Source organism: Euprymna scolopes, chromosome 1 (genome assembly GCF_053919585.1).
Source record: "Euprymna scolopes isolate OS-2025 chromosome 1, ASM5391958v1, whole genome shotgun sequence".
NCBI lineage: Eukaryota > Metazoa > Mollusca > Cephalopoda > Sepiida > Sepiolidae > Euprymna > Euprymna scolopes.
Window position 1 is genome coordinate 69217856 of NC_136482.1, and position 72089 is coordinate 69289944.

General features: G+C 32.2%; 1 protein-coding gene across 2 annotated transcripts; it reads right to left on the reverse strand.

The window, feature by feature from the left end:
* Nucleotides 1–8023: 8023 nt before the first annotated feature.
* LOC145283503 (interleukin 17-like protein) lies at nucleotides 8024–24809 on the reverse strand. 2 transcript variants are annotated; one of them, XM_080132339.1, is made up of 2 exons: nucleotides 15349–15558; nucleotides 8024–10368 (listed from the first exon to the last, which is right to left on the reverse strand). In XM_080132339.1, exons 1-2 carry the CDS (start codon nucleotides 15358–15360, stop codon nucleotides 9871–9873), a joined length of 510 nt encoding a protein of 169 aa, XP_079988465.1. In that variant the 5' UTR covers nucleotides 15361–15558; the 3' UTR covers nucleotides 8024–9870. The 2 variants fall into 2 exon arrangements, 1 of the variants encoding a protein (XP_079988465.1); XR_013868621.1 differs by lacking the exon at nucleotides 15349–15558 and adding an exon at nucleotides 24521–24809 and having other exon boundaries at nucleotides 10231–10368.
* Nucleotides 24810–72089: the final 47280 nt, after the last annotated feature.

Genomic DNA, 72089 nt, shown 5'->3' on the forward strand with positions numbered 1-72089 from the left:
TCTACACATTTCAGGTGAAAACATTAAACCTACGTATTTCAGGTGAAAACATTATTACCTTCTTATATGTCATGTTGAAATTATTACAAAGCAATTAGTACAAAGCAGTTTTCTGTAAATAAGGAAAACCAGATCTATTCCTTCCATACACGTGTAATCCAAGATGTTCTCAAGTAATAAACAACTTGGGCCCATCAGAACTTAGATAAAATCGACCTGACCTAATATCACGTGTGTTTTATGCAGATCTGGCTGGACTTTTGAAAGACATTAAAGACAGGCATGCACTAGAACTTCTATTTGCAAATGTTTATATTATTAAACTTCGAAAAATAGGGCTAATACAGTACCACACTGCCACATGATCAAAATGTGGCAAGATTAGGATAAGATCAGAACAGTTCATCAAATTGATGCAATTGTCAGCAGAAATACCAGAACCTGAAAATATAGAGCTTCGTGATTTAGTTAAGTCTTTAATGGAACATGGTCTAACCTCAATGTAATTGTATGATTATGTGATAAGATGTTTCTTACTGATGTGTGTGTTTTCAAATTTTCAACTACCGTGGAATTTCCACGGACTCTGCTAGTTATTATTATTATTATTATTATTATTATTATTATTATTATTATTATTATTATTATTATAGCTGCTGTTGTTGTAATTAAGCCATATTAAAAAACATAGGTTTATCATTTCCACTTGCAATATATGTTATTTTCCCAGAAAGAATATTATCTCCATTTTCAATTGACCTTCTTTTGGGTGGTATTTCACAAATGATCTTCAAATGCCGAAAGTATCTACATGCATGATCTATTCGCATAATAACAGCTTCACTTCTTATATTTGTTATGACGATTGAAAATAGTATACATATAACGAATATATATATCCTTTTTTGTTATTGAATATCTGAAATTGTTGGCTAAATTGCATTTTACAATCTATTTTACACAAAAAGTAATAGTTTCACAAAATCCACTTGATTGAAATATTTGCTTCAAATCTCTATGACACGTATTAGAGTATACAAAGATTTAATTCGTTTTGAAGAATAAATAAAACAATCGTAAATATTTCTAATATTAATTTGTATATAAATATACAGCGACTCATTTGGTGACTCACTTATAAGGGTGTACAATAAAAAAAAGTTTTTAGAAAGCGCAAAGACCCACAAGTGACGTCAGGCATATTTTAAGGTTCGAATGACCAACATGGTATATAATGTAGGGTTTTTGGTAAATTTTAACTTGGTTTACACTTTAACATTTTCCTTTAAAATAACGACTTTTGAAGGCTTTCGGCTGTGCTAAAAACGAATATCGCATCTAAATTTTCCGGGAATAAATAGTTTTCCGTATATTAAGTAATTTAATCCGTTATGTTAAAAGTAGTGACACTTATTGTACGTGCAAACACGCATATTTTTTCTATAATCAATATGCTCACTACTCCATGGCTAGCCTTACCTTATAGTGACTCAACGGGTCACGGGTAGTCTAGTCTATATATAAATATATCGTGATGCATTTGTTTACTCACTTATAAGGGCGTACAATAGACAAGGTTGTTACAAAGCGCAAACAACCATAAGCGCATTAGTATAAATAAGAAAGCTTTCATTGTAATAAAAAGTTCAGACTTGTAGAACCAAGCATTAATAAAATGTTATTCATGTTAGAAGCAAGACGCGTGTCAATCCTGTGCGTACTCTGTATGTTAATATAGTCAATATAGAAAAATGCGAATGTAAGATATAGTCTATTACAACAGTATTATTTCTTCAATCAGAATGTTTGGTAAAAGAACACGCCTTGTGTTGTAATGTGTAAGATAAGAGAAATTTTAATAAAAATACGGAGAATGTAGGTAAAAATATTTTGAATTTACAACAAAATACCATGTAATAATCAACCATTATATTTTATGTTAGGATAAAATAATATCGCCGTCTGCATTGGTAGCTGAAGAAAATAGAGTTTAGTAAATTTGTTAGTTGTTTGCATTTTCAGTGTCATAAATTGATAAATTATGCAAAATTCACCATGGCGGCCATTATTATTATTAATATATATATATATATATATATATATATATATATATATATATATATATATATATCATTTATAATGCGTTAAAAATAGCTAAAAACGATGTTCATTTTGATAGTTTAAATTGATTTCGAGCCCTTTAAACTACCTACCTCGTTTCAGCTCCACAAACAAAATAGACACCGATTGAAACTAAAACGAATTACGAAACCAGTATACAGCACAATAAACTGTATGCTTAAACTGTATTTTTGTTCATTAAAGTGCTAAGTGAAAAGGTAAAATTACAGTTTAAATACTGTTTATTTTGTGTGTGTTTAAATAAGTAACAGAAAAATCTTTTGAATAATGTACATTTTATACAGCATCGGAGCGCATGTGATAAAATTTTGTACTTTTGCAGAGAAGGTACTGTGTGGAAATAATTATGTTATTATGAAAAAAAAAACAAAACACATTTTTAACATGAGTTTTTCGTAACTATTCAGTACTTTCACGTAACAAATTACTAAACAAAGCTTACTGTAAAACTATAATGCACGCATATCAGTATTTGACTTCAGCAAAGAAATGTTATCTTTTAAAATATAAGAAACTTTCGTAATATGTTTTACCATTTCCGATTTGAGCATTACTGAAATTAAGAAGAATTAAATCTACAACTGAAAAAATAGATGCCTGAGGAATTCGTCGATTCAATATATGTTTTGTACGAATGACAATAAGCGTCAAAAATACCATTGCTAACGTGTTACGAAAGTAAGCTAAGTGGAAAAGAAAACGAAATAGATTCATTTTCTTCGGGGCCGCCATAGATAATAGATCGTATTTAAAGTGAACGGTAAAAAGCTCAGAAGAATAAAATGTAAATATAGTGCGAATAAGTGTTTTTATTTGGATAATTAAACGAAGTGATTCTTTGTTAAGATGTGGTTTTATATTCTATAAAAAGTAAATGATAAGTAGGAACGGTACGAGATGTAAGAATAAACTTGTTTATTTTGATAAATGGTAAATGGAACACGTACATCAAATCTGTTGCCAAGGTCGCTGGAAAAATGGTGGGATCCTTCTATCGATCCAGTAGGTATCTCACTGCTGATGCAATTCTCTATCTATATAAGAGCCAGATATGTCCAAGGATGGGGTATTTTTGCCACATCTGGGCAGATGCTGCTAGAAAGGACTTGTCTTGCCTTGATAGAGTTCAAAATAGACTTCGTAGTCTCGTAGCAGATGTCCTTTTCTCTTCCCTGCAACCTCTATCTCACAAAAGAGATTTTGCGAGTGTGTCTTTGCTTTATCGTTATTTTCATGGCAATTGCTCGACTGAGCTTCAATCTATGGTCCCCCCTCGCCAAACTTTCATAAGAAACGCTCGTCTAGCTTAAAACACTGAATAATTCCCCCAACTCTTTATCTATGCCTAAACCTAAACGTAGATTCCATGAACAAAGATACTTTCTTAGAACTGCATGCCTATGTAATTGTCTTTCGTTTTCCTGCTTTCCAGCTGACTACAATATGGTTGTCTTCAAGTCCAACGTAAACAGGTTCTTGATGAGCCGTTCCACTTAAGTTAACAGATTTACCTAATTCCATTACTAACGATTACTATATTGTCCAATTTACTACTGTACACTCTTAACCCTTATCCTCGAGTGGTCTCTGGGTCTTGATAAATGGTTATGCCTATGTAAAAAAAAAAGCGCCACTACGAATGTTTTGTATTTTTCATGTAAAAACAAAAAACAAAAAAAAAAAAAACGCACTCCTTATCTGTTTCTAGTTTTCAGTGGCTGGTTGCTCCAATTCGTTCCATTGTTAAACAGAATGAATGTAAACTGAGGTTGGAGGAAACCTAAAAATGTTTTTATCGAAATGACCACGATTGTTCTACGAAAATAAAACCACAATGTTCATTTTTTGTTGTGATATGACAGAAAATTGGCGAAAATGAAGATACGTCTGTGTTTGTTTTGTTTTCGTTCAACGGAAAAACAAGCGCAGTGTTTGTTGCGATATTACAAAACACGTTTTAAAATCTAATGTGTGAAAATCCACTTACATCTGCGTGTTCATTTATCTTATATATACGAAAATAAAATGATAACGGTGAGGTTTTATTACGATATGACAAAAATGTTTTTATCGAAGTGAATAAGGACGGACACCATCTTGGAAGTAATTATAAAACTGTTCGAAAATTCATTCTGTTAAACAGTGAAAAAACAAAAAAAAAAACAAAAAAAAAAACAAAAAAAAAACAAAAGCAAAAAAAAAAAAACTGAGCAACGAATCACATGAATGAAAGCAAAGAAAACCGAAACTCAAGGAAGCGTCAATTATTTCCATGCTGAATGAGTATTATATAGCTCATAATAAAATGCAATGATAAAATGAAATGATTACGCACGCGTGTAAAAATTAAACCCTGTGAAATATTAGATAAAGTTGTAAACTGGTGTTAGAGGAAAACATAACAATGAGTGAATAAGTATCTTGCTACTACCTGTAATAATGACTGGTTCTGGAGAGTGTTTCTCCTCGGACCTATTATAGGAATTCAATATATTAAACTAAATCGATTGAAAATGTATGGACTAGTGTGTCCTTTACTGTTTTATTTTAGACGAGAATAATAGTCTCTGTTATATATATATATATATATATATATATATATATATATATATATATATAATAATAATAATAATAATAATAATAATAATAATAATAATAATAATAATAATAATAATAATAATAATAAAAATATTTTATTTTATTTACAACCTTTCTAATCCGAGCACTTACACTATGTCCGAGTAGAAATAATAAAGAATAATTTTTAATTAACATCGCTTGATACGTTTATTTGTAAAACGTAGAAGGAACTTTCCAGTAGATGTGACAACAGCACATTTCAGTTTTAATAATAAAAAAAACAAAACATTTTACGGAGAATTATGAAAGCATTTTTTTAAAATAAAATATAGGTTCTTTTTCGCTAAGTGTACAATCTGTTTTCCTTATAAATATTACACTAAACTGTGTTTATATATAGCTATTTCTAAATTCCTTTGAGATTAATGCGTTACAAAAACGCTTACGTATAATTCATCTTTATTTATATGAAGTTGGGTATGTTTATATATTTGCATGCACACAATTTACGCAAAAACTAATTAATCAACGATTAAGAACTTTGGAAAAGGTCGGTAATGTGGGTTATATTTAGTTTAATTTTGTTTTATGCAAAAGGGAAAAGAGGAAGTAGAAGCCTATGGAAATTTAGATAACTTTTGATTTTAACGCTAAGTATGAGATATTAATTAAAAACATTATTCAAAGTGCAGTTTTTGTAAACATCTTACAGGCCTCTTTAAAGAGGGGTAACATAGGTTTAATATATGAATAGTAGGCATGAAGTTTAGTAGCACTGTCTATTGATTTTAGTTTTTGATTGCTACATACTTATTTAAAAAGTCCTTTCAGAGAATAAAGATAACCCGTCCTGAGACAAGTATTCGTCTCCTTTCTTTATATATTAGAATGGACCGATAGTGAAAAAAAAGTTTGATTTTCATAATTCGCTTATGACGGTTAGAAGATAGCAAAAAGCAACTTTATAGAGAGTTACAGTAGTCATGTTTATATTTCAGTGCCTATTTGTAAAATCGTGCATGAAGTTAAAAAGCGGCGATTGTCTGGGCAGTTCACGAATCGTACGATATTTGCGTGATTCACGAATCGAACGATTTTTGCGTGATTCATGATGTATGGCGGCGCGTGGAAATACCCGTGAATATTTTTAGTTTACGTTTACTTCAACAATCAGGTATTGTTTTTATAGATATTACCTTTTTTTTTTTTTTTTTTTTTTTAATGAAAACAGGAATACAATACGAGGGTGCGTGCACATGCGGACTCATACATAGACGCATACATAAACAAAACACACACACATACATACGGAGGGCGCATATTATTACTAGTATATATATATATATATATATATATATATATATATATATATATATATATATACTAATGTAATAATATGCGCCCTCCGGAGGGAAGCATATTTTCGTTAACATATACAATAGAAAGGATTATCTAATGATAGCAGAACAGGTACTACATTACGCAACTCTAAATAAGATAACATGTTGCTCTACACTCGCTTTAGAAAGAAAAAAAAAGAAAAAGAAAGGAGGCATTGTCAGTCAGGATGGTATAAAGACAACAAAACAGATACGTCGGCGAAACACATGGCTTATTCAAATCTTGTTCTCTTATTTTTTTTATTTTTATTTTTTTTTTACTCGCCTAAACATGATTAACTTGCTTTTAAAATCTGTTCTTATGTATTCTACGGGTTGTACGTTCGTATCTTGCTTTCAAAAAGCCAATGTTATTGTTTTTTTTTTGTCTTGCATTTGCATCAGTAAAAAGCAAAACAACTCTTTACCCAGAAAAAAAAATTATGAACAAGGTAGAAAAAATTCAAAAGACAAGAAAAAAAACTACAATCATATAAGAAAAATAAAGTTTTTATTAAGAAATAATTTGTGTTTTGTAAAAGTTCGAATAACATACAATATTGTTTTATTTACATTCAAGTGTGGAAATGAACAATAAATACAGAGTTAACGCCCCCCCCCAAAACAGGCCCAAACTCTAATTAGGCCTCGTTTCTTAGTGTTTTGTCCGAATGAAGTGAAACTTTGGTCATAACTAGTTTATTATATTCAAAACGTCACATCAAAACACTAGGGTCTTTGGCTTTTTTTCTCCGTTGACTGTAAAATGCTAAGAAAAACAATTGAATGTCCTGCTTTTTGGATTAACCTGTAATATATATATATATATATATATATATATATATATATATATATATATATATATATATATATATATATATATATATCATATATATTATATATATTATATTATATTATATATATATCCACATAAGCAAAATGTAATATTTGTAGAAAAATAATTTACTTTGGAATACACAAACTTAACATCAACAACCAATAAATGTACGATCATTTCTGAGACGCCACATCATTTTTTATTTGAATAAAGTCTAATCATCATCATCCGGATTAGAACAAAGTAGAAAGCTTAATTATATGATTAAAACGAAAGAGTACATCCAAGTATTAGAAAGAAAATCAAGATTGTAGTTTAAAAATCGGCAAATATATATTTAAAAAATATTTATACGGGTTATATTAAGCAAGCAGAAATACTATTTAAAGAAATGGTTACAATATTTTTATAAGCTTTGTATATTTAAAGTATCTAAAAAGTCGAAAATATGAAAAATTGCTGATTAGTAATTATTTACAATGTAGGGGTTATGTACACACACACACACACACACACACACACATATATATATATATGTGTGTGTGTGTGTGTATATACACATTTGTATATATATACATGTGCATATATATATACCATATATATATAAATGTATATGTATATATAAGTGTATACATACAATATATATATATATATATATATATATATATATATATATATATATACATACATACCATATATATATATAAATGTGTATGTATATATAAGTATATGCATACAATATATATATACCGTATATATACATGTGCATATATATATATACAATATATATATATATATATATATATATATATAAATGTGTATGTATATATAAGTGTATACATACAATATATATATACCGTATATATACATGTTTTTTATGTATATATATCATGTATATATACCATGTATATATACACATACATATTGTATATATACCATGTATATACATATATCTATATATATTTATATACCATCTAGATATTACCATGATGCTTTAATAATAATAATAATAATAATAATATATATATATATATATATATATATATATATATATATATATATATACATATATATAGATAGATAGAGAGAGAGAAAGAGAGAGAGAGGGAGAGAGACGGTGGGAGAGAGAGAGAGAGAGAGAGAGCATCATGGTAATTATTTTGAAAAAAGTAAAAAAAAATTGTTATTTTATTTTCGTCATTTTCATTTTTCTTTATTTTGTGTGCTTCAGATACTCCATTTCTTCTAAGCTCATAAAATTGTAAAAATATTGTCTAAAAAAAAATCATTAAAAATACCCCGTATGATTTTAATAGGATAACCTCATTGAGTGAATGCGCTAGTCTGCGGACTGACATGGTTTTAGAGTAGAAAAGTGGATAATTCTAGACCCCCATTCTGTGTTTTTTTTTTTTTTTAATTTTTTTTATTTTACTGAAGTCGGCAAAATTTATGCTAAATAAAGACGTGCGTGAAGTATTGTTGTCACGTATGGGCTAGGCCATGTCTAGTCTCTCACTCGTACACAAGGTTCATAAAAAAGTCTTAAATATAATAGGTCAAGCTCCAAACTCTGTCCAATCACTGCAATATTGCATTCCTGTGCAAATTTTAATGAAATGTTCTCCGATCAATTCATAGCACTTACACACCATCCAACGTGCGTACATCCGACTAAATCCCATGCCTTTAATGTTGAGGTCCCTAGAAGCCGAAAAGTCTCACACTCTTGTAGTTTCATCCCTCTATCTGCTAGATTTTGGAATTCTCTTGTTTCCTGCTTCCCTGATTATCATAATCTGCAAAGTTTAAATGTTATATGAATAGACATCTCGCCGCACAACTTCCCACAGTCCCCTGTTCGTCTAAGTGGCAATATACTTATTTTGGGGAAAAAATAAATCGCCTTCTTGGCCTTTTGGCTAGGAGCACAGTGTAGTATATCTTCTGATACTACACATTCTCTTTTCAGTACTCGCTTAGAGAAACGCGAATCTTTCTAAACTGAGGCAATTTAAAATTTTGTTCATCTTCAGAGACTAAATTTCCACGTAATAAAAAGCAATCTTATATTTAACTCTACTTTCGCTGGGAGACAAATAAATATGGAAAGTGAAAGAACTTGGCTTCTCGTTTTATACTCGTTAATATACGAAGGTAATTTTCTAAAAAAAAACAAACAAAAAAAAACATTAACTGCAATGTAAAATAATTTATCTTCATTTTTATGTCAACTAGACCCTCTTCAAGTTTATGTCCCTGATACCGTACTACTGCTTTTTTTCAATAACCCCCCACCCCCGATAATATTATAAAAAACAGATCATTGCTTACATCCTATATACCAATGATGGCATGTGCGCTGAATGCATTCAAAATAATTATCGCCTGTGTAAAGCTTATGTCCCACCGTCATCTACTAACGCACATCTTCCAATCGTAAACAAGTGCTCTCTAAACGCAATCGAATATCGAGAAACGTCACTGTTCACATACACATAGTAATAATATTAATAAAATATGAACGTTTTATTTAAGAAAATATGGCATGTTTATAACGTAAAGGTATATTATGAATATATATAAATAGTGCTGTGATAAATATAAAGCGTCCTTTTTGGATGTACTACTAAACATAAAAATAGATTCATTGATATATAAATACAATGCAAAAGTTATTAATAGCACAGCGGAAAAGCGAATACTATGTTGTATAAGAATAGATAGAATAAAGGTAGATAGACATATAAATATATATAGGTTATAGATTAGTGTATATTGGATATAATCATAAGGGTTTCATTACATAAGTCTTAAGGTACGCTGCACGACCATATAATGGTCAACTGATATTTTCCATATTAAAATGAAAACATCGCTGTCTTCACTATCAGTTTCAAGGAGATGTTTTGGAAGATTTTCCTTTATCTATTAGATATCGGAATCCTCATCGCTTGGATTCTGGTTTATCTTCTTGTGGGCACACACGCAGCTTTGTGGGATGTATTTTGTGACAGGTTCGTAGACGTACAATCCATCCACGCATATAGGCGTGCGTTTAAGGAACTTCATCTCGCTGTAGACCATTTCACAACCATGCAGTTTATCAGAGCCAATACATTCTCGGCACCGACACACGGCTTCCGTTCGAACTGACGGGAACAGTGTAGAATCAGTGACGACTTTTGTATACCAGGGGCAGGTGGATCGATCTTTTGTTTCGCCGGTGGTTGGTAAACTTTTCGGGCATGATGTGTCGCCATTAATCTTAATAGGTTCCGTTGGTGATAGTTTTTCTCCTAACGTTGCCACAGCGAGTTTTTCATAGTGAGCGTTCAGATTGGTTGGCACTTGGCATTTGTTGGACACTGGAACTCCTGACACAAGCAAAACGATCCCACACAGCAAAGCGACAGCAGACGAACTTATCTGTAAGGCAAATTTAATTAATTAGTATCGTGCTTTTGTCTCATTAAAACAGTACAAAAGTGTAGTAGAATAACATTTATACTTTCATGTAATTTATTAGTAATTCGACAGTTAGCTTTAATGTGAACTGCGTATTGCAAAACATGAATCTTTTAAGAAAATACGGCATGTTTATAATGTAACTGTATATTATATATATATCTATAATTAGAGTTGTCAGATACAAAGCGTCCTTTTTATATGCATTACAAAATATAAAATTGAATATTTTGCTAGATAAATACAATATAAAAGTTATTAGAGATACAGGGATCGTGCAGACTCGTAGTGCAACGAATAATGGTAAGTAATAATCGATTTTAAGTTACATGTTCAATCCTCTGTAATAATAGAATTAAGAACGATTTTAAACTTCTCTACAGTCATGCCTGACAGAATGTGGATAAACGAACTTCGTGGATTAACTAAATAGTTCAGTTCGAAATTTCATAGAGATTCCAGAGTTCGACAAGACACCTGAAGAAAGTCAGAGGTTACATAGGCCGAAATGTTGGAAGAATTAGACCGAAGATGAGAGCATTAGTTATATTAAAAATTCCGAAAAAAATCTTTCTCAGTGCAACTAATGCCCCACAAAAAAGTTGCAATAATCATTTACTGATTTAATAGATAGAAAGTTATGATAAGTAAATCCAGCATCATTAGGATAGCATTGATAGAATACGATGGGAGAGAATCATTTGAATTCAACTGCAGAGTTTATGTAAGAATATGAATGGAAGGGAACTAATGAAAATAAATAAATAAAAATAAAAAACACGAACATTTTTTAAAATTGAGACCGCATGTTAATTTTATGATCCCTAGAAACTTTTTCTTTCGGTGGAAACTGGATCCTCGTTCAGGGCGAATACCATACCAGATATTAGGAATGAAGTAACCAATGGAAATGACGTCATTCGTTTTTATAATAAAACTAACATGACCCGCTAACCGGCGTTGCCCGGTGAAAGTATCCCCCCTTCATATAAAATGAAACTGGTTGTTGTAGGTTAAACATAATTTAAATGTCATGCTAAGAACGTCTTTCGGAATAAACAGGCTTTCGGCCGGAATAGACACTACCAACTTCCCAACTTGACGTAGTCGTGAAGATATAGAAGCCTCATGTAAAAGAAAATAATGGAGGTTGACTTAATGTAAAAAATTGTTCCTCTTCCCCCAAAATGTGATGAAGCGTAGTTAATCGGCGAAAAATGTAAAAGTATTCCACAGAACTAATGAAAAACAAATAATAAATTAATTAAAAAAACATTTTAATGCTATGTTAAGAACGGCTTTCAGAATAAACACCGCGAAATCTCCCAGGATAAGACAGGCTTTCGAAATAGACACTACTAACCTTCAAAGTTCACGTAGCCCAAAAGGTCTGAAAAACGTCATGTAAAAGGAATGTATGTGGGTGGACCTATTGTAAAAATTGATCCCCTCCCAAAAGTGTAATGTGATTGAAGCAGAATTGATTGAGGAAGAATGTCCACAAGAAAAATAATAAAAATAAATAAATAAAAATTCAAGGAACAGCAAAATAAAATGAAACCAAAAATGAATATAATCGCTATGGAAGAGTTGTTTTATATATATACACACACAGAGAAAGAGAGAGAGAGCGGGGGGGGGGGAATCGTAGGTGCGACTAAGTGGAGATTTAAAAAAAATCTTTTTTAATAGCTACAGATTTGAATGAAGTAAAACAAACGTTCAATCTATCTGTCTATCTATCTATGTCTGTTTAGCTCTCACTGTAATGGTTGTTTAAGTTTTTATTATGTCGAAGGGATATAAACAAACATTTCCGGTGGAAAATTTCTACATCAGAGAGAGACAAAGAGAGAGAGAGAGATAGAGATAGAGATAGAGATAGAGAGAGAGAGAGAGAGAGAGAGAGAGAGAGAGAGAGAGAGGAGGGGTGCGAATAAGCGGCGCACGGCGGAAAATATCTACACCATTTGTTAGCACATGTGTCCTATCTTTCTCTACCCCTCTCTTACTTTTGGTCAGCAATTCTTGTTCCATCTCGCTCTCTGTCTCTTTCTTTCTCGCTCTCTCACTTTATTAGTCGTTTCAATTTTTATGATGGCAGAGACATATAGACAAACATTTCACGGCTGAATAATATCTTTATCAGAGCGAGAGAAAGAGAGAGAGAGAGAGAGAGAGAGAGAGAGAGAGAGAGAGAGAGAGAGAGAGCGAGCATGGGTACGAATTTACGGAGCACGATGGAAAATATCGACACGAGTTGGTAGTACACCTATCTCTTTCTATCGCTATCCCTCTATCTTTTGTTCGTAATTATATATATATTTTTTTATAATGCGTAATGATGATTATAAGTACCAAGAAGCAAATTTCGCAGAAGGGAAAAATATCATTTGGACGCCATGTTAGATTTTGGAAATAACATTCGTTTAACATTCTAATACCGTTAATCTGGAATATAAAAATATTCCTTATTCAGCCAATCGAATTAAGCGGAATTAGTGTGGGGAGACAGTTTCATTTATTGATCGGAAAAAGGAATTAATATGTTATTTCTATGATTTTATGAACCAGCTAATAAGAGTGCAACACAATATCTGTTCAATGCGTATATTTCCTTCCGGTGAAGTGTGGTGGCGGTAGGAGTACTTTACAAATAGAGGGGAAATTCGGCATTACTTCCTTTGTAGATATTGCGATCGTGATGTTTATCCTAGGATGGAATGTAGGATTTTATGACAAGTAAATGTCTCTATAATGAAGTTCTAAATTTACATAGGATAGTGGCTAAAAGTCTACACTTAATAAATTTGTATGTGACATATTTTGCTGCAAACTAAGGATAGTTTGGTTCATAGAGAAATGTTTGCAACCATTTTATTATATAGTAGATAGATGAAGGCGGAAATCAATCTGTTCGAAGATAATTCAGCTGAAGCAGCAAAACAAATACTCAGAAATTTATTTTGTCGGAAAGAAAATGCCACGGTTCCCAATATTTAGCTATTATACCAATTAGGAATATATATATATATATATATATATATATATATGTATATATATATATATATATATATATATATATATATATATATATATCCTGATCAGGATGATAATAGATTTTTTTGCAGTTCTTGTATTGAGGTGTGGAGATCCTTCTACTAAGAGCGCCTTGTATTCCCAAATGTTACCAACATACCTGGATCGACGCTGCTTAACTTCAGTGATCTAATAAAAACCGGTGTGTCAACGTGATTACGCCATGCACTAAGTATATAGTACATAATGAGAAACCAGTTCAACTTCATCAGTTTGCAAATAGATTTGACTTAGTATCTTGTACAATCAGTACACGTAAAAGTTGTTTGCAAGCAAATAACGCGCACCCAACTAGATTTAGCAGTTTTATTGTACAAAGTAAACTAGTTTTACGCTAACATGGGTTAATAATTTAAACATAGAAACATATTCATAAATAAAAGTTTAAAAACCATAATTATTTTATTTAAAAAAAACCCTGAAAATCAATATGATGAAATTTTAGATGCTTCCAGTTTTTCTGTAAGTCCGTCGGTCTGTCACGTTTGTTTTAAAATTCGTAGGCCTGTAAAGTTTTAAACCTTCATTTTATTTGCTCTGTCACACTTGTTTGAAATATCATGTTCATCATTAAACGCGCAGATTAAATGGATACCGTATAAGAATTTTCATTTTAGTTTTTAATTTTTTTCTAATCAACAATGAATAATAAATATCATGTTAAGAGAAAAGACAAGAAAGCCTTTAATTCTATGGTTTGCATATTGATTGATAATCGGATATAAAAGACCCAATTGTTAATAAGAGATTAGATGAGTTAATTTTTTTAAAGAAAAATATTTATCAATGTCTGTGTGTTTCCTATAGAAATAAAGATGAGAAAATTCACATAAAATTAAAAGTGTATTCTTATGTAAAATCTCACAGGGAAGACGATGGAAGTAGTTCCGGATCTTTAAATACACCACTAATAGGGCTATGTGGCCAGAACATCCCTTAAAATTTTAAATCTATTCTATTTTGATGAAATTTAAATAATATGAATATTTTTTTCTCGTGGAAGACAATTGTAGAAGTAGTCATTTATATAAATCTTTAAGTAATTGAAAATTACATTTTTAACACAAATAGATCACGCATGTAAAGCAAAAATAAATTGTTCTTAACTAATTTCCTAAATGTATTTTCTTTAAAAATAATTTATGTTTCCAATATTAATGATTATCGAAATCGGAAAAAACGTCTCAACCTGGAATGTTTAAATAAAAATAAACGTATCAATCGGAAAAGTAAAAAATAAATAAATAAATAAATAAAATAACTAAACAAACTTTCAAACTAGAAATAGACTAATAAATCTGTCATCGTATCCATTTTAAACAACCAGGATTGTAAGACTTGATATTTGAATTTTCCCTTCCTCTAAAATTTGGAAAAGATTTCGCCCAGTGTTTTTTTTTTTAAAATTATTCAAGGGTGGGTTTATATTTATATATAAATAGACAAATATATACACATTAGTTTTTATTAAGTAGTGGAACTGGAACATTGTATTGGACAAAAAACAAATAGAAAAGTAAATAAATAAATAAATAAAGTTAAAACAAACAGAAAAGTAAAAAAAAAAAATAGAAAAGTTAAAAACAAAAACAAAACAAACATAAAAGGCTGCATTGTGAAGATTCGGGAATGCCCAATTACACATAACAAAAGAAGAATTGATTTAGATAAAATAAAATAAACCCGACAGAAAACATTATTTAATAGTGCGACTATAATTGGCGTTATATTCGCACTATCAAATAATACTGTGGGCGTATTGATAGATGAAATGAATGAAGTTAGAACAAGGGAGAAAACTAGCTGAAACTTTCAAGTATAAAATATACGTCTTATACTTACAAGCACCTTCATGATGATGAGAATTAGTAAAGTTTACTTTTACACAGAACAGACGAGCCAATTGATCTATTGACAGTAAAGCCAGACAATGTACGCAATTTAGCAAAGGCACGCAATTTATAGTCAGCGCACCTTCATTTTTTTAATTGAAGGGAAATTCAGGATACTCACAAACTTATCAGGAAGTTTTTTTTACTTCTTGCGGATATAGTAAATAAAAATGAGTGGTCTACATTGATACGAGTAAAATACCGGTAACTGGGCGGATTTATAAGCGATAAATATAGAATTAACTTTACTTTTAATATTAAAGGTTTTGTGGATGTGGTAGGTTTCGCTGACACCCACTAAACGGAATAAATCTACCTAGCATACTCTGTAGTATATAATAATAAGTGAAATAGTTTTTTTTTTCTAGTGCACACATATTATTGGTGCTCACGCGCGCACCGAGTCTTTTAAATATGTATAACATAATTAAAAATTTAAATTAGAGCAATTTTTTCTCCAAGTAATTTTGTGTATTTAATCTATATTTAAAGCTTTTTAATGGCTCGTGGAAATTTGGATGCGCTCCTTAAATGATAAAATTATTAAAAATAATAATAATAATAATAATAATAATAATAATAATAATAATAATAATAATAATAATAATATACCTATGATAATCATGAAGAATACACGAATATATATTCAAAAAATTATAATGAGCTGTTTATAAAATAAATAATATATATATATATATATATATATATAAATATATATATAAATATATATATATATATAAATATATATATATATATATATATAAATATATATATATATAAATATATATATATAAATATATATATATATAAATATATATATATAAATATATATATATATAAATATATATATATAAATATATATATATATAAATATATATATATAAATATATATATATATAAATATATATATATATAAATATATATATATATAAATATATATATATATATAAATATATATATATATATATATATATATATAAATATATATATATACAAATATATATATATATAAATATATATATATATATAAATATATATATATATAAATATATATATATATATATATATATATATATATATATATATATATATATATATATATATATAGTCCTGGTCAAAGTAATAAGACTACTTAAGAAAGTAAGCGTTTACACATATTATCGAATTTTTAATCAAACAAATGGTTGAAACCATTGCCCAAAGGGAAAATATGATGGAAAAAAATGAAATCTGCTTCATTCGAAACCCTGATCAAATAATTATTTTTTAAAAACAAACATTTTCACCTGATCAAACTGATAAGACCACTGATAATTTATCTAACAAAAGGCAATTATGAATTACTAAATAGGGTCTCAGGATTTAGTAGAGCCTCAATTATTACGAATTACTTCAATAATTCTCTTCGGCATGCTTGCGACTAAGTTTTTTATCAGTTGCAAAGGAATTTTATCCCGTGTACTGAAAACTGAATCAGAAAGTTCCTTTATCGAATCATACTGGGTTCCATCCTTTAACACTTCTTTTGCCATCCATCCCCAAAGATTTTCAATGGGATTGAGGGATTGAGGTCCGGAGAACATGCTAGATGATCTAACAATACTATATTATTTGAAGAAAAGTATTCTCGTGCTTGTCGAGAAGTGTGTATCGCAGCGTTGTCTTGCTGGAAAATCCAATTTCTTCCACACAGACGTGGACCTTCAGTCCTGATAGAAGCATTTTCAAGCATTGAAATGTACTTCAATGATGTTTTCCGGCCTTTCACTACTTGCAACTTTTGGGCCCCAGCTGACGAGAAAGCACCCCAGATCATTAAATACCCTCCTCCACTATGCCGAGTTGAAAAAGTCTCTTTGGGCAAATTGTTATCAATCCAATAGTGTTGAAATTCATCTGGACCATCTAGATGAAACTTTTTCTCATCGGAGAAAATTACATTTTCTCACTTCTCTTCATCCCAAGTCTGGTATTTGGCGGCATATTTAAGTCGGTTAGTTTTGTGCTGTTTAAGAACACGTGGTTTCTGCAGTCGCTTTAAATGATTGAAACCCTTCATTTTCAGATACCTTCTGATAGTTTTAGGACTACATTCTGCTGCTGTTTGGCTTTTCAATCGACTTGAGCTCATACTGGAGTTTTTTTTTAAAACTTCTTCTGATACGGTGATCAGTGATGGGGTTATTATTTTTTTTTGTTCGACCTGGATTCTTTTTGTACCCATATTGATCTGGATTTCTTAAAAAATTTGTGATGACCGTTTTGCTACGATTCACTTCGTTCGCAATGGATCTATGGGAGAGTCCACCTCTATTAAGCTCAAAGACCCTTCCTCTCTCAAACTCTGATAATGGTTTCCCTTTTGCCATTTATAATTTAGTAAGATGTTTTTTTTATCACCTAACAAGTTGCTTTTAGTAACATAGAAAGCTTTTCGTATTCATTTTGTCAAAACTAGCCGATTTTATTAAAGTGGTCTTATCATTTTGACCAGGTGAAATTGTTTGCTTTTTTAAAAAATAATTATTAGATCAGGGTTAAGGTTTCGAATGAAGCAGATTTCATTTTTTTCCATCATATTTTCCCTTTTGGCAATGGTTTCAACAATTTGTTTTATAAAAAATTCGATCTTAAGTGGTCTTATGATATATATATATATATATATATATATATATATATATATATATATATATATATATATATATAAATTATTTCCACAGCCAGACAACGTCGCACAAGAGCCAAGACGTTGTCTGGCTATGGAAATAATTATATATTATCTCAAATTCCGAAAATTATATATATATATATATATATATATATATATATATATATATAATTATTTTCTACTATAATAATTAAATACCTACATATATATATATATATATATATATATATATATATATATATATATATATATATATATATATATATATATACTAGCAGATGTATCCGGTGTTTCCCGGTATAAAACGAAGGAATAAATAAGGAATTTAACGTTACGTTACGTTACGGGCAAAAAAAAAAAAAACATTACGTTACGTTACGGGCAAAAAAAAAAAAACATTACGTTACGTTACGGGCAAAAAAAACAAAACATTACGTTACGTTACGGGCAAAAATGAAGTAAAAAAACAGAAGGAAACTGAGACATGCGAGTATCATGTTTGTTTTTCTAAAGAGTTCACTTCTTGTAAGTAAAAGAAATATACTCGAACTGAGATCAAAATCAAAACCTAAAGATATCGTTTCAAGTACGATAACCACTAGGCCAGCTTGTCACGTTCTTCAATAATGTTTTCACACCTACTTATTCTTAGCATAAGGAAACTGTCATGTGAACGATTCCCGCATGAGCTGTCGGGAAACAGTTGACAAACAAATTAAATCCGATGACCCCCCTCCTAGTACCAATATTTCAATTGTGACCTTAAGCAGATTTTTCTCCGGAAGAAAACCAATTGAAGTTTTCCACATGTCTCAATGCCCTATTATATAAGGAAATTAATCAATTTGAAGTCTGAAGATCAAACATTCGTTGAGTATATAGTTTGAGAGTTGTCCTCATACACACACGCATTCTCACTTTTAGAGATATAATACATATACAGTCTCTAAATGTTAACATTAAAAAAAAGTGCCCATATGAATCGCTGTATTTTAGAGTATACTTTATAATTCATAATGATGCGTCCATTAGTTTAGCAGATTAGACTGTAAACACACACACACACACACACACACACACACACACACACACACACACACACACACACATATATATATATATATATATATATATATATGATCGCAGACCGTCGGTGTTGCGCGGTCGTCAAATAAACACACACACACATATTGTTTTTAAAATATAAGGAAAATCGTTCCCAACTCGCATTTAGGTAAAATGCACTTTCGTAAATAATTGAATTAATTCAGAACGTATTCGCAAAAACAAAAACAAATAATCTCTCTCTCTCTCTCTCTCTCTCTCTCTCTCTCTCTCTCTATATATATATATATATATATATATATATATATATATATATATATATATATATATATATATGTGTGTGTGTGTGTGTGTGTGTGTGTGTGTGTGTTTGGATACGGTCCTTGCTAATTGATCCAGAGATGGCTCGTCTAACTGAGTTCTAATCTGTCGACTGGTGTTAATCGTGACACCCTGGACTGAAGAGTCCCGAAAGGATAAAACACTACTGTCTGTAGGTATATACTTATTATAGTAAAAAAATAATTATTCGTTTAAGAATCTCGTTTCTTATCGTTGAGCACTTTCAGTTGAATTAAGTTTAGCTCTTATGCATAGATCATCGAATAACGATTAACATCACTGTCTGACTGACATAAAGAACATTTAAAAATTTAAAATGTTTAAATTCAACGTTAGTTCACGCGGTTAATGATAGCTGAATAGATACAGTCTTTGCTAATCGAGCCAGTGATGGTTCGAGTTGCCGAGTTCGAATCTGTCGACTGGTGTTAATGGTGACACCCTGCACTGAAGATTCCCGCGAAAGGATGAAACACTAGTGGCTGTAGATATTTAATTATTATAGTAAAAAATAATTATATATATATATATAATTATTTTTTACTATAATAATTAAATACCTACAGACACTATTCTACACATTGGTCTGTAATATGTATGTATATGTATTATGCGCTTTTATGCGTGCGTCAACATCTGTATTAACTCTTAACTGTTTAAAAACAACCCACTATGAAATGAACAACGACCACGTAACTCTGTAACTGCCAAAAATGACAGCCATATTAATCCCCTTCCCTCTACCTCTCCGTCTCTCTCCCTTTCCTCCCATCTATCTCTCTCCCCCTCTCTCTCCCTCCCTCTCACATAATTAATATACCTTATCGAACAGAAAAAAAATAGTCAAAATTTTAAAACCCAAACATTTAAACTCTTCCCCCCTCTCCTCTCATTACCCCCTCTCTTTTTTCTTTTCTCTTTACCATCCTCTCTCCCCCTCCCCCTCCCTATATCCACATATCTCCACCCAAGCCTACCTGAATCTGCTACCCCCACACACACAATACAACCTAATATACTTTAAACTTCAAAACTGAAATATTGTCATTACCTGCTTTCCCCTCTATTATCTCCTACCCCAACCCCTTCCTTTTTTCCGTATTCCTCCTAAAAACAATTCTTCCTAATACTAACCAACCATTTCTGTAAGGTCTGACGAGGTTGTTAGATCGTAAACACGGTCCAACATCCGAAACATATGTAACCAAACAGATAAAACGGTAATAAAAAATAAAAGACACACACACACACACACACACACACATACATATATATATATATATATATATATATATATATATATATATATATATACTAGCAAACTGCCCGGCATTGCCCGGTTGTAAAATATGCTCAAATATTCATGCAGATTTTGTCTTTATCCTCTATAGATTATTATGGTGTAATCAATATTTAGTATTGATTTCAAAATTTAAAAGAAAAATGTGACTTGTGTGCTTTCAGCTCTCCAGCGTTATTTGCTGGCATTTGAGTGAAATCTACAAGCATATCGAACTTTAAAAATTCACCGACTTAATCGTATGAATGTATATTTGCACATGCGTAGCGAAACACTTTTTTCTTTTTTTTTTACACAGTGATCACCACTTATCAAGGCCCGGAAGCCACTCAGGGATAAGGGTTATTGCAAGTACATTACGTTAGTGTGGAGACTCGTAACGTATATATGTCAACACTTGAGACCCACACGTTGTATGCAGACAGTTGCAAGGAAATAAAGACAAGAGAAGAATACGGCTCACAATTTTTCAGTTGAAACAACAGATATTTATTTACAGGTGCTTTAGAATAACGCCTTGTCTTTTGTTTAAAGTCTTCTCGTACTCCAGTGTACTTAACAAAGTTGCAATCTGTGTTTTCCGGCTAGGTTTAGGACACATCTTTCTCTGTTACTATCCATTTTTATCCCCATTTCACTACAGATTGGAAGTCTTCCTCTTGTGATTCTGACATTTCCTCAGATATTTTCTTTTGTTTTCCCCTCCTGCGTGGTATCATCAGTAAATAAACCCATCTCAGAAACAATTTTATCATTTATGAATATTATGAATAATAAAGGTCCAAAGATAGATTCGTGAGGTACACATTATATATACATTTATATCATATTATTTAGATGTACAACCGTCGAGGACAACCTGGATTCTTCTCTTATTTAAGAAGGATTTAATTATGTTAAGTATTCATACAATGACGTTATTGTAAATATTTATTTAAAAATATTATATATATATGTAAAGTGTATATATATATATATATATATATATATATATATACATACACACACACACACACACACACACACACACACACACACACACACACACACACATATATATATATATATATATATAAAAAGAGCAAATAGTTAATAAAACATGTTAAAAACACTTTGAAAAAGAGTTAAAAACATATTTAATCTGAAAAGGAAACACTACATAAGTGGATAGTCCTTAATCCGCGGAGTTTCGAAGAAATACTTTCCTTCTCATCAGAGGGTAGGAATTAACAAAATGCGGGATCCGATTTTGCATGCAAAAGTATTTGATGAAACTGCAAGTAAGTCAAAGATCTTATTTGATATATATATATATATATATATATATATATATATATATATATATATATATATATATGAGAGAGAAAGAGAGAGAGAAAGAGAGAGAAACTAACAACGTCTCTTCTGTTAGGAGAAGAATAAGGAAGAAGAGAAGAAATTACTCCACTTGATTCCCAAATCGAATTTGTACTCTGTCAAAACAGGAAATAATTATCTGAATACCTTATCTACCAAATTTCGTTGAGTATATAGGTTGAGAAGCGTCCTTACACACACACATTCTCACTTTTATAGATATATAAACTAGCAGACCACCCAGCGTTGCCCGGTCGTAAAATGCGCATAATATTATATTTTAATTAATACAGAAACTGGGAAATGTGCATGCGAGTATTTTATCTAAACGATTCACTTATTGTAAGTAAAAAAATGAAAGAAAAAAATACTCGAGCTGAGTTTGAAAGAAAAACCAAAACTAAACCTAAAGACGGTGAGTCAAATACGATAATCCTTAGACCAGCATGGCACGATCTTTAAAGGATGTTTCTAAACTACGTATTCTTAATATAGTAATGTGTAATGTGAACTATTCACGCATGCGCATTCGTGAAACAGCATACTTAAAAATCCGATAACATCTACGTACTAATTTTTCAATTTTGACCCCTCAAACCCCTTTTATTCCGAATAAAAAATGAGTTAAAAAGTTTTCCACATGTCTATATATAAAATTTCAAGTGTGTATATAAAAAGTTCGTTGAGTATATAGGTTGAGAAGTGTCTTCACGCACACATTCTCACTTTTATAGATATATAGATCGATTCAGAAATTTCAAAGTGGTAAAATTAGGAAAAAGCGTTTTCAGGGTTTCCGAAAGTTTGGAGAAGATATTTGGGCTGTTTCGTAATTGCAAAATAGTAGAAATATGGAAGAAATATTTCAGAGAGCGTCCTCGCTAGGTATGCTAGGGGTATATAGAGTATCTCAGCCAGAGAAACGTGGAGGTTAGCAATCTCAGAAAGAATGCACACACACGCACACATACACGCATATATATATATATATATATATATATATATATATATATATATATATATATATATATGTGTGTGTGTGTGTGTGTGTGTGTGTGTGTGTGTGTTATATGGAGATCAAATCTTATTAAGGCCCGAACGCCACTCAGGGATAATGTGTAAATGAGTGTAAGGTGGTCACTGAAACAGCGTAACAATCGTCAATAGTGAAAATTGGGTTGAATTTAGTTATTTAAAGGCACAGCACAACAAGAACTTGTTTGAATTGGACTTGAAGACAACCAAGTTGTAGTTAGGTGGAAAGTAGGCCAGCCAGCCAGAATTTCCCTCGCGAGCAGTTCTAAGACAAAATATTTGTTCCTGAAATATGCTTTTAGATTTAAGCACATACACAGAGTGAGGGAAATGTTTGATAGATTTTGTGGATAGACGAGTGCTTGTTGTGAAAGTTTGGCATGGAGATGATAGATTGAAGCCCAGATGAGCACTTACTATGAAAATAACGATAGAGGTCGCAACGTATCTTCTCTAGAATAAAGCTTGCAGGGAGGAGAGTAGGACATCAACTACAAATATTCAAAGACGATATTATAATTTGTCAAGTCAGGATGATTTGCCCCGAGCAGCTCCTCCCCAGATGTATTAACAATAATCCATTTTAAGACGTGTGCAGCTCTTATACAGGTAGAGAATATCTATGACGCGATCATTTTGCCAGCGACTTTGGCAACAGATTTGATGCAAGTCTTCCATTTCCGGTTAGCAGTGAAGCTCAGTCCCAGAAGCATGGCAAAACAAGATGCTTCTTTGCGACCAAATAGAAACCAGAGTGTTGGCGGTGGAAAGATATAAGCTTGGTTTGGAATGCATAAAACTTAATTAGCGACCTTTTGTCTCATTGCACCACATGCTTAAGGACGGAAGAGAAAGAGAATCAGAGAGATCTCGGTCATTGCTGGCTTTTGAAGTGTTTTTCAAATTTAGTGTTATCTGGGTATATGTTGACGAATAAAATTAGAATATGATTTGGGAGATCATTGATGGAGATAAGGAAGAGAGCTGAGCTCAGGATGGATCCTTGAGGAAAGTGAGCGTAAATACTCTGAGCTTCGAATATGTATAAACCTATCGGAGAGAAAGAATTAAGAAAACATTTTCAGATATTCCATAGTTTGAAATCCATAGTAAAACCTCTCAAAAGAAAATTGAAATATGTTCTAAACACGCACAACTTATTTATAATATAATGTTTTCAAATAATGTCCTGAAAACTATAGAATTTTAAGTAAATGGATTGAAATGGGGATACGCGGAAAACAAAGAAACCTCTGGGTAGGGCGCTACAATTCTATTAACACTAGTACCATTTATTCAATTTCTTTTGTAAAAAAACATTAAAACAAGTATTTACGTAATTTTTGCTTCACTTACGATTATTTGTTGATTTTCTTTGTGTACGGCCTGGCGTTTCGATGGTAAACTTCATACAATATGGTAAAAAATAAAGCCTGGATAAAACTGGTTCATACAGGCGGAGTTATGCAGTTTCATGAGTGATTTATTTTCTTGTTGTATGTTTTGCATAGTTATATCTTTAGGAACCAATGTTAAGGTCAGTGTTAGTTATGCCGACTCCCTATACACACTCACAACTAACTTATGTTATTGTAAGTTTTTAAATCGGTAACATTCACTGAATGACTATATGAAGTACACTTTATCAAGGTTAAGGCAACGAGTCACGCTCTATTTAAATATAAAAAAACCGGTTTTTATTTAAAAAGCATATGTTTTACAAATATACATACAGGGTGTCTCAATTATTGTAAGGATATCACAATACTTATATATCTGTATATAGTTTTTTTAAACTGGGATGTACTCACTACTACTACTACTACTACTACTACTACTACTACTACTACTACTACTACTACTACTACTACCACCAGAGTTTTTACTAGTAAAAAATACGTCACGCTCTAGGAAACAAAAATCTCCTATGTTTTGAATGTAGATAGGAAAGTTAATGTTTTTCTTTCATTTTTTTCTCAAGAACATTATGCACCGCTACTCATATATTTCAGGATAACATGGAATTACAAAAAGAATCAGGGCAATTATTTATTACAAGCAGGACCCATTTACCGGCGGTGCCCGGTTGAAGTATACCCCTTCCTCGTAAAAAAATAAACTACGGTTGTTGTTGGTGGCTAATCCCCAACGTCATAATGTTAAGAACGAATTTCGGAACCCCTAACCTCCTTATGTTAAGAACGTTGTATGGAATAGACATGACTAACCTCACCATTGTAAGAACAGCTTTCGGAATAGACACCCCATTTTATGAATGGAGGACTGTCAAAGTATTTGCCCCATGTTCAACCTTTATACATGTTGCCAATATACCCATCCGCAAAGATTATAAACAAAAAAAGTGAGGGCGGTTGGCAATGTCATGCGGAGAGAAGTACATTTTTTATCGCGCGTTTGTAGAAAAGTCAATTACAGTGCATAATGCATGTCATTATATCTCGAAGACTATTTGTCTCCGCCAAAGTTAAAATAGATTGTCATATTCATTAGAATCGTCAGTTTAAAGGAAATGTAGTTGGTGCTAAGGTAAAAAGTACATAAAAAGTTAATGTCTGAGCAGTGTGGAAAATAATTCTTGAAAAGAGAAGTAAACAAAAACAACTATATTAAAAACAAAAAAAAACAATATATAACACATAAGTATATTCGTAGGCAATATAATAAAGAGGACATTTCTACTTCAGTTGAGTAAATTATTTGACACACAAAAAAGTAAAAAACAAACAAAGCGGGCGTGGATGTAGTCAAATACAAACTGAATGAAAAGTAATGAAATGATAATTTATCTGGACGTAATTCAGGCTTAGAGTGTAAAAATGTTTTTATGATTTCGAAAGTGAAAAATATTTTGTTGTTTTTTGCCTAATCTCCCCAATGTAAGTTCAGTGTCACTTTGGTGTAGGAGGCTACTACAACTCTCTTTTATTAAGAGAAACTGCGGACGTTTACGAAATTGCCACACTCTAAATTCAACAATTTAACAGAACGTTATAATTGAAAACAAATCCCTGAGACGATAAAAGTCATAAGAAATTTTTTAATCTGAAAGGTAAGTTTGTAATCGATGAGATTAACGTGAATAAATTTTAAATTGTATAATACCCACTACAATTTAAAGACAAATGGGTCCAATTGCCGAAAAATATACCGGTAGACCAATTGAGAACCCCAAAAAGCGAAACAAAGAACAAATCTTACACACAAACACCCAAACAAATCTTAACACAAACAACCAAGGACTATTCACAGAGGTTAGATGTGCAGATTATATATCAAATATGACAACTTAGCACTGTAGGTCGTGCTGTTCTAGCCGCTTCATAAACTGTCGGCTCTGTCTTTGTGTAATTTATGATGATTTAAAAATCCACTTACAGTATATTTTCATCCTGCCTTAAAACAGGGTTCAAGACAGCATGGTCTACATGCCGCCCTCAAAATCCTCACACCTTTTTTATGATGTTTTTTTATTAATCGATTTTTGCGACTAGGCTTTCCAGTTATTTACATCCATCTAATGTAATTTCAAGTTATTTGTCATAACACGCTCTTTCTTGGTATATGTTTTGGTCTTTTCCTACTATCTATCCCGACATAAAATAGATGTTTAGGGAATCTTTTGTCCTCAATCCTTACAAGGTGTTCAGTCCATCGCATCTCATTTTGAATGCTTTTCATTTTTATACTGTTGCGTTTTGATCGTTCAAGAACAACAGTGTCAGGCGTGAGCGTCTTCCCGTTAATGCTAAGTATTCTCCGTATACCATTTTGATGAAATCCTTTGAATAACTTGATGTGACTTCTATATTTGTCTAAGTTTCTGATCGCTGTAACAGAATCGTAAAAACGTGTGCTTAATAAATAATAAGCTTTTTCTTTGATAAAATTCCCGGATTTTATTATGCAGGAATTTTTGCAGTTTTCCAGTTTGTATCATAGAAAAATAAGGTTGTTCGTTTTCATGGCACTGCCCCTGCCTTCGTAGCTCTTTAAAAATAGGAGGTTTTACTTTTGTAACGTAAATCCAAATGTTTTACATGCCTTCATAACATCAGGCGATTTAAGAAAAAGGAACGGCATTTACATGGCAAACTAAGAGTATGAATGCATGGATTGCGTTAGTAAGCTATTATGTCCAAAATCACAATAATTTGGCAGACATTCCATCAAATCCTAGTGCTTTTCCAGTGGTAATTTCTTTAATGTTTTTTTTTTGTCTCATCAATTCCTAGGTTAATCATCATCTCTATAACAACATCATTTGAGGGGGAAATATCAATTATCGGATCATTTATTTCAGATGTATTAGCAAATAAATCCCTATAATGTTATGCCCTTCGCCCTATTATGCCCTCAGCATCGTTGAAAAAAAAATAAAACTATCTGTAAATTTCACGTGTACTATTGTTGGTGATTGTAAAGCAATAACGTGTCCGATTTTGTTATGAATAGTTTAGAATATTTGCGGTCACAAGCTTTCTGACTTTCCACCTACACCGATTGTGTTTTATTTGACGTGTCTTACGCTGCACTTTTAATTACGCCTCCTTTAGCTGGTCCATTTGAACACAGAAATATCTCATGAAACTTGTTTTGCTCTTTTAAAAGAATGATCAACGTAGAATTCTTTTTACCAAACCAATCATGGTTTAGTCTTTTAAGAGTCAGGAAATTATGCTCCTTTTGTATATACCTGTGGTTTGAATCACTCCCGTTCCGTCAAACGTGATGTTAAAAAAAAGAGATCTTCAGAGGTTCACGCATTTTTTTAATTTGTAATTCAAAATGCTTTTAGGACCTTTAATTTTATTGGCTCTGATCCTATTTTTAATACACAACTTTGCATAAACATGTTTGTGATCCTACCACAGTCTATTAGGCCCGACAATTCTTACAGAACATATATACTGATGATCACGCTCACACCCATATATGATGACATAATTTAGAATATGCCTGTATTTTGATTTAGAATCTATCCCTGTTAATAGGATTTTGTTGGTAAATATTATTGTAAAGCGAAGAAAAATATCATTAGTGTTTGTCTTACCAATTCAGTATTTTCTTAAAAAATACCAGATGTTATGATCACTTAAGATCTGTGCATTAAACTCTCCAAGTAACAAAATCTTATTCGTTATTGATATTCATTAGATACAATTCCTTAGATCTGGATGAAATCTCATTTTACCATTTTGACTAGGATGCGACAATAGGCTCATTTACTAACAGAATAGACGTGTAAGGAACACAAAGAAAAGGTATTCTCAGTGACATGGTTCGACCACAAAGTTCACAAAGTTGCCATAACTGGGATGTGATCCCTGTCTTGATAGTAAAATCAATTCGTCCTTCCATGCTCTAGCTTTGCCTTTCTAGAAAAACCTTATTCTGAAGATTTTTCACTAAATTAATCTCCAGCACTAAACGAATTTCAAATAACGCAGCAATATCCACGTTGTATCTAACAAGTTAACAAATATCTCTCGATGAGCTGAATGTTTCGTATTAAGAAGTGTCTTTATGTTTCAGGTAGCAACATTAATTTAGTTTTCTTTTTAGCATAAATCTAATTTCTTTTGTTTCCTTTGTAGAAATAAGAAAATCGTCCACCCAAAAGAGCTGTTCAGATGAAAAGAGGTTGCCAGCATTTTTACGTCACCTTTTGGAGACCCCTGCCAGCACTTGGGTAAACAGTGCTATTCCTAAAAAGACTGCTTGTCGCAAAAAGTCCCACAGAAGCTATTCCCTGCCCTTCAAACAAACAACGATGTTAGAATAAGCTTTGAGACCCCTATGTGCGGATATGTTTATGACTGTATACTTCCAACCTGTTAGGGCTGTACACATTGCTCCGCCTATATCGCCGCAGAACTTGCGAAGAGGAAATATTCGTACAAAACAATCTCAATTCTAAACGCATGTTCGGCACGTATATCACTCTCTAAGTATGCGCAATCATGATCGAATGACAAGCAGGTTCAAGATAACTGGTAAGCTGCAGATTTTTCTGAGTATTCTTCTCACAAAGGTACATTCATACAATCGTCAGGCAAAATTTATTAATAAGTAATAACTTGCAAAAAATATGTAAAGTAAAGCTTTACATTACATTTTCTGCATTTATTTTTGTGCCTTTTCAGTACATTTTACATATTCCTTGTGTTGTAGGTTATAAAGTATCATTTATACAATCAAAGCTTGCATCTGGTTGTATTCCAGATAACACAGATATTATTACACGTTGATAAATTCATCACATTGATGAAAAGAGGCAATGTCGCTTTTCCCGCGTATAGTTTGACGATAAGATTCAGCAAGTCGATCCATTAAGTGGTTAGTTGTAAGATTGAATGCGGAAATTACTTTTTTTCCTCTTTGACACGGCGTCTTGTTCCATGAACTGGCTCACTGATTTTCTAACTGATTGATGTCGTTGCAATAGAAGTTGTCATGCCACTTTGCAACATAAATGTTTTCATCAGAAGAACAATCGATAGTTTGAACTTGATCTTTCTTGTGATTTTTATTGCTTATGCGTTGTAGTAGCATTACTACAAACAACATCAACTCAAATAAACAAAAGGTGTTCTCTCTCTGCTACTGGCGCGGGGGGAACCAGGAGAAGAAGATGAAATGGATGCGACGTGCTATATAGAGAAGGACGAGATATGCTAGGTGATGTAGCGAGAATCAATGAACATAAAATGGGGGAAACTCGAAGTGAAAGGAGTCAACATTTCGCACATGGTCTCTCAGTAAACATCTATCAGTAAAGTACGCGCATGCGTATGGAAAAACGATGATGGATGAAAAAAAATCCCATATGCAAACAGTTCCGGTGCTATAAGCTATAATATTAACATTTTTACTGAACATTTTTGGTGCATTATTGGTCCTATTGACACGTACTGTTCCAGTAGCTCTAACACTTTTCTTACTACATTCAGACAGCAAAGTGTAACTAGTAAAAAAATTATCTAAATATAATTCATGACAAATAATATATAAACTTGATATTGTAACATCTACCATGCCGTTAAATTCCTTGTTACTAAGAGGCAAGTATTCAGAATTCTTCTTCTTACTTGATATATCTTCATATGATAAAGAAAACCGCATTACCACTAATACACCAGATCTTATATCCGACGTCCACAGTTTGATATCATTGACTCATCTATACTGAGTAAACTGTGAAAAAAGTATTTGATTCCAGAGGATTTTCATTCATCATCTTTATTAAGTAGATACTTAATATCTCAAGTACTAACACCCTAATTAACCATGCGTGAACTCAGAAATATCTAGTTTATAACCCGGACACGATGCTAGTCCTCTTGGTGCTGAGGGACCCGTAGCGTCGTTATGTTATTCGTCTGATGTTAAACCTGTACTATTGACCTCATATGTCATGGCACCAAACGAACGGGGATGAAGGACACCTTAGTCCTGGTCGACAACTTTCTAGACCTAGTGATTCAAACAAGTACCATATAATGGTGAAATTGTTTATTGTATTTTCGATAGAAAAATTCAAATTATCAGCAAAGTGTAAATACTTTCGTATTACTAGCGGGACCTATGGAGATTCCACAGTGGCACATTTCATTTGTAATATATTACTGTTGGGCATTCTATGCACGTTCATCGCGAACAGATGCCCTGCAATCTAGCCGCTTTGTAAACCCTGTAAAAGTATCTAAGTAACCTGATAAATGGGGTGTCAGAATATATCTGGTTATTACGTTTTATCTCTAATATATTTAGAGGAGTCTGTGACATTTTCATTGTATGGAAACCACACGATATCATTATACCATCTTTAGACAGAACAGATACTACTCTTGGATCCTAGCGAGGAGATCAAGAAGGTATATTTTAGTTTCACGCACGGCCCAAAAGCGACATCATTTATTTATTTATTTATTTTTACATTGTATCTTCGGTGATCAAGGGATCCTATTTATCACTTTCTGTTCCCCGTTTTTATAAATAGGATCTCCCGCTCGAATAATTTATAACCTGGAAACAGTGACATACGTACAACGTACGCACGCTAAAGGTACTACGGAATGAATATATAGATTCCTACTCGTGATTTTAGCATCAATTTCTACACAGACCCCATGTTAAGCTGACCAGAAATGCTGTTCATCAGATATAATATAGTAATCCTTAAGATAATCCTTAAAAGATTTTGCATCTACATTTCTAACACATTGAGTTTCTCAATAGTTTTATCTCTATTAGCGTATGGGTTTGCTAGATGTAGGACTCTTTTTTTTCGGTTGATGTTACTCTCCAATTTTCTTTTTCTTTCCGGGTTGAAATATTTCATTATCAGAGTTTCTTTTAATATCTTCTACTTCCTCAGCCGGCTCATACTCCTTTTCGGGACAGTAGCGGATTCCCTAAATATCACCATCTTGGTCTCTTGAATCTCCTGCAGCAAGTTATGACAATAACTTAAAAATCTGATGACTGTTCAATTACTTCATGAGCTTGAGCAAGTGTAGAACCACTTATCGTTTTCCTTATATTAAATATATGAGGATCCATCTATCAAGAGGATCAATATTAAAAAATAAAGAATTGAGACTTGTGATAACACAGTAACTGAAATCTCTTATACAAAAGTCACTTTGCGCGCGCGCGCGTGTGTGTTTGTGTGTGCGTGTGTGTGAGAGTTCCTTCCTAAGTTCCAAAACGACTGAGCCTATCTTTTGCAAAATTCACACAAAGGTAATTTATATGTCTGGCAGTGTTCTTAGATATGTTTCTTACAGAAAATATCCGATCCTAAAAAAATAGTCTTTCTTCCCTATAGATAAAAACATATTTTACAAGGAAATATTTTACGTTACATCGTTCAAGGGGAGATAATAAAATCTCACAAAATCATTTTTTCTTAAAAATACGCAATTAGTATCATCTGGAGATATAGCTCAGTGCTAGAGAATTCGACTACAGATCGAACGATCTCCCTGTTCAAGTCCGTGCGTATCTCACCATTTTATTTAAATTTTTGATTAATGCGATCAATTTACGATAAAAGAAAAGGTGCCAATTAAAATCGCCGCAAATCATTTCTTCATTTACATATTTTAAAACTAAACATTAATCAGAAGTGACTTCTCCACGGCATTCATCGTCAAGCCAATATATAAACTGACGTGATATTGTAAACAAGCACGGACGGAATTTATGAACGACATTATCATTATTATTTAAAAAAAATTTTTTTGAGAATTATCCATCGGGTAAATTATTTCTCGTAATATATACTATTCAATAGAGGATTGATTCTATAATAATACATACAGTGATGATCATATTTATTGGAACGGTAAAATAAAAGTTAAATTTTGTCTAATAAATTCTAAAAAAGGGATTAAATTAAAGAAAATAACAAAGTATATTATGTATTTTTAACTGGCCTTTCCGATGCAGCAATCGGATTTTAGAAAAAATAAATAACAAAGGAACAACAAACATAATTGCAAAAAACCCTTGTTCAAAATTATTGGCACGGCTTTGTTTTTCTTTTAGTATCAGTATAATATCAATCAATTTCCGGTTTACGTGCTTTCTGAACTTTTTTATAGCCATATTATGCTTGTTTAACGCTAATTCAGTGAATAATTTTTTTCAGATAATTTTTAGATAGCGATTTATTAAAACTATTATAAGTGACTAAATTATAATTTTCAATCGCCATGGTTAAAACTAAGGAACACAGCGAAGACGTCAGGAAGCTTGTTGTAGCATGCCATACCAATGGGGAGGGCTATGATAAGATTTCAAAGAAGCTAAACCTTCCCAAATCCACTGTTAGAGCCATAATAAACAAGTTCAAATTGCAAGGCCACGTTATGAGTTTAGAGGGTAGAGGGAGAAAAAGGATTCTTTCCCCAAGAGATGAACGGAAAATTGTTCGACAAGTAAAACAAAACCCAAGGATCTCTGTTGGGGAGATTGTTGATGAAAAGAGCACCTCTGGAGTGAATGTATCTCGACATACAGTTGGTAGAGTTTTGAAGAGAGCTGGTTTAAAAGCATGTCGTCCGAGAAAGACTCCCTTATTGAAGCCTATGCACCTGAAAGCAAGGCTAGCCTTTGCAAAACGTCATATTGATAAAGATGTTGCATTCTGGAAACGTGTTCTATGGACTGACGAAACGAAAATAGAGTTATTTGGCAATAATAAAGTGTCTTATATTTACAGAAAATCTGGCGAAGCTTTCCTGCCTAAGAACACCATACCCACAGTGAAGCACGGTGGAGGCAGTTTGATGTTTTGGGGATCCTTTGCTGCCTCTGGACCAGGGCGACTTGTTAAGGTCACAGGTAGCATAAAAAAGGAAGATTATGTTAAAATATTGGATGAAAACCTGAAAGACTCTGCTAAAGAGCTCTCACTTGGTCGTCGTTGGTGGTTCATGCAAGATAATGACCCAAATCATTCGGCTAAACTGACTAAGAAATGGCTTGAGGACAATCATATTAATGTTTTGGAGTGGCCATCACAAAGCCCAGACCTTAATCCAATTGAAAATTTATGGAGAACATTAAAATTGAGGGTAATGCAAAGGAAGCCTAAGAATCTTATTCAATTGGAGGATTATTGTCAGGAAGAGTGGGCTAAAATTACTACTGAAGAGTGCAACAACTTGGTTGTAAACTATGAAAAGCGACTGAGGAAGGTAATCAAGGCCAAAGGCTATACAATTGATTATAAAATAAATCGTGCCAATAATTTTGAACAAGGGGTTTTTGCAATTATGTTTGTTGTTCCTTTGTTATTTATTTTTTCTAAAATCCGATTGCTGCATCGGAAAGGCCAGTTAAAAATACATAATATACTTTGTTATTTTCTTTAATTTAATCCCTTTTTTAGAATTTATTAGACAAAATTTAACTTTTATTTTACCGTGCCAATAAATATGATCATCACTGTACGTAATCTGTATAAATTAAAATATCATGTTTAAACATATTGTACAACCAGAGAAAGCCGAGCGTCCAGCTATTAAAGTATACCATCAAAAATTATTCGTAACAGTCATAATAAACTATAAAATTTATATTGTTATATGTGCACTCAAGTGACTCTCCAATATCGAAGACTAAAAAAGAATATCATAAATTTTTCCTTTATTAGTATTGACGATATCATATTGATCATAAACATCTTCCAGAGCAATATATATTTTTCAAGTCGCTCAGTTTTTATCAGAAAAGAAACAGTGATTCTTAACTTATTTTTAAATTCAACTTATATCAAGTAAAAGAAGATTTGAAAGTTATCCCTATCCCTATATATATATAAAATGAACTCATTTTCCCCCTATGATTTTGACTCTGATAGGATTAAAAATCAAGGCATTTCATGCAAATGTAATATGCACAAACTGCAGCACAATATCTCCACTTCCTCGATAATCGTAGATTCCTATATTTTTTCTGCTGAGAGTTCCCTGCCAAAATCGGTAAAAATCAATGGAAGTAGTAAAATCTTTTCTCTCTAATTAATTTCTTCTTCCCCTGCCACCCATTTACACCGTTGCAGGATCGTTCACAAGAGACAGTTACGAACGAACGCCGGTTTCGGTTTTCTGTACTTCGTAGTTTCTTAAAAAAACAGGAATGGAATTTCACCGTACCTTTCCAGTCTATGTTTCCTATTGGGTGAAACGCACCACGGAATTAACTGATAACGACATTCCCACAAACATTAATTTTTATCCCATGCTTACTTTTACGTTGCTTAATTAACATTTTTTCCCCAAATTTATACACTAAAAAAATGATTCTTTCCATTTTTTTTAATAAAATAAACATATAAAACATCATTTCCGTTTTATTTCGTTTTGTAGTAGCTTCAAAAAGTTGGAATGGAATTTTTACGTTCCTTTTCGTACTATGCTTTATGTGATACTATAAAGTGGCCCTGGGGTGGATTTGAGCCACTAAATGCTGAGAGAGGGGGAATAGACAAAAGAAGAGGAAATAGCTTAGAATAAACAAAGAAATCGAAAATATCCTACAATCAACAATAGATAGGAAATAGCAAAGAATAACAATAGAAACCTACTGATAAAACAGGGAAGGGAAACCTCCGGCAGCCAGGGTGGGGTAGGCGATCTGAGAGACGAAGACAGAGGAGACAGGCAGTTGAGATCTAGATGCGCTAGACGTCGGATGGGAGGTGATAACGACTAGAGTTGAACAGTTATAGAGTTGACTGTGAAATAGAGTCGTGGACAATTTTAGAGTTGACTGTGAAACAGAGATAGACGAATGTAACATCAATAGGACAGGGAGAAGACACACACACACACACACACACACACACACACACACACACATACACACACACTCACAAGTCCAACAGTCAATTTATATGTGAACATTGACGTTTGTGTTTTTCTTTTCTTTGTTCATATTTGTACTTTTGTGAAACCAGGCGTGTGTCCCCACCGACAGTCGCCAGCGAGAAAATGACGATCCGGCCATGAACGAAAAAATCCATGGCACACGACGTTGGGAGTCGGAGATCTGTCGTGGGAAACACGCGGGGTTACAAATGGTGCCGTTAGACCTTAGATCGACCTTCAGGCGATTTCAAAGGGACATGCAGAAAAAAATTGAAACGGCCGAATCCATTTCGAAAAAGAAATCAACTAAACAAACAACAAAAAAATCACGAACACAAACAAAAGAAGAAAGTGAAAAAACATGAGTGCGCTTTCATCACAAAGTTCGGAGAGAGAGAGAGAGAGAGAGAGAGAGAGAGAGAGAGAGAGAGAGAGAGAGAGAGAGAGAGAGAGAGAGACGCAGAAAAAATTGAAACGCCCCCCCCCAAAAAAAAAACCCGGGACAAAGAAAGTGAAGAAAACCAAAAACACGCAAAGCAACCGAGGAGGAAGAAGAAACAATTAAAAAAAGGAAAATCGAGCAACAAGGAAAATTCGAGATGACAAAATAGATACGCGGTTAGTGGTTTTCTCTTATTTTTTTGCTCTGCACAGAAAAAAAACGGCAATTTAAGACCAATTTATTTTTTCATTGTTATGAAATATTTTTCTACCTTTTTTTGTTTAGTTTTGTTAGCATGTGTAGACATTTTCTTGCCTCATATAAAAATGTGCGAATACAGGTTTTTCCATGTGTGATACATTGGGAGAGAGAGAGAGAGAGAAAGAGAGGGGGGAGAGAGAGACAGAGACAGAGAAAGAGAAAGGGGTTCGTAGCGGCGGTTCGTTTGAAGAAGACAGTGTGGAAATCAGCTAGGAGCGACCGGACAATGAAAAAAAAAAAGGGAATGACGAGGTGGAGGAAGTCAGCCGAGATAGAAGAAAAGAGAGACGGGTGTCAGGAGATTGGCGACTAATATGAAAAGTGTTGGATGGAGAAGCTTAGTCGATGGGAAAGAGGGTAGTCGAAAAAAAAAATTAGGGTGAGTGTGGGTTCGCGCACATCTGGGTGAACAGAAATTTGATTTTTTTTAATATAGTGGGATTCGTCGCAGTTTTTCTATATTGTTTTACATTGATACTCAAAGAGATAGGGGAAACTGTACTGTTTTTTTTAAAGAAAGACAGAAACAATATCGTTCTTTTTTGTATACGTTTTTTTTATTGCACTGATCAGTTTTTCATTTTGTTGTTAGGATTGATTTTTTTCTCTCTATGTTTTTTCTCTTTGTTGGAAGGTTGCTCCCGTTGGGCGAAGGGCAGGTCAACACGCTGGCGGGTCAACACGCTGGCGTGGAAATCTCCCATGAATAAGGGGAGCCTAAGAGGTGATAATTATATCGGGAAATTTTGATAGCACTGGGTTGCATTTGGAAAAAAAATTTGCAACAGAAATGTTATTAACATTTTTCATTGCAGTTTCGCATAGTAAGCGCATAAAGCATACCCATTTTTTAAAGGAGGTTCTCATTTTTTGTAACAGTTGGCACAATATTTATCAGATTCATTGTAAAGAATGCATCCAATTTGAAGTTAGAAAGCAGCTATTCCCCTTGAAATGCACGCTTTCGCGACATTCTCTTGTGTGCTGGCCTTGCAGGAGATGTTGTCCAGCTTCTTTGAAGAGACCAGCAGAAATCAGCCATCATGGTCACACTCCAATTGCCTTGATAGCGGCGCTCCATATCGGATATATCCTGATGGAACCTCTCTCCCTTTTCCTCACTGTATTCACCCAAATTGGCAGGAAAGTAGTCAAGGTGACTGTGCAGGAAATGTATTTTGATGCTCATGCGTGTGCCAGCAGTCTCGTATGCTTGAAGCATATTCTCAACCCGTTCCTTGTAGTCATCAGATTTTCTGTTTCCTAAAAACCCTGTCACAACTAACTTAAAACATTCCCAAGCTCTTCTTTCACGAGGTGTCAGTGCTTCATTAAATCCGGTATCAGAAATAAGTTCACGAATCTGTGGTCCAACAAACATGCCAGCTTGTACTTTAGCATCACTGACAAGAGGGAATTTATTGGAAAGGTATTTAAACCCTTCTCCATCTTTCGCAAGTGATTTCACAAAATTTTTCATCAACCCCAGCTTTATGTGAAGGGGAGGCAGAAGCACCTTCTCTGGTGGTACAAGTGGTAGTGTTTTGACGTTATGGCGGCCAGGAACAAATTCCGTCCGTTGTGGCCATTCCCTTTGTCGGTAATGTACGGAATCTGCACGGCTGTCCCACAAGCACAAAAAGCGTGGGTATTTTGTGTAGCCCCCTTCATTCCTAACGAAATGGTCAGAACTTTTAGGTCACCACAGAGAAGCCAGTTGTCATCTTGATATTGCATGTTGTTAAGAAGAAGTGACATGGTATCATAGGTTTCTTTTAGGGTAACCGAATGAGCAATGGGCAATGATGCTACGTTTTTACCATTAAAAAGTAGCACAGCTTTTAGACTTCTGGTGGAGGAATCTATAAAGAGCCTCCATTCTTCACGATGGTATTCTTTACCCATGTGTGTCTACAAGACCTGAAACATCGTGGCAATATACCATGTCATCGGACTTGGTAAAGTACTGCACGAATTCCTGCTCTCGATGCCGATACTGTGCAAAGTGTGTATTACGTGCCAAAAGATTTTTCTCTTTTAACCTTGAACCTAACAACTGTGCAGATTCTTTTGACAGACCAAGATCTCGTACAAGGTCATCTAGCTCACTCTGTTCAAATAACTGAGGGCTTTTCTCAGAGGTCCCACTGATATCTTCATAAACATCCTGATTTTCACTGTCATCACATGTAGAGTCACTTGCACTGGTACGTTCTAGAATCTCAGGAGGTCTTGGCACAGGAACAACATCACTATGTGGTACTGGTTGCGTAACTGACGGAATGTTTGGGTATTTAATGTATTTCAAACTTATACCATTCCTTCCCAGTGGTTTCACCATACAAAAATAGCAGTCATCATGGTGATTCGTAGGTTCCCGCCAAACCACTGGTATTCCAAATGGCATTGATTTTCGGTTTCCTTTATTCCAGTGGCATAAACCAGCGAAACACTTCACACAAGCAATGTGTGGCGCCCATGGTTTATCCTGATGTCCAAGTTCGATGCCAAAGTAGGCACGATAGAGTTGTTTCACTGTATAAGTGATTTTGCGCTTCTGTCTTGAAAGTGTGTAATTTCCGCAGATGTAACAAAATGAGATGGGGTGGTTTTTGCAAGTCCGTGCCATTCTTTAATTGATCTGCAACAAAAAAGGTATATTAATATACGACGCAGTATATGACGCTGTAACACATAAACTAGAACCTTACGAGCAAAATGACTACTACCATCGTGATCAGCACGAAAAATTGGTCTAGAAGAGGATATTGTCATGGATGTTGCATTTTTGATGCAGCCCAGTGTAGTAGATAGTGATTTGTATTGAAGGATTTTAAAAGTGAGGGGAGCAATTCACATATCGTGAAGTCTTTTCTTGCTACGTGTTGACTAAGAACATGAGATGTGGCCACATGCATCAACTCCTGATGCACGGATTGTGTTCACTCGGTGTTAAAGTGGCATCGGAAAGCATGGCAGTGCGTCATTTTGTTACATTGTGGAAATGTAAGCCTAGGATAGGAATAATAATATAATCTCTAAATAACTTTTTATTCTGAACATTTTCCATCTGATCCTTTAAGAGCCAACAGGTAGACTCGTACATACATAAAATGAACTAATTTTTCCCCTGTGATTTTGACCTGAATAAGATTAAAAATCAAGAGATTTCATACAAATGTAATATGCAAAACTGCAGCACAATATCTGAGGTGTGTTATAGGCATATTACCTCTCGACTTACTCGATAATAGTAGATTCCTATATTATTTCTGCTGAGAGTTCCCTGCCAAAATCGGTTAAACTCAATAGAATTAGTAAAATCCTTTCTCTCTAATTAATTCCTCTTTCCCTCCCCACTACTTACACCGTGTCCAGGATCGTTCACAAGGGAAAGTTACGACGTAACACCGGTTTGAGGTTTCTTTACTTCGCAGTTGCTTAAAAAAACTGGAATGGAATTTTACAGTGCTTTTCCGTTCTATGCTTCCTATTGGGTGAAACACACCACAAAAATCATTTCCGTTTTATTTCGTTTTGTAGTTGCTTAAAAAAAAACTGGAATGGATTTTTAGCGTTCCTTTTCGTTCTATGCTTTCCACTGGGTGAAACGCACCATGGACTTAACCGGATAGAAGAGTTATTTATGCTATTTTTAAACGAATCGAAGGGTTATTATGATAATTCTTTTTTTTTTTTTCGCTTTGCGCTGTTTTTTTTTTGTTTTTGTTTTTCCGACCACGTCCATCATTTTTTTCCTTATTTTTGCTTTTTTTTTCGATTTTTTTAACGGAAGTTTTACGTTTGTTCGCTGTTTTTTTTTGGGGGGGGTATGTTTTTCCGATTTTTTAAATAAGTTTTACATCGTTCTTTTTTAATAATATTTAAACAGGGTTATTACTTCGCTTATTTGTTCTTTACCTCCCCCCACCCCTTATACACACACCTCCAAACATATGGGCAATGCCAGGAACCCCCGCTAGTATATATATATATATATATATATATATATAAACTCTGGAAAGAAATCAAATTATTTTAGTGCAAATATATGATAAGAATGTAATTTAGAATGAATTATAACTACTGCGCTATTTACAAGATTAAGTTTTTATTTAAGGAACAATGGCAAGAAAAAGTTTAAATGTGAATAATCATCGAGTTTTCACCTTGAATAATTTTGATTATCTATTAAAAATATAGGAAAAACCATTAATTTTTACGCATACGACTATTTACATATATAAATTGGAAGGAGACCAGTTTAAGTAAGTGTATAACCAATATAGCATTGATGTAAGGTCTTAATTGATCGCTTTCCTTTAGGGATAAAGTACGATTTCCGTGGTTCCTCTCTAAATATTATAGTTTACAAAAATGTGCTTACATTATTTACTTTGTTACATAATTTATAATGCTAAGTACAATCATTAAAGATGTTAACATATATTTATATACTAGCCTGGGTGTCCGGCGTTGTCCGGGTGTTTGGAGGTGTGTGTTGAGCATATAAAGTGGTAGTAGGCAAGTGAGTTCGAACTCGTACCGTGAAGGAGAAAAAGAACTTGAAAAAAAAAAACAACGTGACGTCTTGGCCGTTGCGTCCATCGCCAAACTGGGAATTTAAGTTAAGGCTAATACATCGAAAAGAGTGGATGACTTTCGAAAATATTGGCGAAAAAAAGCGACCCGTCTTTGTAGAAAAGTGCCCGGTTAAAGTAAAAAGAATTAATTTTTTTCGATATTTGTCGTCCGAAGAATCAACCTTCAAAACGGTTCTCGTGAAAATCCGCCGCCTCTGTCGAAAATTTTAGGCAGACATACAAACATACATATATACATACATTTAAACAGACAGGTGAGATTTACATTATAGAAGATTATTGACATTCGTGCGCTAGCACCGATCCTATTAAAGTCTATTATGTAATATATATAAATATGTAATGAACAATTCTCTTCCCAATTAAGTTTTTGATTCTAATTTATTTTAATGTACTTGACGAGTTTGAGTAGGGGCACTCTTTTAAATGGTAAAGTTCAGAAGAATGTGTCCGTGTTATTTACCGTGTTGCCTAGAATAATACAGAAATTAATAATAATCACTTTATTAGTTTAGTAGTTTATTCTCTCTCTCTCTCACTCTCTCTCTCTCTCTCTCTCTCTATATATATATATATATATATATATATATATATATATATATATATATATACACACACCTCACTGCAATGTTAAAATTTAAGTAATGATACAATATTACTCAGAATTATCCGTACATAAGTTTAAACGATGATCTTAAACACACACACACACACACACACACACGCACACACACACATACACACACACACACACATATATATATTAATTGTAGTGATTCAATGAATTTCAATAAACCCTTATTAAAATGAAGTGTTTGAGTTTCATATCAAAGATTTTTTATTATTCTAAGCAAGACAAAAAATACTTTAGAAATTTAATCTCCTTAACCTATAGGGTTTCGATGTCTACCATCTCATCAGAGGAGAAAATATTAGCAAATATTTATAAAGGTATGTACCCTATTTGCTAAACTCAGTGAGACATGGAAAGTCAAAGTCAAAATGATTAATTAATCAGAAGTCATGTAGCAAGAGGATTTGAAGAAAAGGACATGAAAATTGTAGATCCAGATTGCGTGGAAAAATTCACGGTGAACGTTCTTTAAAGCAGTTGGGTTATAAGATCCAAGTTGTATATTGGGTAATCCGCATAGCTGAGTAGATATGCGGGTCGGGCATGTTCTTGCATAAATTTCTTTATGGGTCCAGCGAAAATATTTGAAAGTCTGGTGGAATATATATATATATATATATATATATATATATATATATATATATATATATTAAGTAATGTGATTGATAATTTAAAATTTAAGGTCTCCTCGTCAGCAAATTTTGAAGGGTTTTTATTAAATTTAAAAGACACCATAAATAAAATCTATATAAATTAAAAATACCCACTATGGCAATCTTCCAACCAAGTAATCGACTGGTTTTCTAACATTCAAAATAAGAATAATGTTAAATTTCTTTCTTTTGACATTGAATCATATTACCAATCTATATCACCTATCCTACTAAATAAATCTCTATTAATGGCACGAAAATTTACTAATATAACTCAAGACGAAATTAAACTAATACTTATAGCTAGAGAGTCTTTAATAACCTTTGATAATAAGTATTGGACCAGGAAAATACCCCTAACCACTTTAATATTTTAATGGGCTCGACGGATTCGACTCAGGTCACTGATCTAGTTGGCATTTTCCTTTTAAATGAAATACATTGTATACTCCATAAACAGTTCAAACTTGAAGGAGGACTATACAGAGATGATGCACTTTTCGTAACTAACTCTACAAATAATAATTACGAAAAAGCAATTAAAGCTCTACATAAATTATTTAAAAATTATGGACTTAGTATAAAAATCGACCCTAATAAAAAAAATTGTTAATTTCTTAGAAATAACCTTAAATCTTGAGAATTCTACCTTTGAACCCTATCATAAACCTAACCAATCCCTACTATATGTCCACGATGAATCAAACCACCCTAAATCAATATTAAAATCAATAGTTCCCAATATCACTTTAAGAATTTCTAGACTGTCTTCTACTAAATCCATATTTATCAAAAATGAAAAATATTACAATGAAGCCCTTAAAAACTCGGGATACAATTTGCAAATTAAATTCATAAACAAAAATGATAGAAACATAAACTGCATTGAAAATAAACCTATTAAGAGCGTAATAACATATAATATGGCAATGTCTTCCCGTATACGAGTTAAGAAAAATAACCAAGAGACAAAAAAAGATAAAACCAAACCACAAATATTAGATAATAATACAAATAAACAACAAACCAAAACCCGTAAACGTAAGAATAGACATAAGGAGACCCTATGGTTCAACCCTCCATATTCAAAAAACCTAGAGATAAACATAGCCAGAGAATTTTTTAAAATATTAGATAAGAACTTTAAGGCCCCCATAGATATAATAAAATTTTCAATAAGAACACAATCAAAGTCTCTTACTCTACTATGCCTAACCTTCATCAAAAAATAATTAGCTCTAATAATAAGAAAATTAATAAGCTACAAAATACAACTATACAAAATACATCAGACTGCAACTGTAGAAGAAAAAATAAATGTCCCCTACAAGGCTCATGTAAAATTAAAAATGTTATCTATAGCTGCACAGTATCAAAACCCCCAAATCTACATGAATCTATTCACAGCCATAATTCAACTACCAGATTAAATAATGACACCAACTTAAACCAATCTACCGATCAATTACAAACCAACCCTCCATATAATAATCCAGCACTAGACCTAACGGAAAATAATCACAATAAGCAAGAGGCAACATATTTTGGTTCCACATCTGGCCTAATAAAACATAGAATTTCAACGCACAAACATTTTTTTAAAAATAACTCTCTGTCAAACCAAACTACTCTATCCAACTATATTTGGCAACTAAAAAATAGCAATATTTCTTTCAACTTAAAATGGCGAGTAATTGAGTCTTGCAAACCATATAAACCAGGAGATAAATTCTGTGCACTATGTACAAAAGAGACCCTAAAAATTTTAAAATACGAAGATATAAAAAAATGCAACTACACTATTAAACTCAAGACAGGAACTAATATTTACATGCAGTCATAAACGTTGGTTTAAATTTAATAAATATAAACCACCTTAAATCATGAAAAATTACTTATTAGTAAAAATAGATTACAATTTTTTTTTAATAAATTAAGTTAGACTAATTATCCCCCTTGCGCCCTTAATAAAAGAAAATATGACTAATTATCCCCCCTTACATTATATAATTATATAAACAACATTCGAAATATAAACCGTGGCGTCTTTAAATCAAAAGTACGCTAACGGAAATAATTTATTACACGGACGTCTCCCCTTTTAAAATTCATCATTCAAAGAGGTGAAAAACTATAGCAAACATATATATGAGTATTTTAACCATAGTTCCTGATTTCAAAAGGCGAAAAATTAAAAGGTAAATTTTTATACCTATATTTTATGTATATACCTGTATATCTATGTATATGTATATGTGTGTCTATTTTTTCATATATATGCATATATATATCTTTAATGTTGTACTTAAAGCAAATTTATAGTTCAAATTCAAATCTATATTTTACTCTATTTCTTTTCTATCTCTAACCCATATTAAACTTCTTATCAATTTTAAATCCAGACCTCTTATTTCAATTTTTTTCAGATACATCTGCCTTACTTTTAATGCTAGGTTTATTTATGGTGTCTTTTAAATTTAATAAAAACCCTTCAAAATTTGCTGACGAGGAGACCTTGCTTATTAAAAAACTATATGTAATAATTATTGTTCGTAACTGGATGTCTACCACAATAAAAAGCACTGTTTTCCGAAACGATCGTACAGATAATTGATTTTGTTGTTATTCCTTCTTATGAAACGGATTTTTAATTTAATTATAATTTGATTTTTTAAATTTTAAATTATCAATCACATTACTAAATATTGAATTAGCTCTAGGATATTTACCTATCGAGGTTATTATATATCTAAATTACAACGAGCACTTTCTCTTTCCTGTATTTATATTAAACTAGTAATTTCACTGTTACATTGAAATACACTCAGCTCTTTAGACTATTGCTCTAATCTCCTTTAAATATATATATATATATATATATATATATATATATATATATATATATATTTATTTATATATATATACACCTCACTGAAACGTTAAAATTTATGTAAGGGTACAATTTTACTCAAAATTATTCGTACATCAGTTTAAACGATTATCTAAAACACACGACCATATATATGTATGTATTTTCATATATACTCATAATATATATATATATATATATATATATATATATATTCATAATATATATATATAACTAGCAAAAGTACCCGTCGTTGACTGACTTCAAAAACAGCCTACAGAAAATGGACTCTGATTTATGAAAGTATGATAGCTTATGAAAAGGAAGGGTTGTAAAGAGATAGCTTCGAATTCGAGGGTATCAAAACCAAAGCGAAATATGATGAAAGTAAAAATAAAATAGATAAACCCCATAATTTATTATACCATACATGTTCACACTGAAACACTTATCACAATATTCTGTCGATCTATATTAAAAAACCTTTTTAAACTTTGTGACATATTTCCATTCTATGGAGGTCAGGAACGAATGAACACCTCATAATTTTATTATACCATATTTCTTCAAACTGAAACATAATTTCAAAGTATACTTACGCAGATAGATATAAAAAGTCTTTATTAAAGTTTGTGTCTATTTCCATTCTATGGAGACCAGGCGCAAACGCAGACCTCACAATTTTATTATACCATCCCTATTTAAGTTAAAACATACTTATCAAAGTATTATCATGTACATCTATATCGAAAACACTTGTAAACGTTTTTTTGTTTTAATTTTTAAATTTTTTATTTCCATACTTTGTGGACAGACCCCACAATTTTAATGAACCACGGTTCTGACAGATCGAACATACACATTCCTGTGTCTCAATACATCTTCTATCATTATATGTAATCAGTTTTTTTAAAATAGTCAACGATATAGGAGCCTATTCGTGACTAGACACACACACATAGACATTCAGCTTTATATTATAGATTATATAAAGAATATAAAGTATATATATATATATATATATATATATATATATCCACATACAGTACTGTTTCGCAGCTCCTCGGTGCGGCTAAATAAGCAACTACTTCAAGTCAGGATCGAAACCCCATCGCCCAAACGGCAGTCGGAGCTTCTAACTGTTGCGCTATACGGATTTCACAAGATCAGTATCGTTATAAAGCTCGACCCTTCCGATAACAAATACCGAAAAAATTGACTAAAAACATTAATTTCTTCGCCCTCAACTGAGCACTTTTCTACAGGGGGGGGGGGCTGATTTTTTCGCCGATATTTTCGAATGTCATCCCCTCTTTTCGATTGTCTAGCCTTAATTCAAACCCATGTCACCTCCGGCTTGGTATTGGCCGTAACAGTAAAGACGACACGTTTTTTTTCACGTTCTTTTCCTCCTTGGCGATACGGGTTCGAGCCTGCCTTCCTACTACCACTTTTTTTTTGTTTAACATACACCACCAAGCACCCAGGCAACTCCGGGCAACGCCGAGCAACGCCGGGCTCCCATGCTAGTATATCTATCTGTCTATCTATTTATCTATATATATATGTGTGTGTGTCTCTCTCTCTCTCTCTCTCTCTCTCTCTCTCTCTCTCTCTCTCTATATATATATATATATATATATATATATATATATATATACTAGCATATCGATCCGGCGTTGCCCGAGTGATGGTCTGGACACTTTACCAGTTATTTGTCTGGGTTAATGCCAATAAAAGGTTTTTTCCTCACATCCGATTACCCTGTATCTCAAATTTCGAGGCTTTACACTCCAAATTGGTATAGTAATTTGGTAGAAAAAGTAAAAATGACATATTTTTTAACTTTGACAACATTTCTTTTTCATTTTCAGTTCGCTGAAGAGATCCAATCAGATGTTAGACCTTCCCCTGTACTTTGAATGTTGGCATAAACCGCTTTTCATATTGGTAACTGGATCCGAAAGACTTCATCTGAAACGTGCAATTATTTCTTTCATGAAAGTTCTTGATTCAGGATTTGAACCTATAAGCAAGCGTAGTAGCAGTTCTGGAGGTTCTCTAAGAAGTGTGAGTTTCACCTTGCCTACTTTTATGTCAGGGTGTTTAGCATAATTAGAAGAGGGAATAGAGTTGAATGTTTTTAAAGATCAGCGTGACTTTGTTATTCTTGAATGTCCTTCCAATTGGCTCTATATTGTATCTGACCCTCCATTCGTCTGTCTCGTTGCTCTACATTTTCTGAAGCGCGTGCAGTGGACATGGCTGAAGCATTTCTCCTGAAACGTCTGTCTCGGTGTTCTTCGGTTTCGGAAGCGCGTGCAGCAGACTGACCTACTGTCTTTCTTTTAAGACGATTCTTTCGTTGCTCTTCAGCCGAACTTGAAGCATGTCTTTCCAAATAGCTTTCTCTTGGGTCTTCGTCCATTGAAGCTTAAGAAACAACCTTGATTTTATTCTTTTCATTTGGGGAGATTAGCGCGCAGTGCACCGTCTAATGCTTCGATTGAGAAACTACTTGTCTAAGGCCCAGGAAAATTTGAATTATCACCAATTGCATCCGAATCTGCAATGAAAGAAGAACCACTCCCAGCCAAATGACCCAAACGAGCATTTTCAACAAATACGACCCTAGTATCCCCTGGCTGTTCTGCTGTGTCGTAGGGCACAGTAATTGTTGATTGTTGCGCCATGCGCCTTCTTTGCATTAGTTGATGCCTCGACGCCCTTATCAATGACCTTTCCTTTTTTGGCATAATTGATAGGAATGTTCTCAAAATTAACAGCTGTAATATAAGTGTAATGAAAGTTTTGCAAAATAGACGAAATTATTACAATGAATTGTTTGTTTAAATTCAAAATTAAAATTAATATTTTTTAAATCTATAAATATTAAATATATAAATATATAAATATTAAATATATAAATATATAAATATTAAATATATAAATATATATAATATTAAATATATAAATATTAAATATTAAATATATAAATATTAAATATATAAATATATATAATATTTTGAATCTATAAATATATAAATATATATAATATTTTGAATCTATAAATATTAAATATATGAATATTTTAAATCTATAAATATTAAATATATAAATATTTCTTAAATCTATAAATACTTTAATAAGCAGTCAGTAATAGAAAGATTTAAATAGAAAATATCGTAATATAAATATATAAAAATATGGCCAGCATTTAAAAAAAAACGTTAATACCTTGCTTAATATACAATATTGTGTTGTGTCTGTAAATAGAAAAATAGTAAAAAGAAAGAAAGAAAGGGTCAAAGTAATTTTATTTTGGGGGTTTGGCTAAAATTCATTTCACATCTAAAGATATCTATGCCTGTTTTTTTTGTTATAACGTTCCAAGTGTTGTTCTGCTTCTCCTAAATAATATTTTTTAACAATCATCGAATTAACCCCCTACCCACAAGAAAAATATTAATAAATACCTCACAGAATATTGGTTGACCATAACATATAACAAATTATTTCTTACTGTACACAAATATATTTTTTTTTAAATTTTTGAAAAATACCAAGCAGATGAAAATTATTTTCGTAAATCTACTTTTCAGTTAATAGGAAAAAATGAAAAAAAAAGAAGGATTTTTTTTAAGGAAGTTATTATTGCTTGAAATTTTTTTGCGTAAAAGTTACATTTAAATGGCAGTTTTCTTATTTTCAATGTGTTTTGGGTTAGTTTCGTACAATTGAATTTTTTAAAGGTTCACATAAGAGAATAGGAAAATAGGAAAAATGTGCATTTTAAAATTTAAACAGATCATCATTTTGAGAGATAATTAAAAACGATTTATTAAAAAAATGAGGCGTTAAAAAATAGTGTATATGTGCATGCGGGTGTGTTGCTACAGAAACCAGACGTAGATTTGGATGTAAATGGTAATTTTCGTATATACAATGTCTTTTGGGGGAAGTTTCCTATAATTTTATTTTTGTAAATGTTCACTTAGAAAAAAATTAACACCCCCTAAGATTAACAATAAATTATTGTCTTTCATTTGATGCTGAAATTACGACGATTGGAATTATCGTTTATGAGGAGTTTTGATTATTAGATTAGCCAATCAAAACTGTTTTTAGTGTCCACACATAGTTTTGCTTTTATATATATATATATATATATATATATATATATATATATATATATATGTATATATATATTCAGGTAGATGATTGATAATTTATAATTAAAATTAAAAATTAAATATCGTATTCATAGGAAGAAACACAACAAAGCCAATAAATTCTGCGATCGTTTCGGAAACGATGTTTTTATTGAGATAGACATTAAGTCATGGACAATAATTTTAACATATAGTTTTTTGAAACAAAGTATCATCATCAGCAAAAATATTGAGTGGGGTTTTATTAAAGACAAGAAATTATTGTCCATGACTTAATCTCTATCTCAATAAAAACACCGTTTCCGAAACGATCGTACAATTTATTGGCTTTGTTGTGTCCCTTCTTACGAAACCGATTTTTAATTTTTAATTTTAATTATAAATTATCAATCATCTTACTGATTATTAAAATAGATCTAGGATATATATGCCTATTGAGCTTATTATATATCTGCATTACAAGGAGTACTGTTCTTTCTTGTATTTTAATTACATTAGTGATTTTACTATTACATTAAAATACATTCTGCTCTTTAGAATACTGTTCTATTCTCTTTTTAATATATATATATATATATATATATATATATATATATATATATATATCCCGATTCCGATCCAATTACCGATTCCGTTCTAAATTTCAGATTCCGATACGATTCCCGATTCCGATTCTGATTCTTTTAAAATTAATAAATATTTAATTAACGATTTGTTAATTTTTTTTTAATTTTAAAATTTCTGGGTAATTTCCTTGTATATTTTTCTCAAATGTTTTCCTTGTAATTGATTGAAAACTGTAAAGCATTACATTATTTATGTTGATTTGAAAACAAACCCAGATTGTATCAGTTCATCGTTAGTTTATATTATGATACTTGAAAGTTTTCATAAACAGTTGAAAATAGTCGACGCTTTATGAGCAAAAGAAGAAAACAATGTAAGAACAAAATATTTAACAACACCATGGTTAGGAATGAATTTCTAAATAATGATACAATTTAGCAAACCATGTTTAACGTGGAAAGTGTATGGGCTTTGTTTTTTTGTTTGTTTTAACAATTTTGTGTCTTCTCTCTAAGAATGAAGTTAAAATTTTATTTTAATTATAAAAATTAGGTGGGTAATTAAATCGATATCTTTTGCTGTAAACAAAAACCAAAACAAAAGCGAGATGCAAATAATAATAATAATAATAATAATAATAATAATAATAATAATAATAATAATAATAATAATAATAATAATAATAATAATAACAAATTGTTAGATTAACATTGTGAGCTTAATCCCCACGACAAAAAGAAATATTACTTTTATAAGTGATTATTTGTGAAATCCTTAAAAACTTAACGGAAAGAAAAACAATCATATAAGTATTTAGAGTGGAAGATAACTTTAAAAAAATACATTTAGTGTAAAATAATCGATAAATCGTTTTGGGGGGACCAGGGCGCCAGGACGCCTGATTTCAATCCGCCATTTTGGTTTTCCAAAAATTAAGCCCAAAAGTACGCTGGTGCGCCAAATTTCATTCAGTCATAAAACAAATTTCCACAGAAAAAAAATATTTGTACATTTTTATTTAGCGAATAAACATAAAAGTACAAACGAAACCACGTTTATTATTTTTTTAAAATCCAACAATGGAGCTGAAGACGATGTCTTGCTTCTAAAACAAAATTAACTTTTTATTATACATCTCTGTGTGGCGTATCGGGAAAACACTTTTTTTAAAGAATAAAAATGAATAAAGTTTATTTTTTTTAGGAATGTTTATCTATTGATCTAGCCAATAAACATAAAATTACTTATGAAAAACCATTATTATTTATTATATTATTTTTTAAAAATCCAACTTTTATTGTCATAACCTAAAAAAGAAAAACAATGCTTTAAGGATAAGTATGTATGTTTGTTTTGAATCTTAGGGATGTAATTTTATGTTTCACACTTATACGATCACAAAAAAGGTTGATATGCCATGAAACACACAGACTGAACCTTGCATGAAATATTCTTGTAGAATAAAGATGTGTGTATGTTGGGGGGAAGGTTATGTATAAAAAAATGTCAAAAAAAGTACAAAAAATTTAATGCAAAAAGATTTGTTTGGAGATATTTTCATTGGCATACTGCCTGAATGTTTGCCGAAGGGCACTTTAAACCTGGATGTGGTAGTCATCATTATGACCTCATCTCACAGGCTGTTCAACAAAACAAGCCCGGCGAATGTTGGCTGCCTTCTATCGAGATGAACGCGATGATGAGGCATTTTTTATGGGTGACTACAGAGATGAAAAAAATCTTGAAAGGAAGAATTAAATTCTCATTGATGGTGTATGCCAAAATCAAGGATGTAAATGCCCCAAATCAAACTTTAGTATAAAATATGTAATTGTTAAAAGTCAGAAAAGTCACGCTCCGTAGTCTAGTTGATAATACTAAAAATAAAGCAATTATATGTGATTTTATGTTTTACTAATTGGACTTAGAATCAGTGAACTGCTTTAAAAGTTAGAATGTACCGGAAATGTAATCATTTTACATTATATTTATATGCACAACTGAACCCCTATTCTAAAATAACGTTTCAGTGTCTTTAGACATCATCGCCTTAAAAGTAGAATCTCATATGTTTGGGGGTATTTTAAATGTAAATAAAAGTTTTTTAAGTAAAAATAATTTCAAATATTTGATCTCTATATATTCTATCCAAGGTTTTCATAAACTTGTAAGATTTTCATCTATATTTTCCATTTGTGTCAAAAACCAAGCAAAATATAAGGAAACATGAATTTTTTTTAGAGGATATGGTGATCAGATAAAACCAAGGTCAAAATAGCGTCAGAAAAAATGTTAAAGTATTTTAAAAATTTTAATATTAAAGTGTGAAGTCTCTAATAGACACCATATGGCCGTTTATCAAACAGGTGCGAAAAGCTTTTTAAAATCTGTGATATTGAATAAGGCGAGTGAGGTCTAGAATATTTATTTTGCTTACCATAACAACTATTACAAACAAATTAAATTAGGTTTGGCGTGTCAATGATACATCTGAGAATGGGATACACTTTATTCGCAGTTTTCTTCGCCAAGTATGTTTGGAATAATAATCGCCATAGTCGTGAAGGATTTCTAGCCGTTACTTTTGTAGTCATCTTGTCTATCCACTTTTCAACTTGACACATTTCTTTTCAATTCTTTCACAATTTGCCCATCATTTTCATTTCAGAAATCACCACAGTGTCATATTTACACTATGGAATATCCTGCTTCAAATATCCCAAATGCTTTTAATTGAATTTAATTTCATAATAAAAAAAATATCACATAAAGCTACTTTAGCTAAATGAAAAAAAAAATTTTAATATACAAACATTGTGTCCGAGTTGATTGCTATTTACTGTTGTCGTTGTATTTTCTTTATTTTTATTATAGGAAGAAGGTTTCTAATCATAGTTACCTATTAACTGGCGACCCCATATCAGCAACAGGATTTAGCAAAAAGTTAGTTTGTTTTAGAATCGAAAAGATCAACTTCAGCTTCGTTCATAAGTTGGATTTTTAAAATAATAAACATGGTATTTCAGATAAAATTTTATATTTATTGGCTAGAGAAATGTGCATAAATTCTTATGAAAATAAATTTTATTCATTTTTATTCATTAGAAAAAATATTTTTCCGGTACGCTATACGAGGAATTATCCAAAAAAATTAATTTTGTTTTAGAAGCAAAACATCGACTTCAGCTCTACTGTTGAATTTTTTCGAATAATAAATGTGATTTTATATTTATTGGCTGGATAAATATATGAAGATGCTTGTAAAAATAATTTTTATTCATTTTTATTCATTAGAAAAATTTTTTTACAGTACGCCACACAGAGATTAAGCCAAAAAGCTAAATTTCTTTTAGAAGCAAAACATCGACTTCAGTTCAGTTGTTGGATTTTAAAAAATAATAAACGTGTTTTTCACATGTAATTTTATGTTTATTCGCTAGATAAATTTTTTTTTTCTGTAGAAATTTGTTTTTATGACAGAATAATATTTGGCGTACTAGTGTACTTTCTTGCAAACCAAAATGGCGAATTGAAATTTGGCATGCTGGTGTGCTGGCGTCCCAAATATAATTGCTAGACGATTTGTATGCGAACATAGAAAACAGTGTATGGAAAGAACAGTAAAAAAAAAACCAATCCCATGTCAAGAATTCGTTTCTACATAATAACGTACTATTTGAAAAAAGTATTCTTAACATTGAGATGAATTTCTGTTTACTAATCTGTACCTTCCCTCTTTAAAAAAGTGTTCATATTTTTTCTAACAGTTAAACGCATTTGGTTGATTATTAGATTGATTTGTGTTACTGTAAAAGAAAAAAAATACAGATACTACTACTACTACTACTACAAATAATAATAATAATAATAAAAAATAATTATAATAATAATTATAATAATAATAATAATAGAAAAAAATAAAATAATAAAAATAATAATAATAATAATAATAATAATAATAAAAATATTACTACTACTACTACTACTAATAATAATAAAATAATAATAATGATAATAATAATAATAATAATAATGAAAATATTATTAATAATAAAATTAATAATAATAGAAATAATAATAGAAATATTAATAAAATAATAATAATAATAATAATAATAATAATAACAATAATAAAATTGATAATAATAATAAAATAATAATAATGATAATAATAATAAAATTGATAATAATAATAAATAATAATAAATAATAATAATAATAAATAATAATAATAATAATAATAATAAATAATAATAATAATAATAAATAATAATAGCAGCAAATATATTCATGCCTATAGCTGAATCACTTCTACATTTTTAAATGATCATGTGGCGAAAAGAAAAAAAAATATTATTTAAAAATTTCGCGTAGGAAAACTCTAAAATGACGCTAATTTCCTACCCATTCTTGCATAATCATTCAAAAATCGAAAATTAAACAAGATACTCATACAGCATAACATTTTCCATCGATTGTTAACATTTATTTATGTGTTTTTATCAGCGTTTGTTTATTTTTCAATTTTGAGCAATTATCAATGGTCCTTCTGCCGCGGTTACTGGGCAGCCATTTTTTAAAATTCTAGCTCAAAGAGGAGACATTAAGCTTGTTTTAAATGAAAAGCACACTTTAAAAGAAGTTTAAACACAAATAAATTTAATCAGGTATTTAGAAAAGTCTTGCCTTTGGTAACATTTATTTGTTGCATATTTGTTTATCATTTCTTTTCTTTTTCTGTTAATTACAGTAATAAATGTCCCAATCCCATTCTTCTTTTTGGGGAAGTTAAAATGTAAATATAGTTTCCTTTTAAATTACGAGAATCTTCAGAATGTTTTCTCTTTATGCATTTTATCCAAGATTTTGATAAACTTATCGGAGATTTTCATCTCTATTTTTCACTTGCGTCCAAAGAGAAGCGGCATAAAACTTATTATATAAAAAGAAGCCGATGGCAGACACCGCCAATGTACAGCTGGCGCCAAAATAATTTAAAAACTCCGTCCAGAGTATTGAAAACCTTTTTAATAATTAAGTTAACTCTCTCAGGTGGAAGCATATAGATATTTAGCAAATAGATACGAAAGTTTTACAAAAGGGAATAGCCAATATATCTCTTGAAAAAGGACCAATAAATAAAATAAATTAAACTCAATGTTAAATCTGTAAATGAGACTTATAATCCATAATGTGACCCTTCTCAGTTTTATGTCGTAATAAACAGCTTCTAAAATAAAAACAATTTGTGCTTGTTTCGTTTTTTATTGACCCCCCCCAAAATTAAAAGAATCGATTTGGAATCGAAAATTAGGCTATAATTTTTCCGATTCCGACACCGATTCCGATACCTCAAAAGTTCTGATTTTTCCGATTCCCGATTCCGATTAATTGTCCCAACACTAATATATATGTATGTATATATATATATACATATACATATATATATATATATATATATATATATATATATATATATATATATATAACTTACGAGGGTCGTCAAAAAGTAGAGCATTTTATGATTTAACTGAAAAAGTTGTAGAACTAGGAAGACAGAAGTTTTACAATTAAAATGACGGACCTATAGTGCTTCAGAATTTATTTTGTTACATAGTCATCACCATTCTCAGAAATTCAATAAAATATTTCAGCTTTTGGCACACGTCATAGAATAGGAGTGTTTTCATAGAGTTTCACACCGTTAATATCTTCAATAGAGAGATGAAATTTTCGACTCATGAATGTATAAGTTCAATCATCATGACAATGCAATCTTTAATTTTCTCTAATCCATTCGGGCAGAATAAAAAATAGGATACATTACTTTTGGAACGCCCCTTTCGAGGCACAGGAATGGGTATGTTTGATCTGGCATAATGATGATTCATTAAAATTGTGGGGTGCGTACGCGCCTGGTCCACAAAGTATGGAAATAAAAAATTAAAAAATTAAAAAAACCGTTTACAAGTGTTTTTGATATAGATATACATGATAATACTTGGATAAGTATGTTTTAACTTGAATAGGGATGGTATAATAAAATTGTGAAATCTGCGTTCGCGCCTGACCTCCAAAGAATGGAAATAGGCACAAACTTTAATAAAGACTTTTCATATCTATCTGCGTAAGTATACTTTGATAATTATGTTTCAGTTTGAAGAAATATGGTATAATAAAATTATGGGATGTTCGTTCGCGCCTGACCTCCATAGAATGTAAATATGTCACAAAGTAACAAGGTTTTTAAATATAGATCGACAGAATATTGTGATAAGTGTTTCAGTGTGAACAGGTATGGTATAATAAATTATGGGGTTTATCTATTTTATTTTTACTTTCATCATATTTTGCTTTGGCTTTGATACCCCCAAATTCGAAGCTATCTCTTTACAACCCTTCCTTTTTATAAGCTATAATACTTTCATAAATCAGAGTCCATTTTCAGTAGGCTGTTTTGGAACCCAGTCAAGGACAGGTACTTTGCTATATATATATATATATATATATATATATATATATATATATATATATATATATATATATATGAGTGTGTGTGTGTGGGTATATATATATATATTTATATATATATATAATTTATTTATATGCGCACATCTATATACAGTTCTCTTGTTTTTAAAAGGTTTGCGAATAGATAGTTTTAGTAATAAAACTATAATATTAATATTGACAAAGACCACCAATTCTCATTGTTTCTGGGAATAATATTCTGGCATGTTTTTGGTTATACAGAGACTAATACAAACGTATGATTATTGCTACTAGTGACCACGTGTCAGTGATGACGTCAAGTATAGACGGAATCCGGAATTGGGATGTCGGATATATTTATTTAGGTTTCCGGATATGTACATGTAATGGGAAAATTATTTTTGATAAACTAAGAAAAGACTTTGACTTCATGTGGATTACTAACATTTGTAATTAATTAACTATTAGAATGATATTTAATCAAGTGTTTGTAATAAAAACATAAATGTTCAGCACGCACATACACACACACGCACACACACATACGCACACATACACACAGAGAGAGGAAATAAGAGTGAAAACTAAGACATGGTCGAGTTTATTGATGTTTTTATAGGACGATCAGTGTGATTGATTTTAGAATAAAATAAATTAAAACTACAGGTGCATTTGGAAATTTCTGCATGTGTCGCGAAAATGACTTCCTGTTCTTTCCTTTAGGCAGCTCATGATTTTTTTTAGAAGTGAATATTTGTCACAGTTAGAAAAAAGAAACATCACACACAACAGACATTTCAAAATTCATTTGTGGTCTTAATTTATTTGCTTCGGAAACTAATCACCCTGATCAAGTCCACTAAGCAGGAACGAAATATCAATAGACTTACTCTTTTTCCCATAACGTTGAAATATTAAGTCTGAATCTCTGTCTGTCTGTCTGTCTGTTTCTCTCTCTCTCTCTCTCTCTACATATATATATATATATATATATATATATATATATATATATATATATATATATATTAACAGGGAAACCTGATATTGCCCGGGAGTGAATGATGATCAAGAAATGTTTTACACTTCCACATTTTTTGTCATCCTTTTGTTAACCCTAACTCTACGTGTATATATTCAAACTTATCCTCGCTTTGACATAATTTAACTCACATCATTTAACATGTGACCTTTGAATCATGTCGTAATGTCGGCGATGTTCGATCAGTCATGAACTCTCACGTGAAGATTTGTTTAAGAAAATGGTGGAGGTAGAGCTCTTAATTTAACACCATGGAAATATTGATTATTCAGATAACCATTCCATATTTACTTTTAAAAAGTTTATCTACAGACAAGTGCTCATTTCGAAGAATATATTCTCATAATATACAAACTATCATAAATATTCATCATAAGGCTTCACCAGTGTATAAAATTTGGCAGTTAGGCAGGAAAATTTAATTGCATCAAACATTCGTTTAATTTATTTTTCTTTCCTTTCAAAATTCAAAGAGAAACCGTGTTCGATTTTTTTTAATAACATTTTCACCCCAAACAAGGCACATTGCCATTTTGGCGTAGGGGGCTACTATCAGGGGCAACAACTAATGGGGTATTGTTGGGATTTGGGCAGCAAGATGTCGGTTCACGTTACACTTGAACTTCTGCATGTCAGTACAGTTGGAGAAGCAGGGACCTGGAATGGAATTCCAGAGTCTAGCCGTTCTAGGGAAGAAAGTACTGGAGCAGAGTCTTCTACATCTAGGGATCTCTACAGTATGGGGGGATTTAGCTACCTGTCGGATTTGTCGAGGGTGTCTACGTCGTGGGGACACAAGAGTCTGCAGTTCGCCAGAGCATTCACCATTAAAATACTTGTAGAACAGGCAGAGGGATGCAACATTTCGTCGATTGGACAGAGGCTGAAGCTTAGATGCCAGTTCAGGGCCTATCAGATTGACGACTCTCTTTTGAACCTTGTCAAGGAGCTAGAGACTAGTAACAGATGCACCAGCCCAAATGTGACAGCAATACTCCATACATGGGCGAATGGTGGCTTATGGAGGTACAGGATAATTTCGGGTGTTAGTAGTTTTCTAGCACGGTAGAGAGAGCCTACCTTCTTCGCAGTGGCCCTGGCAATGCTTTCAATGTAATTGTTATAACTCATGTTTCCTGTGAACGTTAGGCCAAGCAGGTTGAAAGATGTACTCTCAGAAAAAGAGTCACTGGCCATTGCTATTGGTGGCAGAGAAGGTTTCTTGTAATTATTGAAGGAAATCAGTTTAGTCTTGGCAGCATTGAATGTGACCATCCATTTTTGTCCCCATTCCACTACAGATTGGAGATCATCCTCTAGTATTTCTGCCATTTCTTTAGATATGTGTTCATTTGTTTTCCTGTCATGCCTGTTATAGAGTGTAGTGTCATCAGCATATATACTCATCTCAGAGGCAATTTTGTCGTGTAGGTTATTAATGAATATTAGGAACAACAGAGGTCCAAGGATAGACCTACGAGGCACTCCCGCATCTATATCATATTGTTTAGATGTACGACCGTCGAGGACAACCTGGATTTTTCTCTTATGTAAGAAGAATTTAATTATGTTAAGTATTCTACCAGTGATACCGTATGATCTAATTTTCCTGAGGAGACCCTCATGCCATACCCTGTCAAACGCCTTAGATATATCTAGAGCTACCGCTCTGCCCTTCCCCGCTTTGTCGACTGAATGGTATATACGTTCATAGATTACAGTGAGGATGTCTGCTGTGAAACGGGCTTGTCTAAATCCATATTGTTTGTCAGTCAGAAGTTTAGCATCTGTAAGGTAATGGACTAGAGCATGGTTAATTATGGCCTCAAATATTTTAGCGAAAAGTGGGAGGAGGCTAATGGGGCGATAATTTGATGGGTCAGTTCTTTCCCAGAATTCTTGAATATTGGTACCACAGAAGCAGTTTTCCAACAGCCCGGAAGGCAAGATTCATTAAGGCATTTGTTGTAGAGTTTGGAGAGAACTGAAGCTACTTCAACTGAGCACTTTTTTAATAGCACAGCTGGGATGAGATCGGGTCCACATGCTTTCGAAATATCAAGGTTTTTTATGATAGCATGCACCTAGCGTGGCGTCTGTCCGCAAAGGAAAGTCAGGCAGGGGGTGGTTGGAAGGGTCTTGTGTGGAGTTGAAGGCAAACCGACTGGCAAGCATATTAGCCTTGTCGGTTGCTGAGCAAACAACCTCGTGATTGTTGGTTAGTAGGGTAATTGTTGATTGCCCATTATTTACTACACTGTTGTAGATTTTCCAGAAGTCACGCGTTCATAATTTTTTTTACTTTGATGCGTTTTTTAGTGGTTTCAGTAAATTCTCTCTTAGCTGTCGCTATTTCTTTCTTAACGTTACTTCTAGCTTCTATATACTTCTGCCTGTTTGTACAGGACTTATGTCGGTTAAATCTGCGGTATGCATGCTGCCTTTGAGCAATGGCAGTTGTGCAAGTAGAAGTAAACCATTGGGGAGAGTGGGGCTTGCTATAAAATTTTCGCATGGATACATGTGCTTCCATTGCCGTTCTGAACCATTCAGTGGTCTCATTTGCGCACTGTTCAGCCGGAAGAGAAAAATATTTCCCCATGGGGCATTTCTGATAAGATCTCTGATGGCTTCCCAGTCAGCCTTTTTATAATATCTCGTTGTTTTGAGCACTGGCTCTTCAGTTTTGGGTGTAGAGTTTAGGGCGATTTCGACCATTATAACTGCATGATCAGCGTTCCCGAGTGGCTGTCAGCATTTGTTATACAATCCTCGGGAACTGTGGTCAGAAACAGATCTAGAAGTGATGCGTGTTGTTCTTGCTGGTCAGGGATACGGGTTGGAAACGTAACCATTTGTGATAGGGAGTGAGATATAGAGAAGCTATGTGTTGTGCTGCCCGCTGCATCTGTATAAGTAGAGAATCCAAGTCTGTTTTTGTGGTGGACATTAATTCAACAAATACATGTACGTCTGCGCTAGTGTCGAGGAAGAGTGCTGTGTCTATGCTGTCAGAGACTTTGTTTATTATGGTACAGTCCTGGGACGAGGGAGAGCGGTAGAGAAAATAAAAGTAGCTTATGTTATGTTGTATGTTTAGTCTAAAGCACATAAAGGCTTGATCCTCCGATTCTAGGTTTGTTTCTCTAGTCAAGGGGAGGGTGTTACGAATGTAGACTCCAAGTCCGTGCATATGTCTGTCAGAGTCCTTACGGCATAGTTGGAGATAGCCAGACATGTTAAAATAGTAAGAGGGGTTAGAGGAGTGTAGGTTAGTCTCACTTAGTTCTAAGATATCTGGGGCGTTTGTTAGGAGATAGGCTTCGACATCATTTACATTAGTTCTAAGCCCACGGATGTTAGTAAATGCAAGCTTCAAGGGAGAAAGCAAGTTGGTTTTGTTTGAGTTTGGGCCTGGTTTTAGCGTATTTTTTTTATTATTGTACTGTCATTTTTTTGAGACTTTCAGTTTAGGTAAGGGATGCTGAACAAGTGTTTATGCAGAATACCAGTCATGCAACACAATCAGACCATCACTTGTCCTGCCATCTGCTAGGATTGTGGCTTCAGGATAGCCCACCGGGGATGAGTGCAGGGTCCCTTTTCATGCGCGCCATGGCACTACAAACAACCCGATATTATACAACTGTTGATGGAGCAGCCGCTCTAAGCGCTACCAAAGAGTTAGGGCACCTGTACTATCACTCGGGAACAGCAGCTGGGAACTGTCTATCCGGTACCCTCAACCCATCAGACGATAGTCAACCCAATCTACTTGTACTGGCATTATGGCATTCAAGCACTCCCAAGTGCCCAGTTTAGGAGATGGGATGTGTCGGGAGTGGGGAAAACGGCGTTCATTGTCCTAGTCAAGTAACAAGATCGACCACTGAAGGTCTGTCGGCTCCCTGTGATTTGACCTCTACGCCTAGCTAATAGGCAAAGAAGGAGCATGGAAGCCGGGCGATAGTCAGTCCCTATCTACTCCTTAAGCAGTATAGGTTTGCAGACCGGTAATTTGTTTGAGTCACCAGCTCTAGGAAGGTTGTCATCCAAGACTGGAGAAGCCTTCCTCGCCTTAGGTTTAGCTTCAGTTTTCCTTCTCCTAGACGGATGATCTGGGAAGATCTACCGGTCCATCAGCACCGAGAGGGTTTTACCGCGCCTGGGTCCTAATCCAGGCATTTCTGCGCCCTCGCTTTGGTGGTTAATGTTAACGGGTTAGTTTAAAAGGGTTATATATCAACTTAAAAATTATACTCCTCAAAGTGATTACAGGGCATTGCTATTTCATTATTTGTTACTGGACGATGGACTGAGTAAGAGTTCATGCAGTGGAAGCAGCTATATTTGCAAACCGGTCTGTTGGAAAGAGTTAACATGGTTTGTTTTTTCCTTTTCTTATTTTTATGTTGGCTTAGGAATAGGATAATGCGTTTTGTATTCTTGTGTAAAACTTTACTTGCTTTTTATTTTATGATTGCTATATAAATATGATTCGTCATTTATGTCTACCGGATATTAATATTCTTATTCTGCTATTTTAAAAATTAAAATAGATTTTGATATTTTCATATCATACTCACGGTCTTCTTAGTTCAGAACAGATTTATGATGGGAGATTCCCCAGCAAAAATACCGTAATATCCGGATTATTACAAAGTATTATTATTTTTATAAAAGTATTATAGCTTTTTTTAAAAAGAAATTCAGAGAAGCTATAAAATCAACAGGCGGGCAATATCAGCAAATGTATTCTCCTTTTGTAAGACAACGCTCCGGTCAACAACGCGCATGCCGCCAGATCAGAAGCATACTAATATAGTTATGGAACCTTCTCCCATGCCCTCTACTCTCTGGACGTTGAACCTTACAACTTTTACATTCTCCTAACCATGAAGATGCTTTTGAAAAGAAAGCATTTCCCAAATAATGCAAGCTTAATTTTTGAAGTCACATCATGGCAACAATTTAAATGCATTGTTTCAGACGTTTTATATGGAATGATCCCTTTCTTCCCTGCTCTTATTAAGTCTGTCGATCTATTCTACAAATTCTAAAACTTTACCATTAAAAGTCTCCAGAACGAATACACGATTAAACCCAGAAATCCAGCTTTCAACGTAGACCCCATTTATAATGTCTTCTTCTCTAACATCAGGGGTCTACGTTCCAACCTTCCAGAGGTTGAAATCTAATTACAGGAGACCAAGTAAGACCTATTCTACCTAAGCGAAACTGGCATTCGACCGACTATTTCCCTAGATGAGTTTGTAATTAAATAATATTCTAATTTAACATCCAAATCTGACCCTGAAGTTCGACATGGGCATAAAATATGTGCCTACATTAGTAATGTCTTCTAATGTGGGAGGGTCATCTCCAGAGAATACCTAAAATTTGCCCTATATGTGCTTTCGGATTGCACTTGCTCACATCACTGCGTTTATATTTGCCCTCCATCACCCCATAATAGAGGAGTTTTAAGAGCATATCTGAGAAAATTGACCACATCTTATCTGCTTATCCTTCGGTTAACATTCACGTCTGTGGAGATTTCAATGTTCACAATGTGGAATGGTTAACTCACTCAAACAAGACAGATGATGAGAGAAGGCTCTCCACTGCTTATGATTGTTCACGAACCGACCCGTGTGTGTGACACTAATGATTAATATGCAAGTCTCCTAGACCTTTTCTCACAACTTGCCCTGAGCTATGTTCGTCTTCCGTTCTGTCCCCAATAGGCTCTTCCAGGCGACCGGTTGTCTTAGTGAAGATAAAATCAAAATGTAATAAACCTTCCGAAATACCTCTCCATCGTACAATATATCGATACTCTATGGCTGACTGGGATAGCTTTCGTACATTTATATCAGATCTGACCCTGCATTCCATGTTTAAAAAGAATGTGTTCTTCATAGTATCAGATCTGACTGAATGGTTAATTGTAGGTATAGACCGCTTCATACCCCCCAAACAATTCCAGCAAACCCTTAACAGCCATCCGTGGTTCTCTCCAGAATGTACTGCTGCAATTGCGCACATAAATCACTATTTCCATTGCTTCCAACATAATAGATGTATAAGACTAAAGCCGCATTCAGGACTACCAGAAACCACTGTAAAAAAAGTAATAAAGAACGCAAGGCAGTTGTATGCTCAGTCCGTAAAGTTCAAAGTAGCTGAGCAACGGCTTGGTTCCTACTAATTTTGGCAAATAAAAATAGGGTCCTGAAATGAAGTGTGTGTTTTATTTCATCCATTATCAATGAACCTGAGGTAATCTCGTCAGCGTCGGACAAAGCCAAACGCTAAAAAGTTGGCAGTTAATTCTACCCTGTGCAATCATGGCCACCAACCCTCGTATTTCCTCATGTGTGTGAAAACACGCTATGCGACTTACAAATATCTGTGCGTGATGTTGCCAAGCTAATCAAAAACCTCGACTCCAGTAAAACAGCTGACCCTGACAGCATTTCTATTATAGTGCTCAAAAGGCTTCAGCCATAACCAGTTCCCATACTTACAAAGCTATTTAAACATTGTCTTAAAGAGAAATGCTTCCAAACACCCTGGAAAACCTCAGTAGTATGCCTCGTATTTAAAAATACAGGTGATCGGCCATCTCTCTCTAAACACAGACCAATCAGTCTCCTGTGCGTCATGAGTAAATTGCTAGACTCTGTATTAAATATATAAGTAGTCAACCACCTCAGCAAAAATAACCTCCTGCTAGATCTACAGCAGATGTGTTAACAGTTATATCTCATAGGATTAGCGAATCTCTCGACGGAGGCTTCCTTTCTAACATATCAAAGGCCTTTGATTGGGTATGGAATAAAGGTCTACTCAACAAAATCTGCAGCTATGGTATAGTTGGAAATGTTTTGTTAATTATTAAATTATTTCTTTCTGGTGGGTTCATAAGAGTAGTGGTTGATGGGCAGAAATCAGAAAGTCAGTATTAATGCTGGAGTCCCTCAGGGGTCCATTCTGGGCTCAACTCTTTTCCTGATCTACATCAATGACCTTCCAAGTCACATCCTAAGATCATTTGTAGACATTTATGCTGACGACACTACCATCCATGGCAAAATTTCAAAGGCTGTAAACGACTAGTTCTCTCTGATGCTCTCTTCTCTGAACTTGATCACGTGGTGCAATGGAGAAAGAAGTGGCTATTTAATTTTAATGCATCTAAGACCAAACTTCTATCTTTCCATCATCAACGCTCTGATACCCGTGAGGCATCAATTGAGATGACATTCATCTTGTCTTGGGGAGGCCCCATGTTTTGACAAGCTTCTATGTCTGCCCTTTACTTCTGATCTGAGATTGAACACGTGCATCAAATCCGTTGCCAGAGCTACTGGGAAAATAGTGGGATCATTCTACCGCTCTAGTATATATCTTACTGCTGATGCAATTCTCTGCCAAATACGTCCAAGGATGGAGTACTGTTGCCACATCTGTTCAAAATAGACTTCGTAGCCTAATGGGGTGTGCTCTTTTATCTTCCCTGCAACCTCTTTCTTACAGAAGAGATGTTGCGAAAATGTCTCTGCTTTCTCGTTATATTCATGGTAAGTGCTCGTCTGAGCTCCAATCTATGGTCCCTCTGGTCCTAACTTTCACGAAAAACACTCGTCTATCTGCAAACACTATCAATAATTTTCCCCACTCTTTACATGTACCTAAATAGCCCCTTTCTTAGAACTGCATGTCCGTGAAACTCTGTGGCGTTTTCCCGCTTTCCAACTGACTACAATATGGTTGTTTTCACGTCCAACGTGAAAAAAATTCTTGATGAGCAATCCTCTTAAGTAATCCAATTTACTAAATTTTCACTACTAATGATGGCTACAGCATGTTCTTGACCACTGTACACTTGTTAACCCTTATCCTTTTTTGTAAACAACAAATACAAAAACAAAAACATTTGCTAATTTTTTATTGACTCTTTAACCATACAAAACTGAGTTACCGATATACCGGTAATTTCCGAAAATGCTGAATACCGAGTTACTGCTTAACCGGTATTATTCAGACAAGGCAATGGCTTCTTAGGCTCGATTTTAAGTGAGCATTCACCAGCTTGCCTTGGACTACAACAAGTACATGGGCAGTTGTGACAAAAAGGGCCAGATGACCCGCCTTCAGTGTTATGACGCCACTACCGCTGTCTCTTCATCAAATTCTTCACGTGAGCTTGCTACAACTCCTATGTGCTGTACCTGTCTACACAAGGAGATGCCAGAAAACTTCTATACATAATATAATCAAACACTTTGTCTGGAACTGGTAGGGAACTACCGTTCTACAGCCGTTCGCAGAGAATAACCGGAACCCTGTGCTCAACGACTGGAACCAGGAATTCCTTCCCTAAAATCAACCCTTGCACCTTACCTGACCACATCTGTGCTTTGTGCATAGAGAAACACCTGAAATACAACAGACAACAACCTGGAATATCTTACAAAAACAACGACCTTAAGAAGGTGAAGACAAAGTTTTTATGCACCCAGTGCAGAAAGTTCCCGTGCATGAAGAAAGGCTCCACCTATTGGACGGACTGGCATTTTATCGAGCCGATTTATCATTTCATGGAGCAGATTTATCATTTCATCGAGCCGATTTATCATTTAATCGATATGATTTATCATTTAATCAAGCCGATTTATCATTTCAACGATATGATTTATCATTACATCGAGACGATTTATAATTTCATCGATATGATTTATCATTTCATCGATATGATTTATCATTTCATCGATAGGATTTATCATTTCATCGAGCCGATTTATCATTAAATCGATAGAATGTATCATTTCATCGAGCCTATTTATCATTTCATCGAACCGATTCAACATCCCATCGAGCCGATTTATCATTTCATCGAGCCGATTTATCATTTAATCGAGACGATTTATCATTTAATCGAGCCGATTTATCGAGAAGATTTATAATATCATCGAGCCGATTTATCATTTTATAAAACCGAATTATCATTTCATCGAGCCGATTTATCATTTCATCGAGCCGATTCATCATTTCATCGAGCCGTTTTATCATTTCATCGTGCCGATTTATCATTTCATCGAGCCGTTTTATCATTTCATCGAGCCGATTTATCCTTTTATAAAACCAAATTATCATTTCATCGATACAATTTATCATTTAATCGAACCGATTCATCATTTTATCGAGCCGATTTATCATTTTATCGAGAAGATTTATCATTTCATCGTACCGATTTATCATTTCGTCGAGTAGATTTATCATTTTATCGAGCCGATTTATCATTTCATCGAGCTGGTTTATCATTTCTCGACCCGATTTATCATTTCATGACGCCGATTTAACATTTCATCAAGCCGATTTATCAGTTTATCGAGCAAATTTATTACTTCATCGAGCCGACTCATCATATTATCGAGCCGATTTATCATTTTATCGAGAGGATTTATCATTTAATCGAGCCAATTTATCATTAATCGAGCCGATTTATCCTTTCATGGAGCCGATTTATCATTTCATCGATATAATTTATCATTTTATCGATATGATTTATAATTTTATCGATATGATTTATCATTTTATCAATATGATTTATCCTTTTATCGAGCCAATGTATCATTTTATCGATAGGATTTATCATTTTATCGATATGATTTATAATTTTATTGAGCCCATTTATCATTTGATCGATATGATTTATCATTTTTCCATATGATTTATCATTTTTTCCATATGATTTATCATTTATCGATATGATTTATCATTTCATCGAGCCTATTTATCATTTTATCGAGATGATTTATCATTTTATCGAGATGATTTATCATTTTATCGATATGATTTATCATTTATCGATATGATTTATCATTTTATCGATATGATTTATCATTTCATCGAGCCAATTTATCATTTCATCGAGCCAATTTATCATTTTATCGATATGATTTATCATTTTATCGATATGATTTATCCTTTCATCGAGCCAATTTATCATTTTATCGAGATGATTTATCATTTCATCGAGCCAATTTATCCTTTTATCGATATGATTTATCATTTTATCGAGATGATTTATCATTTTATCGATATGATTTATCCTTTCATCGAGGCGATTTATCATTTTATCGAGATGATTTATCATTTTATCGATATGATTTATCATTTTATCGAGTCGATTTATCATTTTATCGATATGATTTATCATTTCATCGAGCCAATTTATCCTTTTATCGATATGATTTATCATTTTATCGATATGATTTATCATTTTATCGAGATGATTTATCATTTTATCGAGCCAATTTATCATTTTATCGATATGATTTATCATTTTATCGATATGATTTATCATTTTATCGATATGATTTATCATTTTATCGATATGATTTATCATTTATCGATATGATTTATCATTTTATCGATATGATTTATCCTTTCATCGAGCCCATTTATCATTTTATCGATATGATTTATCATTTTCTCGATATGATTTATCATTTTATCGATATGATTTATAATTTTATCGATATGATTTATCATTTTATCGAGATGATTTATCATTTTATCGAGATGATTTATCATTTTATCGAGCCAATTTATCATTTTATCGATATGATTTATCATTTTATCGATATTATTTATCATTTTATCGATATGATTTATCATTTTATCGAGTCGATTTATAATTTTATCGATATGATTTATCCTTTCATCGAGCCGATGTATCATTTTATCGATATGATTTATCCTTTCATCGAGCCAATTTATCATTTTATCGATATGATTTATCATTTTATCGATATGATTTATAATTTTATCGATATGATTTATAATTTTATCGATATGATTTATCATTTTATCGAGATGATTTATCATTTTATCGAGCCAATTTATCATTCTATCGATATGATTTATCATTTTATCGATATGATTTATCATTTTATCGATATGATTTATCATTTTATCGATATGATTTATCATTTATCGATATGATTTATCATTTTATCGATATGATTTATCCTTTCATCGAGCCAATTCATCATTTTATCGATATGATTTATCATTTTCTCGATATGATTTATCATTTTATCGATATGATTTATCATTTTATCGATATGATTTATCATTTTATCGATATGATTTATCATTTTATAGAGATGATTTATCATTTTTATCGAGCCAATTTATCATTTTATCGATATGATTTATCATTTTATCGATATGATTTATCATTTTATCGATATGATTTATCATTTTATCGAGTCGATTTATAATTTTATCGATATGATTTATCCTTTCATCGAGCCGATGTATCATTTTATCGATATGATTTATCCTTTCATCGAGCCAATTTATCATTTTATCGATATGATTTATCCTTTCATCGAGCCAATTTATCATTTTATCGATATGATTTATCCTTTCATCGAGCCAATTTATCATTTTATGGATATGATTTATCCTTTCATCGAGCCAATTTATCATTTTATCGATATGATTTATCCTTTCATCGAGCCAATTTATCATTTTATCGATATGATTTATCCTTTCATCGAGCCGATTTATCATTTTATCGATATGATTTATCCTTTCATCGAGCCAATTTATCATTTTATCGATATGATTTATCCTTTCCTCGAGCAAATTTATCATTTTATCGATATGATTTATCATTTTATCGAGTCGATTTATAATTTTATCGATATGATTTATCATTTTATCGATATGATTTATCCTTTCATCGAGCCAATTTATCATTTTATCGAGATGATTTATCATTTCATCGAGCCAATTTATCCTTTTATCGATATGATTTATCATTTTATCGATATGATTTATCATTTATCGATATGATTTATCATTTTATCGATATGATTTATCCTTTCATCGAGCCAATTTATCATTTTATCGATATGATTTATAATTTTCTCGATATGATTTATCATTTTATCGATATGATTTATAATTTTATCGATATGATTTATCATTTTATCGAGATGATTTATCATTTTATCGAGATGATTTATCATTTTATCGAGCCAATTTATCATTTTATCGATATGATTTATCATTTTATCGATATTATTTATCATTTTATCGATATGATTTATCATTTTATCGAGTCGATTTATAATTTTATCGATATGATTCATCCTTTCATCGAGCCGATGTATCATTTTATCGATATGATTTATCCTTTCATCGAGCCAATTTATCATTTTATCGATATGATTTATCCTTTCATCGAGCCAATTTATCATTTTATCGATATGATTTATCATTTTATCGATATGATTTATAATTTTATCGATATGATTTATCATTTTATCGAGATGATTTATCATTTTATCGAGCCAATTTATCATTCTATCGATATGATTTATCATTTTATCGATATGATTTATCATTTTATCGATATGATTTATCATTTTATCGATATGATTTATCATTTATCGATATGATTTATCATTTTATCGATATGATTTATCATTTCATCGAGCCAATTCATCATTTTATCGATATGATTTATCATTTTCTCGATATGATTTATCATTTTATCGATATGATTTATCATTTTATCGATATGATTTATCATTTTATCGAAATGATTTATCATTTTATAGAGATGATTTATCATTTTTATCGAGCCAATTTATCATTTTATCGATATGATTTATCATTTTATCGATATGATTTATCATTTTATCGATATGATTTATCATTTTATCGAGTCGATTTATAATTTTATCGATATGATTTATCCTTTCATCGAGCCGATGTATCATTTTATCGATATGATTTATCCTTTCATCGAGCCAATTTATCATTTTATCGATATGATTTATCCTTTAATCGAGCCAATTTATCATTTTATCGATATGATTTATCCTTTCATCGAGCCAATTTATCATTTTATGGATATGATTTATCCTTTCATCGAGCCAATTTATCATTTTATCGATATGATTTATCCTTTCATCGAGCCAATTTATCATTTTATCGATATGATTTATCCTTTCATCGAGCCGATTTATCATTTTATCGATATGATTTATCCTTTCATCGAGCCAATTTATCATTTTATCGATATGATTTATCCTTTCCTCGAGCAAATTTATCATTTTATCGATATGATTTATCATTTTATCGAGTCGATTTATAATTTTATCGATATGATTTATCATTTTATCGATATGATTTATCCTTTCATCGAGCCAATTTATCATTTTATCGAGATGATTTATCATTTCATCGAGCCAATTTATCCTTTTATCGATATGATGTATCATTTTATCGAGATGATTTATCATTTTATCGATATGATTTATCCTTTCATCTAGGCGATTTATAATTTTATCGATATGATTTATCATTTTATCGATATGATTTATCATTTTATCGAGTCGATTTATCATTTTATCAATATGATTTATCATTTCATCGAGCCAATTTATCATTTTATCGATATGATTTATCATTTTATCGATATGATTTATCATTTTATCGATATGATTTATCATTTTATCGATATGATTTATCATTTATCGATATGATTTATCATTTTATCGATATGATTTATCATTTCATCGAGCCAATTTATCATTTTATCGATATGATTTATCATTTTCTCGATATGATTTATCATTTTATCGATATGATTTATAATTCTATCGATATGATTTATCATTTTATCGAGATGATTTATCATTTTATCGAGATGATTTATCATTTTATCGGTATGATTTATCATTTTATCGGTATGATTTATCATTTTATCGATATTATTTATCATTTTATCGATATGATTTATCATTTTATCGAGTCGATTTATAATTTTATCGATATGATTTATCCTTTCATCGAGCCGATGTATCATTTTATCGATATGATTTATCTTTTGATCGAGCCAATTTATCATTTTATCGATATGATTTATCCTTTCATCGAGCCAATTTATCATTTTATCGATATGATTTATCATTTTATCGATATGATTTATAATTTTATCGATATGATTTATCATTTTATCGAGATGATTTATCATTTTATCGAGCCAATTTATCATTCTATCGATATGATTTATCATTTTATCGATATGATTTATCATTTTATCAATATGATTTATAATTTTATCGATATGATTTATCATTTATCGATATGATTTATCATTTTATCGATATGATTTATCATTTCATCGAGCCAATTTATCATTTTATCGATATGATTTATCATTTTCTCGATATGATTTATCATTTTATCGATATGATTTATCATTTTATCGATATGATTTATCATTTTATCGAGATGATTTATCATTTTATAGAGATGATTTATCATTTTATCGAGCCAATTTATCATTTTATCGATATGATTTATCATTTTATTGATATGATTTATCATTTTATCGATATGATTTATCATTTTATCGATATGATTGTTCCTTTCATCGAGCCAATTTATCATTTTATCGATATGATTTATCATTTTATCGAGTCGATTTATCATTTTATCGATATGATTTATCATTTTATCGAGTCGATTTATCATTTTATCGATATGATTTATCATTTTATCGAGTCAATTTATCATTTTATCGATATGATTTATCATTTTATCGAGTCGATTTATCATTTTATCGAGATGATTTATCCTTTCATCGAGCCAATTTATCATTTTATCCATATGATTTATCCTTTCATCGAGCCAATTTATCATTTTATCGATATGATTTATCATTTTATCGAGTCGATTTATCATTTTATCGATA